At 39.7% G+C, this 60999-nt stretch overlaps 3 protein-coding genes across 3 annotated transcripts; 2 read left to right on the forward strand and 1 right to left on the reverse strand.

The window, feature by feature from the left end:
* Positions 1-7195: 7195 nt before the first annotated feature.
* Positions 7196-30484, forward strand: trpc4a (transient receptor potential cation channel, subfamily C, member 4a). The gene is made up of 15 exons (XM_029448304.1): positions 7196-7754; positions 11619-11848; positions 13180-13398; positions 18007-18147; positions 18698-18874; positions 19301-19501; positions 25088-25433; positions 26030-26169; positions 26269-26469; positions 26582-26703; positions 26908-27103; positions 27209-27403; positions 27650-27691; positions 28144-28233; positions 28856-30484. The coding sequence occupies exons 2-15, from the start codon at positions 11690-11692 to the stop codon at positions 29459-29461; spliced, it is 2835 nt and encodes a 944-aa protein (XP_029304164.1). The 5' UTR covers positions 7196-7754; positions 11619-11689; the 3' UTR covers positions 29462-30484.
* A 3705-nt stretch (positions 30485-34189) lies between these two features.
* On the forward strand, positions 34190-45953 carry LOC115018770 (periostin-like). The gene is made up of 17 exons (XM_029447978.1): positions 34190-34425; positions 35080-35178; positions 39449-39513; positions 39633-39790; positions 39892-40056; positions 40149-40295; positions 40501-40642; positions 41869-42081; positions 42192-42326; positions 42512-42660; positions 43097-43233; positions 43799-43929; positions 44122-44252; positions 45381-45483; positions 45580-45647; positions 45757-45802; positions 45892-45953. The coding sequence occupies exons 1-17, from the start codon at positions 34307-34309 to the stop codon at positions 45951-45953; spliced, it is 2070 nt and encodes a 689-aa protein (XP_029303838.1). The 5' UTR covers positions 34190-34306.
* A 242-nt stretch (positions 45954-46195) lies between these two features.
* LOC115018774 (UDP-glucuronosyltransferase 1-2-like) lies at positions 46196-48780 on the reverse strand. Its single transcript, XM_029447981.1, has 3 exons — positions 48487-48780; positions 47685-48377; positions 46196-46228 (listed from the first exon to the last, which is right to left on the reverse strand). The coding sequence occupies exons 1-3, from the start codon at positions 48778-48780 to the stop codon at positions 46196-46198; spliced, it is 1020 nt and encodes a 339-aa protein (XP_029303841.1).
* Positions 48781-60999: the final 12219 nt, after the last annotated feature.

Genomic DNA, 60999 nt, shown 5'->3' on the forward strand with positions numbered 1-60999 from the left:
GCTTGATTTAAGTGTGTTTTAATGCTGCAACAGATACTGGTTTACTATACATGTTGCTTCATTAACCACCCCTCAGAGATTTCTTTGTGGTACATTGTTTAGTGGCTCCTCTGTGGTTGTCCTTGTGTGGGCAGTACATGATAGACCACCTACTAGAAATTGAAGACAGAAAGAAGGAGGAAGGACGCTCAGTGAATTAGGTCTAATGGTGGTTTGATACCGGCAATGGCTAATGTGTGTGTCAGTAGCCATGTGTCTATTCAAAGTATCATTGGGCAAGACCCTGAATGGACAGTTCACTTAGTTTAAATGAGTATTGATCAGACTAAAGAAAAACGATTCTAGTTAAAACTTAGGCAGGAAATTACTCTTAAGTTTGTAAAAACTCAACAGGCAAAACCGCAGGATTGTCTCAATATTCAGAACAAAAAATAACAAATAAATTGCTAATACTGCTTTTTGTAATTAATTTCTTTCTCACATTTATTATAACATCATCGTTTAGTTACAGGTCTGAGCTTGATAAAATAGTAAACAGATAAACATTACTGTAAATAAATTATTAATACAATAAAAAAAAAAAATACAATAAAAAAAAATACAATTTAAAATGAAATTTTAATAATTGGGGATTCAAAAAAAAAAGAGAAGAGGGATTGTAATGATGCCTTTAGAGTGGGGGTCTTCAACGTTTTTCAAGCCAAGGACCCCCAGTTAGGTCTGGGTGAGGTACGTGCGCAGGGGGCGGGGGGTCTTTTAGTTCTCCTTTCCTCCACTCTGTCTCTGACTGTAGGTGTATGTCGCCACCCTCTACAAACAATTTTGCGACCCCCCCCCTGCAGTACCTCCGCGGACCCCCTGTTGAAGATCTATGCTTTAGAGTTCTAAACACACACATTAATGGTAGAAAGATACATTGTGTGTACATGTACACACTGTTTGTAATGCACTGTAAAATGCAGATCATTCATAAAGTGAATTGGAGAAGGGTTTCTGGAGCTTTCCAGTCCAGTTTGACTTCCTCTTTGAAATAAGTCACTTAGATCATTGGGTGATTTATCAGTGGTTCCCGTTCATTTATGAAGCTGCTCTCATTTCCTTTTATTTTGGCACTGATTCTTTTCATGGGAGGTGATCTGAATATTTGTTATACCTTTGCATTACCGGTGGTTTTTTTTCTTGGATCCAATTAAGTTAATACTGCTTTTAATTTGATTGCAAACTAGTGTGCAGCAACGTTATCGTGTTGTTACAGCTGTAATTTCACTATCAAAGCTTTGTCTAATAACTCTAAAAAAATCTGGAAAAGTGGAAAGTTTTACTGATGCTTATCGTGTATGATTAAATTGCCCAAGTGGTCACTCAAGCCTGCAAAGCTGAATCAGTTTTGATGCATGCATGCTGATGCTGCAGGGCTGATATGAAAGCAACCCACACACAAAAGCTCAGGCCATGAGCAGAGATTTGTGCCACCAGAGAAATACATTTGGTGACAATTCCTGTTTTTCAGAATTATCCAAACATTGGCATTGTCTGGAAGCTTTTCCAGCAGTGGATTGTGACAAAGAAATGCTGACAGTTTGCAAATAGAAACTAATTACTGTACATAACATTAACTCTGACACAGTTCTTGAAGTTGGAAGTAAATGTGGGAAAAAGTGTCATGAGGAATACTATTGACTTGCGGCATCAATTTTGACCATTTCAGAAATGTGTCACTCATAAGTCAGTAAATTGCTGGAATAACTCTTCTTCTTCATTTGTTTATTGTCAGAAGCTATGATCAGTAATCAGTGACGTGTTGGATACTGAACTAAAGAATACGAAGTGACAATCTTGAATTATCAACTCAGTCCATCATTTAGACAGACTCAGAGAAAGTGATGGCGTCAGCTGTTTTACAACCAGTTTTCTAAGTGTAGTGTTATGATAATTCACTGCAGCACATTGTAGTTTGGATCTCTGTTTGCAGTACAAGTCCTCTAAATGACAAAATACATCATTTCTCTACAAGCTCCGACCTCCTCCTTACGCAAACTTAGTTGCTCTGTAATAAAGTCACCTGACTTCCTCATGATTACTATGGCAATAGAGCAATGGCAACTAGAGAGCTTTGTCACTTGGAAGGTAAATGTGTGTCATTTTGGGGCACTCAAAAATACTGATGCTGTCTTTTTTCTTGGGAGGAAATTGTGAGATTTATAACTATTGCCGCTTTCTCGCGAACCGCTTATCCAAACAACTTCATGCTCAACACTGCACCTCCTCGGGTCCTCAGCAATACACCCACAAAGTGTGTAGGCAATCGGATGAACGGCTGTCGGAAACATCGAAGGGCAGACAGACAGACAGACAGACAGACAGACAGACAGACAGACAGACAGACAGAGACTCCTTACACTGTAGTTAGACTAGCACAAATGTGAATGCAGGACTTTTACTGTGTAGTATTAATAGTTTTACTATTAATAGTTAATAGTTGAAGTTTTGAATTCTTCTTCTCCACTGTGACACCTATCATATTTGATTTAAAAGTCTGTCTTGTCTTGGCGTCACTCTGTTGAAGATGTTATGTATAAGAGGGTTAGGGTTAGGGTTAGGGTTAAGCTGCTCTTTTATTTTTCACTATCCCAAAGTTATTTTACTGTCAACTGGGAAAGGCTGGAAAACAGATTACTGTTAACTGACTAATGTTAAAATGCAGCCCCTTTTATTTTGAAAAGTAGCTTAAAAAGCAGACAGTAGACAATCAATTTTAGAGTGCTACTCTGCTCCGTCAAAGGTGCAGCTGAGGGTCAGAGATAAAGGAGAAAGTGGGAATATGTTTTGTTGTTTTGAAAACTATGGAGATTTGAAGTGCAACCACTTTCATTTGAATCCTGATGATAAAAACAAGGTTATTGCAAAACCAAAAGAGCAGCCAAGTGAGATGAAGAGACAATCTTTCATTTCCTTTAAAGGATTCAGACATAAAACATTTATTGGAATGGGCGACATTAGTCTTAATGACCCTAGTCTTTCATAGTTTAATCACCCAAATAAAACTCTCAAGTGGTGGTCTTTAAAAACGATTGTTTAAAAGAATATATCAGAAGGAAATACATACAGTGCTCTGGAAATAGTGAAAACAGTTTGTGCCTCCATACATATAAGAGGGAAAAATGTAGCGTTGTATGGTTACGTAAGCCAAAGATAACTGATGTGTCCTTGACGTATCTCTGCATTGGAGTCAAAGCTGCTCTTTCATAAGGGTCAGCGTTGGTGGACAGTAGCCCAGAGCTTCAGGACATACTTACAGAGGAAATGTGTGCGCTCTGCTCAAATGTGTTTATTCTCTCTGGGGTCTGGAGAGTGATAGCCGAGCAGAGTGAGCCATTTTTGCTGCTGCGACCTGCGGTTTCTTATGAAGAGCTGTTTACTCATCCTTGGCATCTCTCACATAGGTATTGGCTTTCCTGGGAAAATTTAAAGTGTATCAGCAATTAACAGGAAATAGCTTTCAAAAGTTACTGGAATTTATATTCACTGTACTGTATTTATGTTAAGGATAAATGGCCATTACTCACAGGATATGTAACTGGAGGTTTAACAAAGGTGTGTTTTCACAAAAACCTTAGTTTTATCCCATTAATTTAACCTAATTTTAACACAACAAATGCAGATTAACCTCTAGCTGAACTTAACCTCCCAAAAATGTACCCACAAATCCTCAAAGTATTAATGGGATTTTGCTGTTAAATCTTTAGTATCGTAATTGTGGCAATATTAAATTATTTGACAGCTGAAATAGTAAAATCATTCATTTTGGTAAAGCGAGCAAACTTTAGACTAAATGCCAACATTGTTTTAATACAACTGTGTTCCCAAAAGACTTTGTTCATATACAACTAATTTGTACTGCTAGATATTGTACATTTTGCTCTGGAGATTCAAGGAATTTATCATAATTTGCATTGAATTGCCACCTGTGCTCTTATGTCAAAGCCATGGGCTTTATAAGCTCAATCATCCATCGTGACTTCCTCCCTGAAACTTCTGTGCAATATAAGGTTGTCACATTTACTGGATTAGAATATAACAATCCAAGCAGAAATTACATTTCGTACAAAAGATATTTGGCGAAGCATATTAGTTTTATATAAAAGGGAATTTTAGGCCAACACAAAAAAATGAAAAGTTGTTTCTTTTGTTACTCCTGTCTTTTACAAAAGGGAAGTGAAACTCAGTGCAGTTATCCGGCAATGACAGGGTGGCTTTACAATATGAAGAAAAATAAAAGTAAATAATTGGCCTTTACTGTGCATTGCTGAATAAATGTGCTTCCTCTTTTTCTAAATGTTCACTTTCTGTATCAAATATGAGCCGGGGGAGTCAGGGTGGCAGCCTCAGCATCAGTGCATCTCCAGGGAGGATACAGACAGGTCAATTTTAATTACCCAGTAGCTTCTCAGAGAGCATGAGAGTAATGGGGATTTAAACACCTCAGATGGCCATGCTTACCTCAGGGAACCCCGAGAGCCACAGACACTAAATATAGCAAGACTCCCACAGATGCACCCAGCACAAGAAAAGAGGGATTATGGAAAACCTGTGATTTATATAATCATGTTGACAGGGGCACTGCCTTTTCAAAAACTGACTATAAACACGGAGAGGTGTAACTTCTTGAAAAGGGGGACTGATTATTCTCAGAAGCGTAGGACAGGATGAGGATGGCACTGCGTTTCTATGGAGATAAAAGAGGAACTTTGGGTTAGAGCACAAGTTTAGATTTCAGGGAACACACACACACACACACACACACACACACACACACACACACACACACACACACACACCTGTAATGGAGAGCAGCCCAACTCTTTGTTACGCTTTCCACAACTGTGTGAGAGAGTGTGAGGCAGAGATGGCAACAAGAAAAAGGGGGAAGAGAGGATGAGTACAGAGAGGAGGCTGCAAAGGGAGATCATTGCCAGCTGGATGTTCATATTGGAGTGGTACAGACGGAGAGAGTGCCTGTGTGCTTTGTAGCTGCAGAGACAGCCTGCTGCACATTCTCTTGAGTCTCTTCTTACCTTGATAAGAGCACCATCTGGTAAGACTAATGCAACTCTTAACTACAAGCCAGTTGTTCATAAATGGGCATCTTTTCAAGGACTGAAGCAACTAACCCAAAAGCTCCAAATGTGCTGCAGCAGCTGAACAGTTTGTAAAACCAAGTCTTGTCAACAAGCACCGCAATAATTCTGTGTTTATACCCACCCTGCAATGTGCTGTAACGAGTGAAACAACACTGCATTCATGATCAGGAGCATTCACCATCATGCAGCAACTGTTAAGTAAAAACCGAAAAGCCCCTTGTGTCTAAATCCTCCTGCTGCAGAATTCACACTGTGCTTACCCTCGATGCAAAATGTTATCAACCAGTGCAGGAACGCTACCGTTATGATAACAAAGGGTCTATGCTGGCAGGAGCCAGCTTTTTTTTTTTATTGAATAAATCTTTGTATTAGACGGAAGTGGAATCTACTGTTTCCCTCTCCACATCGCATCAGATGTTGTTTAAATGTCAGCTCCGACCAATCTCCTTTTATGGGAGAAGAATTAGCTTCAGGACTGTTTTTAGAATCAAAAATAGTTTCAGATTGTTGTCCCGTCAGGCACACAGACTCTGTTCTGCAGAGTAAAGGAGAATAATTAAATGTGCTCCACATACTTCTGAATCTACCTAAGCTTTTGTTTGAAAACTTGCGTGTAAGCACCGGCAGAGAAAAGAAGAAGCAGAGAGTTATTGATATAGTAGCTTACCTTATTGACTATTGATTACCATGTGTATGGTTCACTGCTACAGAATGGTTAGAGGCATCACTAATATGTCACATTTATTTAAATCTGATTACATTTCCTACCTACCTGTGAGTATGTGTGTTCCTCAATCAGTTTGATTGAACTAATGTAGTTATTGTCCCTCAAAGGGAAGTGTTATATAATGATATGTGGTGAACCAGATACAAAAAGATAGGGGCGACAAAGAGAGTCTCCATGTGAGTTTCATGGAAACCTCTAATCCCCCCGGGAACAGCCATTTATTATGGCTCTAATGAGTGCATCCAAGAAATGAAGCCTCAAATTACTTTTAATTAGAAAATGTCTCAAGAGGCAGCAACAAGAGCAACGACTGAAGGAGATCTTTCTTTTGTTTTCTGCAATGGCTAAATTGGTATGTGTGCAGCACACGTCACACATAGGCATTACTTACTGTACATAAGATACCAACACAGAACAGGGATGGTAAGTACAAACCCACAAGTCCATATCATGTCCATTCCATTCAAACAAATGTCCCAGTACCAGAAGCAAGCACTGAGTAGTCAAAGTCCTCTTTGTCCACGGTGACATTTCACCAAGTCCTGCCAACACAAAGTCAAACACAAATATACACACAGACAGACACACACAGGGAATTATTCTGGCCTGGCGACTCTATAAACATGTCAGAGGATATTCAACAACATTACACACTATTAGGAAGAATTTGTAACATCAACAAACCTATAAGTCAGAGAGAGAGAGAGAGACTCATAACACAGAGGACTTGAATTGAGCCTGCAGCTGAGAATTTAACCTGTTGTTTCAGGTTGTAAAACTTGGTGGTAATATTCAAATAATAGGCATTAAAAGTCTTATATATCCTACAGTATATTGGGCTTTATAGCTTGTGGCTTATGTTGTTCTTTTTCACTGGATGACCATAACACAAAAGTAAAACTTTATGCTTTCACATAGTTAAATGTAGAATTGTGTATTAGTATCTGTTTCAAACGTATTTAATTCAAATGTACCAAGATAGAGGATACTTTTTTAGTCAGTTCACTGGTTTCTAATGCAAATCGAGAAGTCGTTTATGATGCTCTTAAAATAATCCGCACTATAACTGATTTATTGCGTCTTATCTTGGATGACCTTCCTGAGACAAGAAAAGCTAAATGGGAAACAGGAACTGTGTTGATGTGTTAAGTGTGATTTTCATTTGTTTGAAGGAGAGGCTGGATGTCTGGCTGAGTTGCTTGTTTAGATGTTTTTCACGCTCTTGCAGTGTTCAATGCGTTTCCAAGTGCGCACGACCAGTCTGCAGCAGCGCTCCGCAGACCGCTTGCCAGGCATCTGGCTGCTCTGCGTTTATTCCTGGAGGCGCTGCTTTTCGCTCAATCTCCCCCCAACAGGTGGATAAATCGGGGGGGGGGAAAGAACATCGGAGAAAATACACCCTGGGGAAAACTGGACGTGTTTCTGAAGCAGGTGTAATCGACCGAGGAAACTTCGTTGTCGCTTTTTTTTCGTTTCCAGGATTTCTTGCGCGGCGGACAGCTGAATGCAGTGTGCGCCAGTCTGCGTCCCCCCCCCCCCCCGTAAATAAGACCGAATGGAAGTCGTGATGAAAACTGACCGAATCTGGATGTACAGTGGAGATACTGTCTAGTCTCCAAAAATAATAGGGAAGAATGCAGACTACACTAAAAAACAAGATTAAGACGGACTGGCATCACTTGGCACCAACACATTAGCAGGTCTTCATGCAGATCCATACTGCAGTTTTCACATTTGGCGGAAGCTAAATTCAAGAAGTTGAGGCGAAGGATTTTTTAAAAAGCTTTAAGCATCTGTAGTATTAGTCCTTATGTGGTCTCGGGGTATTTTCCAAAGGAAGAACATTGATCTCCATGAGCGAAGTTCCTATGCCCAACATTCCAAAGGTTAGTTATTTGCTACTTGATCATTTACATGTTTTGGCTATAAAAAGCTTTTTCACGCTAGACGGGAGTAGACTGTAAAGATTAAAGATGTAACTGGTGCATTTAGGGTCCCTCAGCTTGTAACTGACGAAGGACCCCCGTAGATACAAATAACTCTCCTATTTGCAAAACCATTTTTATTTTTCATCCATGCAATTCCCTGGAACCTTTCTCTCACACAAACACAGAAATAAAAATGTCAAAATCTCACCCGTGAGTGTGCGCAGGCACCATTCATTACAAATGGCACACACAGTCTGCCAATTTACAATACACAGACCTGTTGTTGTTAATTATTGAATGCTGACACTTTTATGGGTGTGTTGCTGTCATTATAAACACAGGACAGACGTCTGTAAATGGGCTTCATGGTCTGCAAGATAACTTTCAGAATAAAAGACATTTTGCTAAACATATTCACGGTCTGCCACCACACTTGAGTGGTGCTGCACTTATTGTGTAAAATACAGCTGCTGTATGTTGTGGCCATTTCTGTCCCAATTTCATAATCAACAATCACACCAGTGTGTTTTATTTTATGTGGGAAAAGCCAAATTACCGTGACAAAACAGAATTATAAGCACAAAGTAGAGCAGCACATATACCTGACTAATACCTTATGTAATGTCAGACATCTGTCAAACAAGCACTGAAACATACTTATTTTTAAACCTTTATGTCCCTCAGTGAAACAGTGATTCCCAAAATTACAAACTATAGTAGAATAGACTGTTGAGGCCATAACTAAACAAATAAATAGTTGAAAATAGTGGGCTCAACTCGTGTATTGGCTGCATTTCTTATTTTAGTAGACTAAGTCTTCCTAAATGTAGTGCATGCATGTTCTCTGCATGTATGATTTTTACTTTACCCTCTAAAACAGGGGTGTCAAACATGCGGCCCGGGCGCCAAAACCGGCCCGCCAGAGGGTCCGATCCGGCCCGCGGGATGACTTTGCAAAGTGTAAACATTAGTTGTTTTGATCATAAAGTAAAATACTGTTCCAGATACCTGTGACAAAATGTTTTGTGCCTTTGTAAATACACTGTGATCTGTACGTTGTAATGCACATGTGTAAATGATAAAATAATACTATTGTTGAAATTGCACCTTTTTTTCTTGAGAAATGTCAGGTTGTTCATAATGTTTTGTAAAAAAAGTTGTTGTTATTTACAGGTTAGTATGCTGTGATTTTACTGGAGATCACATTGTGCTGTATGCGGCCCCTGGACTAAAATGAGTTTGACACCCCTACTCTAAAAAATTATTCGGGGCTGCTGACTGCAGGCTCCCCGTCTTGCCAGTGCAAAGGGAAATTGTTCCACAAAGGCCCATATCAATATCAAACGAATGCCTAGGATCTTAAATGAGGTGTGAAAACCTGCTAGCAAAAGCGCTCTCCAGTAGGAAAAGGTTCTCAGTGGAGGAAATCATTTGATAATGACGATTTTTAAGGTTATTTTCCTTCATTAAGGGACATTAGAGGACACATTTCTACAGCATTAAAGTGACACCTTGAGTGTAAGAGGAGATGACAGGGGACATAATGAGGAACACATTTTTGCTCAGGATGACTGGCCGACAGTGAATTGCATGTTCCTTCTTCGGTTTCCACCACTTTGATGTTATTAACTTGCCTTTCAGCCATCGTAAAGTCCTACCCCTGCAGCACATCAGGCTGTGGGGACATTAGGGTTGCTAGTTCAAAACCTTATTACTTGACTCCTGAAATTACTGCTCACACTTTGACATTTTGGGCATTTTTGTCTTTCTTGCTCAGAGTTAGTTGAGAAGATTGAGTGATACCTCTCATGTCTTTATAGATATCTCCAAAGGTAACACAATCCACATACTGTACCAGCACCTAGAAAGCTCATTAATTGACACATTTCTTTTTGTTTAATGCGTACAGATAACAAGTTGTAAAAACAACACATTGAGGTTTTACAGGGGGTTATGCACTTAACTATTTCTTGGCAGGGAGTAACTTCCTGAGCTCTTGTCATCACTCGGAGGTTTCCAGGAAACTGTTGAACTGTTCCTTTAAATGCGTTATTTAAGAATACAGATATTTGGGCACAACACACATGTACACATATTTATAAAATACATACATTTTTGGTAAATGAATTGGGCTACTGTGAGTCTCTTACTTGTTATTTATTGAACAGAGACACACAGAGCAGTAATCAGTAATGTCCTGAGCCAGTGAAGAGAGAGGTGGCATAATGCACTAACTACTTGAACTCCTTTCTTTTTTATATTGAGTAATGTGTAAGCCCTCCCACTTTATCTTGTTAAGTGTTTTTATTCTTGCGTTTTATCCTCCACCCTCTCCATCTCCTGCACCCTCTGCTTTCTTGTCCTCTCACGTCCCCTGTGGTTTTAAATCCTCTAAAGAGCATTGTTTTCATTTTTTGTGCTTCTGTTCAGGGGTTATGTACTGATACTGGTTTTAAAATGAGGTCATTATAATGTTTGAATAGTCTGAGGAGATGCAGGTACAAACTACGGATAACCTCATTTTTAGGATTAACTCTTTTTAAGTTAAATGACTAACGCTACCTGCCAGTATTTATGTAATTGTAAACACTATTTCCTCATCTTCATGTTCAGTATTTTGTTATGACAGTGTATTTGTAGATCTCTGTGTCACTGTGAAGACTTGTTTTTGTGAAGCTGCGCAGGACAGAAAGCGTCATTTAGCTGTCACCAGGCAACCAGCTGATGTCTATCAATTAGCGAGCATCACTAATGACATTAACTGAAGCCATTAGTACCTCAAAAATTAAATGTCTTATCCTCCATTTCAGCTGCAACACTTCCATCCTGATGATCATGATATTTATCGGACAGGACAACAGAGTACAAAATGAGTGACGTAAATGCTGTGTCAATTACTTGTTGACAATTTGGGAGTTATCTGCAACAATCCTACATTTTAGTAGACCTATATTTATTTTATAAAGTTTGAAAATGTGTTTAATGCTCCAGTGTCACTCCAGGCATTCTTTGAAACTATAACAGTAGTTGATGCTTTGATAGGTAGATTGTGTTATAAATGGCCAGGTATAACCTGCTTTATAGGCTGTGACACACCAAACAGACGTTAAAGAACAAGTGGCAACGGAGCCGACTGTTGCGTCACGTTGACTGCGTATAGGCAAAATAGTAGCATTTGAACCCACTGCAAAGACTACAGCCAACAGAAACTAGTACTTATGACCTGCGCCTGCGTGAGAGGAAGTAGCTCTCCATACCGGCTGGCGGCGGTAGTCTGTATTCGTCAAAAAAACAACAAAAAAAAACCGGATGACCTATGACTGTGAATATACAAGTCGTTGTTAAGATGCACACATTTGCCGATCATTTTCACACCACTCTTGCTCACTACTTAGCTTCATTCCAGGTGGCCGTGTCATTGTGAAGATATCCGTGTATATGAATGATCAGATGAAATGAAGAGGAAAAATAAAAAGAGCTTTGGTGTGTGACCTCTTGGCTTTTGTAGTTTTTGTTTGTTTTCCTCACTTCCGTTTCTCTGCTCGTGCACTGATTCGCTGAAACCGAGCAGCCAATCAGAGTGACTGTCCGAAGGGCCGAAAAGTGCTGAAAACAAAGACTGATAGAAACTCACGACAGCCAGACATTGACCAACGGCCGATATCGGCTTGGCGTGTCTCAGCCTTATCACCATCCGTCTGTATAATCCTCTCACCTCTGCTCCCGTCTCCTCTTCCTCTCCTCATCTTTTCTTTCTTGTGAAAGTCAATGCCGACAACAAGTGTCTTCTTCCTATAACACTTTTGTTCCTGTCCCCTCTAGTGTGAACTCCCCCAGCTTGGCACCAGCTGTAGCAGTGTTTGCCGAGTGCTGGTAAACTGAAGCTCAGGGAGATGTCACAGCTGTACTACCGGCGGACTGACAGCTCCTCGTACCGGGACCGCATCCCGCTGAGAATTGTGCGGGCCGAGTCGGAGCTGTCGCCTTTGGAGAAAGCCTACCTCGGAGCTGTAGAGAAGGGGGACTACGCTAGTGTCAAACAGGCTCTGGAGGTGTGTGTGTGTGTGTGTGTGTGTGTGTTGTGTGTGTGTGTGTGTGCATGTATACTTGCATGGAAGAATGTATAATTTGATTAGTACATGGATGAATGAATACAGCTACTAAAACCTGTAAATGATGGATGGCTGAATAGGTGGAAATTAAAGCCTTACTCTAATTAGATCAATTTAGAAGAGATTAGAAGATTTATGGGTAACATTTGGATCATGATTATCCTCTACTCACATCCAATAACACTTGACAGTTGTCAGACCTTTAGTAGACAGAAAATATTGCTAGAGACCAGCTGTGCAGTAGTCCCACTGTACCTGCGGTGCCCAAATGATGCAAGAAAACAACAAAAACAAGCAGAGGGTAAATGGTAAATGGACTGCTTTTTATATAGCGCTTTTCCAATCTGTGCGATCACTCAAAGCTCTTTACAACACATGTCAGCATTCACCCATTCACACACATTCATACAGAGTCAGAGGCTACCATACAAGGTGCACATCAGCTCGTCAGTAGTGATAACCATTTACACACACACTCGCACACCGTTGGCCATGCCATCGGGAGCAATTGTCACATAGCAATGCAGTTAACAACAGATTGCAGTAAAGCAAGAACAAACTGTTGAGAAAAGCTACTCAGTTATTTCCTAAAAAGCAAAACTCAAACTAAAAGCCCCATTATTGTTGTCAAATCTCAACAGAATACTTTAGGCTGCAACTCATGCCAGGTATTACAGTCAAAACTGCTTTTTAAAAGAGTAATCCTCGATCATCATTGCTCTCCTATAACATTGCTGGACTCACAATAGGCAGTACAAAAAAAAAATCAATGCAGCAGAATCAGATACATTGTTTCTTTTTGTGCCACACATTGTTCTCCCTTGTCAAAACCTGGTGCCTATGTTACCCACAATGCAACTTGACCACCAACAGTTCAATCAGCTATTCAGGTGTGTTGTGCTAGTAGCGGCTAACATAGCCTTGAGTTGTTAGCCTCAAGCAGAGATGAACAGCGGGCTACAGAGGTCTGGTAAACTCACTTCTTTCTAACTCAACACGTCCACATTTATTTCATTTTTAGAAATTCGACCAGTTTAAGCCCCAAACAACATGACTTGAGGAAACGTATCAGATTTCACGCAGCTCTCTCAGAGGAAAATTCTGTAGACTTTGAGTTGCTCTGTCAGATCTGAAAGGTGTTTACATTTCCGTTCAAAAATCTATTTGTATTCCATGTCCATGATTATTTTCCCTTCTAATCAATGATTGATTTAACCAAGTCCCAGAATAGGTATTGAAACAAAGCCTGCCTTTCAATCACATCATTCCAGGAGGCAGAAATCTACTTTAAGATCAACATCAACTGCATCGACCCTCTCGGCCGAACGGCTCTGCTGATTGCCATTGAGAACGAGAACCTGGAAATCATTGAACTCTTGCTGAGCTTCAACGTCTACGTTGGCGATGCCCTGCTGCACGCAATCCGCAAGGAAGTGGTGGGAGCTGTGGAGCTGCTGCTAAATCACAAAAAGCCTAGTGGTGGCATGCAGGTAAGGTGGGGACGAAGGGGGATGGAAGGAGTTTAAATTAAGAGTGCATTATGTGACAGACAGTGAGCTGCTGACAAGGCAGAGGGACACTGGGAGAGAAACTAGGATTGTTGAAGGCATTTCTTTTTTTCTCCCAGTTGTTTCTGCAATCAAATCGTGTTTTGATACTTTCAGCATCAAATCTTTTAGCTGATTAAATACACAGTTTGATCCTATTTCTGTGTGAAGGGATCTGTGCCAGGTGTGTGTGTTAAATGTATAATAAGAATATGATATTGGACAAATGCACTAATGCACAACTCACAACACAACTTTATGAACAATCATTTATATAACTAAAATAATTACAAAAACTCTCAAGCGACACTGTTTCAAACCCTAGAAGACTGATCAATGAGGTCAAAGTGCACAGTGGTCCATCCAATAATGGAATAACCATAAATGTAATAACTGCCAATAAAATAATATTTTTTCAGTTTATAATGTAATCAAAGTCGATAAAGATTTCATATCATGCAAAAGTATTGTTTTATAATTGTCTGTGATTATCTGAAATTTGATAATTAATAAAACAGAAAATAAGTATAATATTACATTATCGGGCCCAAATATTACCTTTTTTTATTATTATTTTTAACCCAATTTATAATGTAAAAAACAGTCAATAATTTAATAATTTATTGCAGGTGTTATTTATGCACAAATAATTATTACGTTAATGGTTAAAAAATGATATTACATTGTTGACTTCTAATATATACTGTCAAGAATAGCAAAAATATTATAGGTTTTTACATTAAAGGTAATTATTACATTACTAGCTGCGACAGCCCACTTGCAAAATCACAGGAGGAATTGCAGGTCTAACTTAATGATAGTGTGCAGTAAAATATTGGTACTCATAATGTAGGTTATAAGTGGCATGCAGTTGCCTGAAGCTTTTTATACCTTCTAAAATAATTGACCCATTTTTTTGGCAATAACAAAAGCTGACACTTCAAAAAGCTGTCTTCCCAAGACTTGTTCTGTTTTCTGGAAAAGGAACAGTTATTTTTAATAAGTAGAAAACTAAGAGAAAATATGATGTATGTGTTATCCAAAGTTACAGTATATCACTTGTTTTTTTTATCTTGTAAGGATTCAGATTAGCTCGAGAACGCTGCTGCTCAACCCATTCTTCTAATCTTTGAGAAGTGTCTGTTTATAGCTTTAAATGCTGTAATCAAAAACAAAGACTAATTAATTTCAGATTGCGGCCCCTCTGCACTGATTGCTCTCCACTCAATGAATGTTTTTCTTTTTTTTCTTTTAGACTTCTTCCTGCCACACATGTACTGTACACAACAGAACACACACATACATGCTTCACATGCTCTCTTCCTCTCCTCTCAGCAGTAATGCGCCATAAACCACAAAGGAACAGATGTTTTTGGCTTCATTGATCAACTGAAGCACGTAGGGGGGGTTCTTGTGTCCTGTTAGAAGCTGTGCATTTGTCTTTGATAGAGTAAAGTGAAATAGGGGAAAAAGGGACAAATTAAAGGAAAATAACCAATAAAAACGAGAACAAAGGAGAGCTCAAACACATGAGATAGCTCAGGCTTGTTTGTTAAATGGATGTGGGGGGGGGGGGGATGAGTTAAAGAGGTCAAAAATATCCGGTCCGAACCCCTCAGCTGTGACATCTATAAGCTGCTACATTTCCCATTTTTCCTGAATGTCTTCGTATGATTGTACTTCTTCCTATCACATGAGTAGGTTGTAAAAATAGATCACTCTAGCGCTACTAAATATCTCCAAGAGAAGCTTATTGATTATATTAAAAGGCTGACGGGGAAAGGTGCATCTTCTCTGAGACTTATTAATAAGAAGATTCATTTTATGCTCTACTGGAATTGTGTGTATTTGTTTTGTATTTTGCTGGCTGTCTGAATGATGTGTTTGTAATAATCTCACAAGTGTTGTGGCGTATTTGTTGCTTTGGATATCAGCTTTTTAAACAGCATCATGTATTATCCTCTGAGTACAGACATGCATCTGCCAGAGGCACAAACACTGCAGCTGACAGTGTCTCAATTATAATGGCCTTTGGGTGCTTCTGTGTTTCGTTGTTTTTTCTTCTTTTCATAGTCCACATGCACATGTTTTTTTGGGTTACTGGGAAACCTACATGTGCACATAAAGATAGTTATGTAAGGAAATAATTCTTCTTCCTACATGTAACACATTAAGCATAATCATGCCTGTTCGAGTCGACAAACACTTGAGCCTATTTTCCGCAGAGTCATTAAAAAACAGAACTGCTCAGTCTCCTATTTTATACCAACTTTCTCGAAACAACATTTGTGATGTTGTAGGATGACAGGTGGAAATCAGTGGGGACGCTCGAAATGGAACACAGTAAAAAACAAAAGACACACTGCTTTTGCAGATGTTAATTTTAATCAATGTGTTGACGGTGGATGCCTCATTCTAATATGAGTAACACATATGAATTACAGGAACAAGTGGGCTTTAATGTTGTTTCTTTTCTCCACTATTATCATAACTTCACATCTAGCAGCCTACACTCCTCCTGCTCCGTGCTTGGGTACAGTCCAAGGCCGTTTGATGTAGATTATTTGATGTCCGTCCTCCTCCCACGTGGAGAACAAAGTATATAGTTTATTAGATCACTCCTCTGCGAAGTATGACGACTCTCAGTCAGACATGGCTCTGTGCCACTGTTTGGAGTTTCTGCAACCCCGTGAGAGAGTTTCCACATGATCAAAATGTTTTACTTTTGGGTGCAATATGGATGAAGAAACATTTTTCAGAAAGGTAACCAATCCCCTGGATCACAATTCTTCATATTTAGTCCATTTTTTGGAATCAAAATAAATCTATACAGTATATTTAGCTTTGTAAGATATAGACATTGCCAAATCATATCAGCCATTAAGAAAAGTATTCAGTGTCTCTACGTATGGATGTCAGTCCGTCAGTGTTCAGTCAGTCCACCACTTTGGTTAAAACTGAATAATGTCAACAACTATAAAATAGTCAAGACATCCATGTGTGTGTGGAGGACGAATATTAATGACTTTGGTGATCCTCTGACTTTCCCTCCAGCACCACCTTGAGGTCGACATTTGTAAAGCTTAATTACGTGTCTCAATCACTGTCGATAGATAGATTTTCCAATACATTTGATACAACTCATGTCATCCACACGACGAATAGTAATAACTTTGATGATCCCTTAAGTGTTTATTTAGCACCATCATCGGGTCCAAATTTGAATTGAGTCCGTTTATGAAATATTTGAAGAGCTAATGACATTTCCATCTGCTTCAGCTGTACTGTAGCTGTGTTTAGTGGCAATTAGCAAATGTTAGCATGCCAAGAAACTAAACAAAGATAGTGACCATGACAAATGAGAAAATTGTACCCGCTAATCACATTAGTTAAAATGTTCACATTTTCATTGCGAGCATGTTAGCATGCTGACGTTAACGTTAGCTCATTAATGCTTAAGTACAGCCTCACAGAGACGCAAGCACGGCTGTACACTCTTAGTCTTGTTATTTTATGTATTACAGCACCCTGATAAGATGAGTAAATAACTACATAATACGTTTATATCACTATCATATCAATTAATTGTGATTATACATTTTTGGGTGGAATATTTTCCTATAAATACACTAAAAAGGAAAAAGGAAAGTTGAGGTGGAAACTGTGCTGTAAATCCCCTTATAGTGGGCCTCACATAAAAGCACTCCCAAGCTGTGTTCCCCATGTGTTCTTTCACACCTCATTTGTCGGCCTGTCACTCATTTTTACTGTCACATGTGTCTTCTCATGCTGCTGCACCCTTATGTCTTTAACAATGGTCCTACTAAAGCTCTCTCACTAGAACTAGAGCCCCTTATTCCCATCTGTCCTCTGCCTAAAGGTCCTAAAGGCATGGTTATCGTCCAACAATTATGTGAATATCCTCTGTCTCCCCTTCATTTCTCCCTCGCCACAGAATCAGATAATAGGCCTTCAATTAAAAGAAATGAAAACAGCCAGCTTATTCCTCTGCAGCCTGCAGCTGGGTTTTCCCACTGAATGACAAGGGAATAGCAAAAGGGCTTAGCTGGAGTGGGTGATAAGAGGGATAGGCAACAATTAGTTTCTGTCTGACCACAATGATTTCCTGTGAAATGTGTGAAATGTGTGAAATGCTGTGGCCTATACCCTTTACAGCGGTCATGATATAGATGACATTTTTTCTGCGACTTTGGATGACGGCCATTTTTTCTTGCTGGTATTTGAACAGTTTTTTCTCCAGCTGCCCACAGCTCCAATGGCTGTTCTTTTGGCACTGCTTTATCCATTTAACTTCAATGTAAAAACCTTTGAACTGTACTCTGAGGGGAACAGAAGATCACTCGGGCTCTGTTCAACCAAATCAATAACTTCCACTGTGCGCTCAGCATGTCAGTTAAACCTGACAGAAGGAAAAGAGACTGCTATACATTGCCAATAGATAACAAAAGGCCAAGGTCAATTGTGTAACTTGTGGAGTTTCATTCCATGTATGTGTGATTGAAGCATTTATTCTCTCCTCTCCCCTGAAAGGTTCCTCCTATCTTATTGGACAAGCAGTTCTCTGACTTCACCCCTGACATCACTCCCATCATCCTCGCTGCACACACCAACAACTATGAAATTATTAAACTTCTGGTGCAGAAAGGCGTGTCTATGCCGCAGCCACATGAGGTGGGTAAACCATTTGTTATTATCAGCGTGAAACCCAATACCTCCAAAATGTCAACAACTGTTCAGGGAGAAAACCCAAGTGCAGTTTTGACACTATATGGAGTTATAGTGTTATGAAAGTGTTTTATGGGTCCATCAATATGATACAGAAGATGAACAGCAACAATTCATATTTTGAATAAGGTAATTACTCAGTATACAGTGCTGTAGACGTACCACACAGTATTTGACTTTGGATCTATCTAGCATGTGTGTTTTAAAGATTATGATCTGTTGAGAAAAAAACTAAACAAAATTATTCTTTTAACTGTAAGTAAACGTTTTGTTATATAATATGTAAATATATATAATAATATTTATAAGGTCAAAATCTCACTGATTGGAGCCTTTTACGTCAATCTAACATACCCAGGCATGACAGTACTTAATACTTACATAATAGATACACTGCCTGCATTGCAGGACCGAAATGAGCACAAAAACAGCACATCTATTACTAAACACCGGGAAGCCTCATTAAAATGTGTGTATGCTCTGTTTGATGTTGCAGGTGCGCTGTAACTGTGTGGAGTGTGTGTCTAGTTCAGACGTGGACAGCCTGCGGCACTCGCGCTCCCGCCTCAACATCTACAAAGCGTTGTCGAGTCCCTCGCTAATTGCGCTCTCCAGCGAGGACCCCTTCCTCACTGCGTTCAGGCTCAGCTGGGAGCTGCAGGAGCTCAGCAAGGTGAGGAACGTCTTATGGTAGGATTAGATTAGCTGTATGTCGCATTCATTAAACTCTCTGTGCCCTTTCATGATACCTTTATGGGACATTCAATGAGCTGTTGATTTAGTAGCCCACCATTCACATAAATTGCACTTGGTAAATGTAATTTAATAAAACATTAATCAAAATGATCAGCTATGAAAATTCACATAAATAATAACAAAACTGGGTCCTTGACTGTTATAGTTCATGATATTTTCAGATTTAATATTAGAAAACCCAAAGTTTATTATAACATTTTTAGTAAAGCTAAATATAAACTAAAAATGTCAGATGCTTTCATGACATATTATAGCCAGAGACAGTTTAATTTGCTAGACCTATACTCTGAGATTACTCTTGGTGTTGAGCCGTATCTGTTTTCGATACACACTCTTTCTAAAGGTGGAGAACGAGTTCAAATCAGAGTATGAAGAGCTGTCTCAGCAGTGTAAACAGTTTGCCAAGGATCTCCTGGACCAGACCAGAAGCTCCAGAGAGCTGGAGATGATCCTCAACTACACCGATGACATCAACTTATTGGAGCAGGATAACAACAACGACCTGGCAAGACTCAAACTAGCTATCAAGTACCACCAAAAAGAGGTAAGCATGATACATAATATTAGTGCGTACAGTACAAGGTATTCAGTTTATGATTAAAGACTCATTCGTAGCTTTCTGACTTGGCCATAGTTTGACATATGTAGTTAATTGCACCCTGCCATTATATCTATGTATTTGTGGTAAGTAAGTTATGGCTGTAATCACTTTATAATTATTTACATTTACAGCGTATGTCGTAAAATCTTACTGCTGTGTGTGAAAAGGGTTCCCAAAAAAAAAAAATCATATAACTGATGCATGAGCATGAGTTTTTCTGGGTTTGATGGAGAATGCTAGAAGCCCAGTTATGGGATGGCTGATGGCTGCCTCAGGCAAAAAGAAAGGGGTTTAGATAGCTATTATGCCACAGAACTGTTTTGCTGAATATAAAGGTGACGCAAAATGATGAGGAAGCAGACGCATTACTCCCAGGAGCAACTTATAATTCATTCAACCGTTTATTGCTGGGAGTTCTGCCTGGCTGTCAGAGAAGATACACTTTTGGAGGCGTCTCCATTTATGACGCTGTTGTTTCCTCCTTCATCCATCCAGTTGTTGCGCATCAGACACGGTTTGACAGATGAGCATGTTGAGTCACGAAAGGACGATTGCGAGTGGTGCACAGGTGGACTTGATGATGGACAGTCTCCTGTAATCTAACCTTTCATAACTCTTTCTTTTGTTGCCAGTAAATCTCTCATTGCACACACTGTAAACAATCATTCCACCACACATCTCCTCTCGTTGTTTTAATTATTCAGGTGCTGTCCCAATATGCCCTTTTCCCCCATCCTATCATTAACACCTTTTGATTGTACCAGGACATTGATAGAGGACACTGTCTCGTGATGTGGGTAGCACTCCACTCAGCTGCCCTTTCTAAATAATAAATGTCCCAGTGAAAATCAACCAATGCAGCAAAAGCTTTTTAATCTACCTCGACCGGCTTACAATTTTGTTTTAGGCATTTCCAAAAATCCAATGATTTTATTCTGTCTTGTTTCAAAAAAGAAAAAAAAAAGGGGAGGGAGAGAGAGAGAGAGAGAGAGAGAGAGAGAGAGAGAGAGAGAGAGAGAGAGAGAGAGCACGAGGAAGCACGAGGAAGCACGAGGAAGCACGAGGAGACATCTGCAACGGTGACACTTAGATGACGATCTGACAACACTGGGAAAGACAGGGATATATACACACAGACACTAAACGAGGGGAACGAGACACAGCTGGGGAGAGAAGCTAAAATACAAGGGCAAGGTGAACGGACACAGGAGGAACAAATCAACAATCACAGAGGGAAAACTCACAGACAGGAAGTACAACTAGACATGACATAAGGGGGAGTGAACACTTCAAAATAAAACATGATATACAAAAATCAAGACTGTGACAATATGTCTGTCAACATAACAAGGCTTTCTGTTGCAGTCTCCTGAGAAGGTAAAATGGCATGTGCACAGAGTAAATGTATGTACACACACAGACACATGCATATACAGTGATTGCTTTGTACCTGTGATGGATGATCTTTAAGCCAGATAGGGTTTTGCTCCCTGCGAGGCATCGGGGGTGAAGTGGACGCTTGGTTGGACTGGAAAGGCCTGAAAGAACGTTTTTGCAGAGAGTAGTTATTATTTTCAAGGCATTTTGTCTGTGTGTGTCATCACCACTCATCTCTTTCAGCAATTTTGCAGACAAACACTCCAGCTCTTATAATTGGCATGACACTCGGCCTGAATTGGTGATTTTATTTTATAGTAGTGGCTGTCGATGAATGTTGCAGTGGGTCACAAGGAGCATGCGTGTGTTTATTTTGACCTTCAACTGATGAAACTGAAGGGCATCTCTTAACCCTCGTATGCGTGTCGTGTGCATACACTCTCGCTTACTGCCGTATCTGTGTGTTTTTCAGCTTTGCTGCTGCTGATGTTCCCAGGGTTTAGAAACGCAATTCATAATGGTCTGAAGAGAAATCTCCACAGGCCTCTGGTCTAAAGAGCTGAGCTAACAGAGCAGTCGGCGCTTTAATGCAGCGGGACGCCAAATCACATAAATATGATCAGTAACACATACACAATAAAGTGCAGATAATCCCCTCTACCTCCCAGAGGGTTTCAACAGAGGATTACTCTCATTTGTACTGATACACTTACACAAATGTATGTGAGTACATTGAAGTTCACAGTGTGAGCAGAAACACCACTGCGTTTTTAATGTTTGAAATTCTCAGAGACGCAAAGTTAAAACTGTCAATTTGACATGCCGTAGTTCAACGTTGCCACCTTGTGATATCTCATAAAAACTGCAATTTGGCATTTCAAGATGTTTTTAATGACTCCATTAAATTGAGATGAGATCGCACAGGAATAAGTGTTGTGTTGTGAAGGATCATTAACACTCAGTTGTTTCAGCAATTCGTCTCCAGTGTTGAGCAATGTGCAGCTCTCAAATTATAGTTTTCTTAATACAAAATAAATATATAACTCTATACTACTTGAACTTCCCAATACAAAAATACTGTGAAATGATCTCATACCATAAAGAAAGATTTTGCACTTGTGAACTAAATGACCAGTTAGATCTATTGCAGTGTTGTCAGGAGGATATTGTGCTTTATGTAATCCGATTGTTACTGCAAGTTTATATGACACACGTGAACATATTCAGGGACACATTTTGTAGGTGTACATTTTCAGCACCAGCTTTTGCGGTGTCATGTAAAATCTATCAACACCCTGTTGTTATAGCAGTTCAGCTGCATTAAAGGCGGCAGACAGTGTGACCATCAGTGTGTGGGATAATTCAGAAACTCTGTCTGTCATCTGGGAAGTTCACGTATGTCATGGAAAGGTAACTTGTAACATACGATGAGCGGATGGATGACGACTATACTGTACAGGAAAACTTAAAATCTTACATGCATGAAAAAAATAGAAATCATGAATTGTCAATGCAAGCAAAGTTCATCAGATTGCGTCGATGATCTTGACATATTTGACAAAGAAAACCATAAACGTGTTTAAATTAATGGATTTTCAAGAATGCAAAAAGTGTCAGATTTTATATAATCCGACAACAGCTGAAACATACACAGCTGTAAGTTATTGTGTTCTTGTCAGTGTGAAAGCGGAGTAGAAGCGTTTCAGCAGACCTTTGATGTTGGTAAAGCTGCAGGGGAACCTGTCTTCATAGAGCAAGAAAGCACCCTCATGTGTCTACTCACACACTGACACTGTCAGCACTGTCCTGGCACTGTTGGACAGTTGACAGTGTACCGAGGCAGGAAACGTTGTAGAGAGAAACTTTTCCAACTGGATTTAAGACCAGTAGGGAATTTATTTGAGTTGCGTGAACAAGCCACCTGAGGCAAATATGACACTTTGCTACTGCTGAGTTTTGGAGGTGATTGTAACGGACGAAGGGCGGGTGGCATGTTTGGACAAGGGAAGAGGAAGAGAGGTTAAGGGGATTTCGGGTGGGAATTCAAAATACTACAGCCGCATAATTAAATTAAATGAAAGAAGCAAATTATCCAAATTATCTCATATTGCCATTGAGGCAAATGTATTATAATGTATGAGAAGGTACTATAATCGCGTTTTTTTTAATCTCATTTCAACCTACTGTATTTATAAGATGACACTTCACTTTATCTTTCTGTAAAATAAAATGCTGTGAACAATATAACCATAATACTAATCTCATAAGGCTTTTGAGATTAAGTTAGTAGTACAGCTCACATGCTAAAACAAATACATATCAGCATGGGTACATATCCTAATTATAATGCTAATTAGCTTAATTTCTGACCTCATTAGCATCACTGTCTGTGTTTAATATATCATGCTGATTAAGCCAAGACATCAGGCAGCTCAAGTACCTCTTGTTTACGTTATTAATTAGGAATAATGTTCTGACAAGCAGTGAAAGATGAAAGCTAAAAAGGACCCCAAAAGTCCAAATACCTGTGACAAAACAGATGTGATAAAATGATCAAAGCTATGTTTGAATCTATAGCTGCTGCAAAATGTAAAATAAAAAAAGAGCTCCTTTCGTTTTGTTTTATTATATATGTATATAAAGTACTTCATCATAGGACTTAGCGTGCACCCATGGGTCTGCTTCAGACTTTAGTTGCAACTTAATGAGGTTAGCCGTGTTGTCTATAATAAGGTTCATCCTCAAAAGAGGCATTTGAAAAGATAAAATCAGCAGGGTAGCTTTTTCCCTTTTTTTCTTTCCTCTTTATTCTTCCACCGTCCGAATATGTTGGTGACACAAAGAGTTGAAGCCGTATCATTGATCATCCCTATCATCTTCTTTTGTATTAAACTCTTTCACGGGTGTAATCAATCAGAAACACTTACTATAGAGCGTGTAGCACCTCTTAGTGTATAACAACAGGCAGCATATATTGCACCTTTGTATTGATTTTCAATAGTACTCCTCTTCTTCTCTACTCATCCATATAATTCCTCCCCTCCTTTATTCCCTCTCTGCATTTCTTCTCAAGTTATGTTGCAACGCTGTAGTTGAAGTATGGAAATATGAGCCACTCTACTCCATACCCCGACAAAGATAGGGATCTCTGGTTCCCATGGTAACAAGGCTGCAGAGTTGGTGAATTGGCACCCAACGGTGCCGGTCGACACTTTGACTCTGATGTATAGGTTCAACGTGACATCTCACAGCACTGTGTGTGCCTGCGTAAGTGTGTTTGCATGTGCCCATGCTGTTAGACTCATTTGTGCACTGCAGTATGATCTTGTATGTTTTTGTTTTTAACGGGAAATCTGATCTCGATGATCACCGAACACTGCCGATGCTTACTGAGGCAGTCCCACAGCACAGCTGCAGTTTTGATGCATCCATATTTTGGCCTCAATGATCCTGTCAAACCTGTAATCAGTTACCAAGAGGAGCATGGTAATAACATTTCTCCTTGTTATTCCTTTCATTTTTGCAGTCACATGCGGTATTGATCCATCACCATTACAAAATAGACATTATTAAACATTAAACATGCAAAACAACAGAAAAGAAGATCAAATATTTCCCACATGTTGATTCATGTTCCAAACATTTTCAATGGATCATGTCGTGGGTAAGAGACAAAAAATGCTGTCTGGTTTAGATGAATTTACAATCATATTCAGACATCTGTGGAAGGGTTAGGGCTATGTTGTTATCGCAAGAAAATCATTAAGAAATGCAATACAATCATCTAAAAACATGAGGCTCTAGATTCCACTTTACTGACTTCACAGCTTGCATAAGCTTCTCTTTTGCATTTTTCTGTGTCAAGATAGCCGATACCTGATTTACTTCTGAAATATATGTGTTGATGATAACTCTTCAATTTTGAACACCACCAACACTCCTACGTTTGAATGCTCTGAGCTGGAACTTGCTTTAGTTGCTAATTCTGGCATGTGTTCCCGAGGGCATTATGTTCTGTGTCAAAGCCTCAGGCTGAGGATACTGTCTCCCAGCAGGTTTAATGCTGGAATCATACCTTGGATTAGTGTATGTGGAGCTCTTTTTTTTTATCTAAGTAGATCAAACAGAAAACTCTTCCCTTATTTCTTTTAGTTTGTAGCTCAGCCAAACTGCCAGCAGCTTTTGGCATCCCGGTGGTACGATGAGTTCCCCGGCTGGAGGCGGCGCCAATGGGCAGGGAAGTTCATCACCTGTGTCTTCATCGGCCTCCTCTACCCCGTGTTTGCTCTGTGCTACCTAATCGCTCCTAAGAGTCGCCAAGGCCTCTTCATACGCAAGCCCTTCATCAAGTTCATCTGCCACACCGCGTCCTACCTGACCTTTCTATTCCTGCTGCTCCTCGCCTCCCAGCACATTGTCACGACCGAGCAGAACAGGCAGAACAGGCAGGGTCCCGCACCAACCACTGTGGAGTGGATGATCCTGCCCTGGGTGCTGGGTGAGTAAATGGGTGATGTCTGATGTAACATAATGACTTTGGTAATCTCCAGACTTTCCCTCTAGCGCCACAATAATATTGACATTTGTGGTTTTTACTGAATTGTCTCTAAAACTATTGATTGCTGGATTGCCATGAAGTTGCCTTGCAGAATAAATTGTTTTGTATAACTTTGGTAATCCCTAGTCTGTTCATCTAGCGCCATTAACGAGTCAAAATGTTAATTTGGTTTATGACAAATACTTTGGTTAATGAGCAAATAGCTGCAAAAATAAGGACATTCCCATCAGTTTCAGCTGTACTTTGCATTTAGTGCTAATCTAATGCAAAAAGGCTAAACTAAGATGACGATACCTGCTAAACATCAGCGTGTTAGCATTGTCATTGTGTCTCGCTAATAAAATTCAAATTAATTCCTAAAATTTAAATCCCGCTCACCTGAAGATCCTATGCAGGAAATAAACGTGACTTTTATTCGCACAACCCCAAAATTATTTTTAAAAATACCTGCCAAAAAATCAGAAATAATTATATTTCTTGTCCCTGGTTTGAGGATATATATTGAACAGATGATCAGATAATCTCTCTATTTCTAGGATTCATCTGGGCAGAGATCAAACAAATGTGGGATGGTGGTTTCCAAGACTACGTCCATGACTGGTGGAACCTGATGGACTTTGTCATGAACTCTTTATATCTGGCCACCATCTCCCTTAAGATTGTAGCTTACACTAAGGTAACCAATTATCAATGAATAGCAGAAAACAAAAGACAGGTGTAGTGTAACTTTCTTGTGTTCTCACTTTATATGTTTGCCATCCGTTGTCCTGTTCAGTACAGTGGTAGTAAACCCAGGAACCAGTGGGAGATGTGGCACCCAACACTAGTAGCTGAGGCTGTGTTTGCCATAGCGAACATTTTCAGTTCCCTGCGCCTCATCTCGCTGTTCACTGCCAACTCACATCTGGGGCCACTGCAGATCTCTCTGGGGAGAATGCTGCTGGACATCCTGAAGTTCCTCTTCATCTACTGTCTGGTAAAACAAATCTTTGCACACAGGCGGTAACATAGACACGCATACTGAAACACATGGATTGGCTTAAATAATTGCATCCACTTTGCACAAACTCTTCTCTCTTTTTCTCCAGGTCCTACTGGCCTTTGCTAACGGACTGAACCAGTTGTACTTTTACTATGAGACCAAGGCTTCAGATGAGAAGGGAAAATGCAAAGGCATCCGCTGTGTGGAGCAGAATAACGCTTTCTCCACGTGAGTTCACATGAATCTAAACTTGCCTGCATGTGTAGTATGAATGTGTGATCTTGGGAAATTGAGTGGCGAAGAAAAATTGTGTTTTGTGTATATATTGCTGTTACTGGTTGCGAAATGTGTGACAACGAAAAAAAAAAAAGGTTTTCATTGATGAGAAGAAGCTGATGTTTTAGCTGAGTAACACATATATTTCCCTCGCAGGTTATTTGAGACGCTGCAGTCTCTCTTCTGGTCAATCTTTGGTCTGATCAACCTTTATGTGACCAACGTGAATGCAGACCATCAGTTCACTGAGTTTGTCGGGGCCACCATGTTCGGCACCTACAACATCATCTCACTGGTGGTGCTCCTTAACATGCTCATAGCCATGATGAACAACTCCTACCAGCACATTGCTGTGAGCAGAGATCAAACATACTGCAAACATAGAGCTGCATGAGTGTGTGGAATAGATCAAGTTTGCGTTGGCGGTGCTTTTCATGTGCCATAATCTCGTTTTCAGGACCATGCAGACATCGAGTGGAAGTTTGCAAGGACAAAGCTGTGGATGAGTTACTTTGAAGAAGGGGCCACTCTGCCGGCCCCGTTCAACATCATCCCCAGCCCCAAATTATTCTTGTACCTCATATGCTGGATCAAGAGACAAGTGTGCAAGAGGTCAAGATCCAAGCGCCCGGGAACCTTTGGAACTCTCGGAGTAAGTCAAACATTTAAACACAGAGATAGAAACTAGAGTTTGTCTTGTTTGTTAATCAATACTAGTCAATAATTTAGCACAATACTTTATTGTTTTGTGTTTCAACACTCAGGGGCTATTTTTCAGTGAGACCCACAGACAGCCAAGTAATACAAATGTGTGATACAGTGAAGAAAGACTATGCCCTTTCTCTCATCTCACTCTGGTTTACTAACTCATCCTCTCTGACATCTGATGTCTGTGCAGAGGCGAGCAGCAGAGAACCTGAGGATCAATCATCAATATCAGGTAAATGAAGTCTCTTTCAGAGCAAGCTGTAAATGATTACTGCCATCGCGTAGTGTGTGTGTGTGTGTGTGTGTGTGTGTGTGTGTGTGTGTGTGTGTGTGTGTGTGTGTTTGTGTGATTCTGCTCTTTGAGTGCCTTTCTGCACTTTCAATTTCCATCCGTCAACAAAATGCGTTTGCGTTGTCACATACAATAGGCCTGACAATTTCACCCAGTGTGATGTTCACCACCATTCTCTGTAGAGGATTTGTTATTTGTTCTTATCTGCAGGTTAGGGTTATTGTAGCATTTTATATGAGATCCAGCTTGAAATATGTTTCCTTTTGTGCGTTTTATATTTGTCATCTTTTTACTGACTGATTGACGGTGAGTTTTGTCTGGAAGCGACTCTATTTTTATTCACTATTAGAGAATGTTATTGTGTTCAGAGGTCTTTTTTTTAACTGATGTAGGAGGTACTGAGGAACTTGGTGAAACGTTATGTGGCCGCCATGATCAGAGATGCCAAGACAGAGGAAGGCCTGACTGAAGAGAACTTCAAGGTAGGCACAGTTCCTATTCAATATTTCTATATCAACAATAGATCATGTGGCACAATGTATGTGACAGGGGTCGCTCATAGTGACGAACCCACAGAGAATCATCCTCCAACTCTGCAGTCGGAATGATCGGCCACAGCAAGCAGTTTTAAACACTCTAAGCTACATGCATAGTACCAAATGACAGACGGACAAAGTTAGCAACTAGCTGGTGAGCAAAGTGGAGCATTTAGCTGCTGAAGTACCAGCTATTTCCCTCAGGAGTTACCAAAAGGAGAGTTAATATTGGACATTCATCTTGTGGACACACTAATAATATACTTTATACTTTACTTTACTGTGAGTCAGTGTTTCGCTTATAGCTCCGCTACCCTCAAGTGGTCAAACAAATCAGTTCACTCAGAAAAAGAGGTAAATTGGCCGTCATATAATGAGTAGAGGTTTTTTTAATCATTATTTTATGAATTATACTTTCTCCTCAGTATTGACTGAGTTGAAATTGAATCGATCCTCTGCAGACAGCGCTGCAAGTAACTGCAGCAACTGCAGTAACTGGGGCTTATAGTTGAATGAAAAGCATTTCTTAATATACCTGGGTAGCTCACTCTTTGCTTTGCTCTCCTAGGAGTTGAAACAAGATATCTCCAGTTTTCGATATGAAGTGATGGGCATGATGAAGACAGGGAAGCCTGCTCTACAGGCCGGTGGCAGCTCAGTGGAGTCCACTCTTGTTTACCCCAACTCCTCGCTCCAGGTTTCTCCCTCCCTCCAGAGCAGCAAGGTGAAAAGCAAACTCAACCGATTCAAGATGATCGCATCCATCCTCAAGCAGGGCAGTTCTTTAGCTTCACCCAGGCCGCCTGAAGCCTTCAATGGGCTACCCAACGGACTTGTGGTCTCTGATGAGAGCTCCAGCAAAAAGTCAAGCCAGAAGAGAAATTCCCCCAAAGATATCATTGACTTTGGCTTGTTGAAGAAAAGCCAATGGGGTGGCAATGAAGCCACGTCAGGTGCAGGAGAGATTTCCAGAGAGATTTACTCTTTGTCAGAAGAAGCAGGGGAGTCCGGGGGCTCAGACGCAGAGCAGCAGGACATAGAGCACAAGGCAAGAGGTGAGGAAGGACTCCTGCAGACAGAAAGGGAGGAGGAAGCTGCAGTATATGGAGCCCAGAAGGATGACAGCGAGGTCTCGAACACCAACAACAGCTCAGATGAAGGTGGCAAAAAATAAAGCGATGAAGAGGGTTTAACCTGCAGTGACTCAGTAGCTAGCTGGATGTTTATCAGGGTCATCCAGAGAAGAAGCATAAGATGTGAAGATACATGAATATAACTCCAGGCCAAGTAATGTTGGACTGAATACAGAGAGACTGACAATCAATGTGAGCTTCAAATGACGAGGATGTTGTTTTGCAAAGAGTATAACTTTTCCAGTTATTACTAAACTACTGATCAGATTTGATCTTTGGAGACTCAGGGAGGCCTTTGGTTTAAGTGTTTTAAATGTCAATATAATAGCTATAGGAGATGCAGCAAAGGTAAACGGAGCTCTGTGTGAGCATCGCAAGGATTTAGATTTTAGGATAAAGTCATTTCATTTTATCTCATCCCTGATGATTGGAAAGTAATTATTTCCTGAAACTGATCATTTCCTCTTTTTTTTTAACCTCCGCTCCCTCCCCCTGCCCCTTACCTGACGTGTGCCCTTCTTTTCAAGTTATCAATCATACTCTCTCCTTCATCAATCTCTCTCTACCTCTTTTCCTGTCCCCGTTTATCTATACACAGCTTAACTCTATCCGTCTTTTTCTCACTAGAGCAATAGATGTGTTCCGTTTTAGACCCGACTCTCTGCCTTACTCTGTCTGTTTCTGCACTTTACACACTTTACACTGGCATACAGTATCTCAAAGATGTGTGAAGCTCTGGTCATGCAACAACAATTCTGTCAATGTTTTTCTATGCAAAAACCTGGGATTGTGATTCTCATCATTCTAAAGAGGACAGTGGTACGTTTACCGGTGACAGTTCACGACAAGTATTCCCGTCTGTAAAATAGAACATGGCCGATGAAGCATAATGGGAGATATACTGTACAATACGAACACAGCCTATCAACTATTTAAAGTAACAAGTTATTCATGTTTTCTCACTCCTACAGAAAATAAACTTTGCTGTTTTTAACTGGTACCTTTAGTTGTCATGTTAGTTTGAATGAATGATGTTATAGAGATTAAAACATAATTCAAATTAACAACTTATTTGTCTTTCTTCTTTTGTTCAATGCAGATATTGACATATACAGACATATACAGACATATACAGACTTTTAAGGACTTCATTTTTTACTGACAATAATGTATTTTAGATGAAATATTTAAGATATTTTAGCCGTAGAAGTAAGTGTTTACAGTTTGTTATTTCACAATAATGATGTTGTTTAAGTCCCTTGTAGGCACTCAGTCTTAACCTCTTGGCTTGTGAGGAATTCAAAAGAAAGACTTGGTTTGCTTAAATAGTTCACAGCCTTATTTGCTTTGTCTTCTTTTGTGGATATAATCTGATGTTGAAGACACGTGTATGTTCTTTAAAAAAGAGTTTCAAAGCCAGTAACCTAATAGTACAAGATAGCACCCTGACGTAATCATCAGGTCACGTTACTCCAGTAAGCTGCCATTAAAGATGATGCCTGCATACACGGACTGTAAATGGGTTAAAAGTTGACATGCATCTTCTACATTATATGTTGTTGGCCAGTTGACAATCCCTCAGTCATTAACATTGCTTATGCTCTCATTTAGAACAAAAAAATGACACTCCACAAGGTTTACTCTACTTCCAAGGCTCCAAATTAAAAACACATACATTCATAATGAAGGATGGGGCAGAGCTTCAAGATAAGTGTGGTTTTGGAGAAAAATAATGAGTTACAGGCCCAAGATAATCAGAACAGTTTTTTTTTAAGACTATAAATTCTTCATGGGCACAGCATCAGTTAGAAAAGCCGGAAATATTTATAAATTCATCAGTTGTTATTTCGGGAAACTGATCATTTCCTCTTTTATGGTCCTATGAGCAGCATTAATAAAATCTCATCATTAGATTATATTGCAGTGATTTGGGAGTCTTGCTCAAGGTCTACAGGAGCAGGGGATTGGACCAGCAACAATCTCTGGTGCGTGTGTTGCATTAATGGTTCAGGCCTCATTTTTTGTTACATTTCGTGCTAGCCGCTAATCAGCAGGTTCCAGACATTTGCAAAGAGTTTTATACCTCACAGTGAAAGTGACTTATTTGCTGTGGCTTTTGTTTCCTCTTTCAGAGATGAGTGTTGTGCGTGTGAATGTGCTGTTTAATCCAGGAAGCCAAACCATTCCTAGTGACTTTCTGTAAGTGGAAAAAGGGGTTGTGAAATACAAAGAAGTAATGTTCTCCTGTACAAAGAATAAGAAGTAAAGCCTGGCAGAAATATAATGTTCCAACAACTTTACAACATTGTTCCTACTGTTTACAACAGAACGCAGTCACACTGTTAAAAAACGTGTGCATAGAAGAAAAACTTTGCTGTGCTTTTCTTACTGGCCGGACATTTTAGTTTTGTCTGAACTGATCTTATGATTGAAGTTCAATCGGCAGACAAATGAAAAAGCGAGTGAAAAAGAGATTAAATATTCAACAGATGATGAAACTGTGCTCCATGTGTGATCAAAAGGCTGCGCTAAAATGCTCCTGGGTCTGTGATGGATCTGCCAGACACTCTGAACCAGCATGTCACAGATGCAGAAACACATCAATAGATAGGGCTCAAATTAGCCATGCTTGAATCTTATTCAGTAATATAAGCATTGTGTAATAGTATTAGTTAAATCTATTGATGTGTGACTTTCAATTATGACTAAACTCATTGGTTCTAAACCTAGATTTCCCTTTAACACGCACATATGAATGTGATTCCTCACAAATTCCCAAAGGAAAGAGAGAATCCACAAGACATCACACATTTTTTCTTTTGTCCCCAAAACATACAAAAGTATATAAATGCAGACGGGCTATACAAATGTTGACTAGTCCTTGTGAGACAAAATAGATCAATGCAAAATGTTGTTTTTCCTTTTGTTACATGTGTTAATCCCATTTTAAAAAACGTTGTGTTTGCACATGGCTGCACTGACAATTCCTTTCCACTAGGGGGAGATGTCATTATAGGATGGAGTTCCTGCTTCCTGCTTCCTCTCTGCCAATATCTCTCTGCAGGATCTCAGTTCCAAAACAACCACCTGCAACCTGGAGAGGAGTATAGTGCATCCTGTGGGCAACAATAGGGTGACATACGGGGCTCAACATGATTTAAATTCCTCTTAAAGCTTCGTCTTAGAGGATGGAAAGCTGACACAGCAGAGACTAGGGAAAATTAGGCATTCAATTTACTTTTAACTAGAATCTAATTGGTAATCCATCATTTAGTGTAGGTGTTTTGGTGTCTGTTTTTCAGTTTATGTGGGTTGGGGGACCTCAGAGGATACTCAAGCAGGAGAGGGAACAAGGTTTAAATTACTGTAAATTGCAGGCTAGGCTGAATATGTGTGTCCCCAGGCTGTAAAGTTTGTCTTGAATGCTAATATAGTATAGACAGGAAGTGGTCTCTGAAGGGAGGAGGCCTTGTTGGAGACGTCTCAGCCTCCACCATGCTGCCGTCCTCCCTGGGATAAGAGGGGTCATGCGAGTTCATAAAGAGTGAGCACATCTGTGATGTACTGTGGGTTAAAAAAAAAAAGTGATTTCAGTTAGAAGAAAATCTACTTTTGTCGTTCTGCCGATCACATAATATATGTTTATTATTTTTGATTAAAAACATCCCAGCTTTACTGCATCATATGCATTGATAGTGCCACACATGTACCTGGGTGCACTCTGTCTGTGTTCCCATTTGTGGAGTAAACCATAAAATGTAACTCTTCATTCAGTGAATCAACATCATCAAGAGAGTCCATAACTACATGTTTCCAGTTTAGAAGCATACCTGTTCGTGTTCACAAGTCAAGACTGTACATGATGACTTCCAGGGAACTTTTTGTTATGATGGATTTTCCGTTTGAAGCTGCATCAGATCTGGCTACAGCAGGACAAGGGGGAGACAGCTGCAGGGAAAAGTTGGGACCTGGGAAGAAGCTGATGAACGACGACTATGACAGCAGGGAGGATGAAGGGAAAAGAGAAGCAGCAGCGTAAAGGGGAGTACAGGGGAGGAAATGATGAATCTAAATTGTGAAAGTAATGAAGAGAAAAGTAATATCCCAGGGGATGGATGATAAAAAATATATAGTTAGGAGTCTGTCAAGCAAAGTGTAAACCTATCATTTATGTAGCTATCACCACAGGCATTTGAATTTGATTTATAGCTTTATTTGCTAGCCTATTAAAATAACTTAATTCAATTTAATTCACTTATTTAGTTGCCAAAAGTCCCACGGACATATTAAAGGTGTGCTTACTGCATACGTGTGTAAGTGTGAAATAGTGTTTTTAACCATCTTTTCCAAGTGTGTTCCCTGCTCAAAATTCTCTCTCAATCTTAAATGCATGGGCCAAAAACCTTCTCATTACAGAGTAATCCATTATACCTTTAAAGGACAAGCAAAAGTTGGCAGATAAAGCTGTCATTATAGAGTGTAGAGCGAGTTTCAGGGTGTCCTCGGTGCTCCAGGATGTGATGGTGGTAAAGAAATTCATGACAAATTCATGAGAAATTCATGTGCAACAGCGTGAGGGAGGGGGAGGCAATAAGCTTGAATCAGAGCAGAAGGGAGGATTTTGGCTAAAGAGAAGGGTGTGTGCGGGTGAGAGCAGGACGTAATGGTATGGAAAAGAAAGTGAGGGAGTAAAAAAAGAGAGTGGGTGGGTATGGGTGTGTGTTAGATAGTTAGTATAAAAGCACCCTCTCCCTCTCTCACCATATCTCCTGTGTATTTTTTGGGGGGTGCGGGTTTGTGTGTGCGTGTGTTTAAAAGACAAGAGGTGTGTGTGTGTGTGTGTGTGTTTGTGCCCTTGCAGTACAGAGGACTGATACCACCCCAGGATGCATCAGCTGCTAGTGGTGACCTCGGTGCTGGTGGCACTCTGCTCTCTAGGGAGTGTGGATTCTTCAGCTTATGACAAGATAGTCACTCACAGTCGCATACGGGCCAGGAAAGAAGGGTAAGTAGACGGGACGTGGGGGAGGGATGGAGGGAAGTTTAGAAAGACTGTGTGAGGGGAGACATGCCAAACTTAAAGAAATGTAGCAGCTTTTTTATTTTCTAATTTAGCAGATATTGAAAAACTTCTGTTATGTACACTCTGTATGTGCTATGTATGACAGATTGTATATCAGTGCTATGTTTTAAGGTGGTTTTATTAACAGAGAGCACTTGATCATGATTTGATAAGCAGGTCAGCCACATTGATGAAAATGCCATGGAAAAGTCAATATTCTCTCTCACATTCATTCACTCCTCTGCTGTAATTAATGTCCCCAATTTGCCCTTTGAGATTGATTGAGTGTAATTTGTTAATAATTGAAATGTATTGTTTTCTGAAAATAGGTTTTAGGAAGATCAAACAAAATTAGGGTTTCAAGTACAAGCTTCTAATTAGGAGGATCTTCAAATGCAGTGAGAGTGTTCATGGTTAAGAAGCACTTTAGTGTGTATAAATGACATTTTTCTCAATTGTTCTTCCTTTTTCACCTTACCTGTCTTTCTCCCCTCTTCCACCCCTCACCTTCCCCTTTCTACCTCTGCTTCTCACTTTCTTTGTAACTCCCTCACCCCCCCCCCCCCCCCCCCCCCCCACACCTTCCTTCTCTTACAGACCCCATGTGTGCGCTCTGCAGCAGGTCGAGGGGACTAAAAAGAAATACTTCAGCACATGTAGGAACTGGTACAAAGGCTCCATCTGTGGAAAGAAGGCGTGAGTCTGTACCATGAGATTGCATGGATGTAATTGCTACATGTTTTTATCTTTTTTTAATTGTAATTATTAATGCTACTTTCACTAAACCCAAAAGACCTTACCCAGGTTCTGCACATCTTGCACATAGACAGGAGTATTTCAGAATTTTCAGAAGTACCCTGTGAACGTTTCTGTACATGGGGATTGCACCCCTGCGCTGACCTCCTCACCTGTTACCTGGCCCCCTTTTTATTACCAGCTGAGGTCAGCTCTGTATGAACCCAGTTTTCTGGAACCACAAGCTCTTTCCGTTTCCTCAAGTCACCTAGCTGTCTCACTTTCTTCTCATAAAAAAAAGATACAGGTCACGCTGATGAATCAGAAATCCTTTATTAGTCCCACAACGGGGAGATTTACCTTGTTACATGATGATTAATAACTATTCAAATCAAATTCAGACATTTTTAAGGACATTATGGTTTTCTTATACAAATAGAGCAGACCAAAGCTGCAGCATATTTTGCATGCAAAATAGTTGAGTGCATGAATGGTTTTGGATATTTGAACTTCTGCAGGACATATAACATCAGAGGGCATGTTGGATTTAGGTCAGTGTAATGTTTGGGACTCGACGTGCTGAATGAGTAGATAATAGAGCAAAATATTTGAAATGTAGCCGCTGAAGTGTTGATGGAGTGTAAGGCTCGGCTGGAGCTGTACACACACATGCAAATACAGTACAAGAACATACGTGCACACACACACACACACACACACACACACACACACACACACACACACACACACACACACACACACACACACACACACACACACACACATTCTTTCAGTCATTCACTCTGTTACACCTGTGGCTGTGTTAGGATAAGCCTGAAAATAAGAAGAAGAAAGAGAGAATGTATTAAGTTCATAAGTGAGTAATTCTTTACGAACACGTACAGCGATAGATTCTACTGAGATAATATTAAATGGAACCATCTAGCAATAAATAAATAAAAAGACAAGATCATTTAACATCCCTCATGATACATTATCATGTCCTTTTTTGTATTATATAGCAGGAAGGTATCTTTGCAATGGTAAATGATACGCTTTGTCAAAAAAAATGTTTTAATCATGTTAAATGTAAAAATGTCTGCCTTCAGAGACAACCAACAACAATTACTTAAATTAATTGTAAATAATGTATCATCACTGTTTTGACTTTTAGCAAAGTGAGAGTGAAACAGAGAAACGTTTATTATGTATGGGACCGTATCAACCATCAATTACATATACATACTGCAGTATTCAAATGTTCCATCAGCAAGAAAATACCAATTAGTAAAATAGCAATATCAAAAAAATACAACAGAAATGGACAAAAAATGAAAAGCCAAGCCAGCAAAATCTTGCTTCTCTCTCTCCCTCTGTCTGTGGTCACAGTGAGGACATTGTTCGGCAGCAGTGGAGGAAATCCACCCAGCTGTGATTATGTCTGAGTTGGATTTGGTGTTGATGAGAGATTAGGAAAGGGTATTTGAGTCTACAGTATGGCTACTTGGTTGTTTCGGTGTACATTGCAGGTTGGTGTGCCAAACAGCTCGTGTTTAAACAAGTCTTAAGGGTGCAGCAGCTTAAGTACTACCTGGACTGAATCTCTTAGAAACCACTATAACAAATAACCAATTATGTTGGTGTGGATTCAACATGTGTTATTTTAAACTCTACTCAGGAGTTAAATAATCCCATGGGGATGTATTAATTCCGCCAAGAGCATTTAATTAAAGGGTGCTGCTGGAGGTTCAGGTGGAAGCGATTTTCTTCAAAGTGATGTACTGTAGGTTGCGACACAGCATGCAGGGAGCAGAGGACAAGTACTTAATGTGGTCCAGTCTTCTAATGTGAGTGAAGTGGTAAACTCCATTCCCCTGTATAAAAAAAGGAAAGCGTTTGCACAGTATTCAGGAACTGCAGAGAGAGAACAAAAAACGCTTGATGAGGACTCAAGAGACACTGTTGACTGTTAATTACATAAAAGTAAAAAAACTGTAGCGGTATCTGATGCCAGACAACCCCACCTAGTATGTCTGTGTCTGTGTGTGTGTGTGTGTGTGTGTGAGAGAGAGAGAGAGAGAGAGAGAGAGAGAGAGAGAGAGAGAGAGAGAGAGAGAGAGAGAGAGAGAGAGAGAGAGAGTGTGTGTGTGTTTGTGTGTGTGTGCACATCTGCTCATCTGGAAGCCTCATTGAGCTGGTTCATCTGGTGACACTGCCAGAGGCCTGGTTTGCATTGAGCTGGCTAGTTCTGTCTCTGGTCTATAATGCATCCATTATCCTGTCAGAGCTCAGCCTGGGAGCAATGACTTCATACCTTCCTGACAGCCAGCTGTGCATGGATATTTATGTATCTTACAGTATCACAATAAACGCCAACACATAGAATGATTGCAGTATATAGCTACATGGCTGTGTGCACAAAAGTAGCAAATTCGAATCGTTCAGTATCATGGCACACATTTCCATAAACACACAAATGCTGATGAAAGTGGATTAGAGAAGGTTAGCAAAAGCATATGAGTCATGTGAGGGAGTTGAACGGAGAAAGTGAGTGATGTTGCTTTGCTCTTGCATAATGCATCACTACTGTTAATTTCTGGAAGGAAAACAAACAGTTATTTGTTTAGAAAAAAGGCACAGAGTTCATATAGACGTATAGTGTTCCCATGGGAAAACAGGAAACCTTAAAACTCCCAACTCTTAGTAAACCTCTTTAGCAAACACACCCAAAGCTCCAACTGGAAGCCATGAAGTCATTGGGGGTTAAACCCCAATTAAACTTATTCCGGCATTTAAGAACTCCATTGCTGTTTCTCTGGTGGATCATTGTTGACTCACTGTTGGTTTTTTTGCATCTTGTGTTGGCTTGGGATACGTTCCAATGAAATGTCTGAATGTTTGATTACCATCTTTGGTTAATTTTCAGTAAAACTTAACATGTTTTGTTCCTCCATGAACCCTGCATTTTACAGAATACTTTTGTGTGGCTCACACTGTCGGTTTTGTGAAACCTCATTCTGTCATTCATAACATTGCAAAAAAGTGCAACTGGATTTACTGTAAACCTTATGACTGATTGAGGCTCATGGGTCGGCTGCACAGCTCCTTTGGTGTGCTTAGTGTTAGCAGATCCACTTAGCTTCCTGCCAGGATGTTACTACTTCTTTGAAATATGTTTTCACAAATTTTCATAAGCTATTTCTTCCGCCCTAAAATCTAAATCCATTGCATGCTCACAAGAAGTCGACTGTATATCAAGATTGTGTTTTTCTTGGAGGCTGCATTAGATTCATGGCCAAGATAAAGTGCAGGGGGGCAGCAGACACGTTAACATTCTTACAGTATCTAAGAATGTCAGTACTGAAAAGTTCAGATTTCCTTTGCAACGGGGTAGCTGCCCTTATCTTCCTGAGACTATGCCCGTTGAAGTGCTCCTTTTTTTCATATTCTATTTGATAATAATCTTGAAAATAGTTTGGAGCTGTTGAGCTAGAGGCGTGTTTACTAATCTCCTTTTGGGGATTTCTTTCTTTCTTATTTGCTGGTTTTATTGCTGTTGCATGATATAACCTATTGGAAATGATATTGGCTGGAAAGTGTCTCAAGCTTATTCTTTCTGGGTCCAGTCCAGCTGTTATGTGTGATTGGCCTGCTGGAAGTTGTGCTGCCAGTTTTCTTGTCGAAGTGTTTAATGAACCGCTTTCATGTTAATGGTGTTTTTCTTGTCTTTTTTTATTCTCCTTAACTTCCTGGCTTTTGTGGATGTTTTCTTGCACTGACACTTCTTCTGCTCTGACGTTTAAATGTGCTTTGCCCAATTATGGATTTTTTATTTGATGACTAAGATCCCCTCTTTGTGCAGCCGTGCTTTCCTTTCTCAAATGTCCTCACCATTCTCAATGCGAGCGCTCGTCATTCTCTCCCATTACAGCTCCAGACGCTGTTTTTCTTCCTCTGAATTCTGCTTTGTTGATCTGGCAAGCTTCTTCTGCTTTCTCAACTTGCAGTACATTCACATTGCATTCTTCATATATTTTCTTCTCTTTTTTTTTTTGCTTTTGCAAAAACAGTGAATCATTTAATCCACAGCTCTTTGACTGTATGTCTTCCAACACCATACAAATCATTATTTTTTATATTCTGTGCATAATTATTCTTAATTTATGTTTTTAAAGATCTGCTAATCTACTGTATTACAGGTCTAACATATCTGTGTGTTTTTTTGTTGTAGCATCGTCCTATATGAATGCTGTCCTGGGTACATTAAGCTGGAGGGCATGAAAGGATGCCCTGCAGGTAGGTGGCTCTCACCACAGCCCTTTTCTGCTCTTTTTTTCTGGTCAACTCAACATTTTAATTCACTTGCACTATAGTCTGTTTTTGAGAACAAACAATTCCTCTCCCTTCCCCCCTAGTGGCTCCCATTGACCATGTCTATGGTACGCTGGGGCTCGTAAAGGCTACGGCAACACAGCAATACTCTGACATTTCCAAGCTGAGAGAGGAAATTGAAGGCAAAGGCTCTTTCACCATGTTTGCACCAAGCAATGATGCCTGGGATCAGGTGGAATCTGTAAGTAGACTTGAGGATTCAAACTTTTCCATCAGAATACAAATACATGCAGTAATTACTCACACTTATTGCCCCTTTAACTATTGTTGTGATTTCCCCAGAGTGTACGGTCTGCACTGGTGAGCAACGTGAACATCGAGCTGTACAACGCTCTTCACTACCACATGGTGAACCGTCGTCTTTTGACCAAAGACTTGAAGAACGACATGACTGTCACTTCCATGTACAATAAACTGGGGCTCTACATCAACCACTACTCAAATGGGGTCAGTTTATGCACAGTGTTGTAATGCATGCATGAATAAAGGACTTACCCAATGATGGCCTTGGCCTAATATAACATTTCCTTTCTGTGAAGATTGTGACAGTGAACTGTGCCAGGATCATCCATGGTAATCAGGTGTCCACAAATGGTGTGGTGCACGTCCTTGATCGGGTCATCTCCAGTGTCAACAACAACATCAAGGAAGTCCTGGATGTCGACGATGAGCTCTCAAGCTTTAGAGTATGTAAAATAAACCGCACTCTAAGCTGAAAATGTCTTACAAAGCCAAAATTACATTTGACTAATGTGCTTGAAGTGGAATGTGTGTAAAAAAAACGGTATAAATTAGAAACTCTATGCTGCTGGCAAAATGTTTGAACCAATTTAGTATCGCTCAGTATGACAAACTGTTACATGTGGGATAAATTGTCTTCTTGTTACCCAGGATGCGGCAATAACTTCTGGTTTGATGGACAAGCTGGACCAGCCTGGCCACTTTACTCTGTTTGCTCCCACTAATGATGCCTTTGACAAATTGAAGCCAGGCTACCTGGAGCGTATCATGGGAGACAAGGCTGTTATTGCAGGTACATGTGATACACTAATGATGGCATAAACTACAAACATATCCATGCTTTGGTTGATTTTGGTGTGCAGAGATTTAGAGTGCTGTAGCCAATGTAGGCTTGTCAGACGGTCGGTTCACCGATTTGGTCCCGACTGAAGTACAACTGTTGGATGGATCGCCATGAAATATAGTGCAGACGTCCATGGTCAAGTTTTCACTCATCCAGGCAAATATCTTAACATCAACCGGTTAGATTGTCACAACATTTTGAACAGACATTTACGATTCCCAGATGATGAGTTTGGGGATCTCTTAGCACCAACAGAAGGTTAGTATTTTAGTGAAATAGTGAAAAGTATTGAATGGAGAGCTATAACATTTGGTGCAGACATGTATGTCACCTTCAGGATTAATTGTAATAACTTTTGAGATCCCCAGACAATTTTTAATTTGCACTAGCCTCATCTATATTTCATGTTTAGTGCTAAAGAGCCAATTATAGCATTTTAACGCTAAACTATGATGGCAGGGCATGTTCACAGCATCACAGAGCCGCTTGCATTGCTACAGACTTTAATTCTGGTTGATGTTATTGATCATTTAACATCTAGCATTCATTTGACCTGAAGTGAACTTCAATCAGGTTGTCAAAACTAAACTAGTGAAACCTTTTTCCAAACCCATTTGGCAAATTCCTCTCAAAAGCATGTCTAAACTTAGATACCCATCAAATTCTCAGGAGTAAAGGAGTAGACACACGCTCACACACAAAAGCATGTCCACAGACCACACAATGAAAGCAGGAAACTCATGTCTCCACAGTGGCAGCTTATCTGCTTATATGCTGAGTCACTGGCGTGGCAGGACTGTCTATTAGTATGAAGCCAGTTTGCGGTGTCCTCAGTGAGTGCTACCTCTGGGGACACAATATAACCTCAGATAAATTCTCAGACACTTGGAAAACAGGCTTTGCTGACCAACCATGGAAGAACAGCCTCCAAAGTAAAGATGATACAAGGAAAAATTTGTGCCGAAGAGTAATTTGGCCTGCAGTGCAACACCACTTGTGTTTGAATTTTCTGGGTTTGGCAGGGTTTTGAGTAATTACTGCAACTCTAAACCTTGGATCGGGTAACCAGGTTACAAATATAACTAGAAGCAACGCACAAAGTCTATAAAAGTGTGCAATCTTATCAGCGACTTTCTCACCCTCTATCTTTCTCACACTTTGACTCACCTACTCAGCTCTGGTGAATTACCACCTGTTGAACAGTGCCCAGTGTTCTGAAGCAATCATGGCAGGGTCTGTGTTTGAGACCGAAGAGGGCAGCACCATAGAAATCGGCTGTGATGGCGACAGTCTGACGGTCAATGGAATCAAGATGGTGCTGAAGAAGGACCTTGTCACCACCAATGGCGTCATTCACTTAATCGACCAGGTGCTCATCCCTGACTCAGGTAAAACACATCTGGAATTTTCTCCCTCAGCAAATACTTGTTGAAATCATTTGGCTAAATTGCTTTTTCTTTGACCACAAACATCTCATGTTTATGTGTTTCATAATCAGCCAAGGAAGGGATTGAGCTGATGGGAGACTCCCTGAGCACTTTCAACGAATTGGTATCCGAATTGGGTTTAGCCGCTGCCTTGGGCCCAAAGACAGAGTACACTCTCCTTGCTCCCGTCAACGCTGCCTTCACTCGTGAGTTGATCTCCAAACAAGTCTTATGGGAGCAAGGATGTAAAAGAAAGGTCAAAAATATGCAAAATAATGTTTATACTTTTCACAACTAAGGACTTTCTTTTAGGCACACACAGAAGGAAATGATTTATCAGGGCTGGCATCTAAATCCTTTTTAATCCCAAACTTTTCTCTGTGTTTGTCAGATGAGGTGATGTCAACGGACCAGAGCCTGCTGAGATTCATTTTGGAAAACCACATCTTGAGGCTGAAAGTTACACTGAGTGAGCTCTATAATGGACAGCTGCTCGAAACACTGGCTGGCAAACTGCTCAGAGTCTTCATTTACCGCACTGTGAGAACTATATGTGTGTGTTTGTGTGTGTGTATTGTTGCATTAAATAGTCAGGAAGGAACAGGAAAATAACATAAATAAGATGCTGGAGAGCGTCGGCTTCCATATTGGAAATCTGAAAGCCATTACGAGGCCCCTTACCAAGTGTTAACATGATTGTGCTGTCTTTCAACTGTGAGAAAATGCAATATAACATAATTCCTGAAGTGTAAATTAGTCCAACTCTTTTGTCATATGAAGTGTGTTTCTGGTGGTTCAAACAATATTAACAGCTGGGTTTTATTTCCTCACAGAAACCTTTGAATTCTTCTTTTTGATTGATTGCAATCAAACATGACAGTATAACAGTCCCCCTCCCCTAAGCTAAATAGTTACCAGATTTGGACAGGAACTTTTAGACATGTAACTCTGTCCTGCATTGTTCTTTCTTTGTTAGGCTGTGTGCATTGAAAACGCATGTATGGTGCGAGGCAGCAAAGAGGGAAGCAAAAGTGCCCTCCATGTTATAAGGTCCATCATCAAACCGGCCGAGAAAACCATCTATAAGCTCCTGATTGATAACGGACAGTTCAAGTAAGAACTACATCTTATTTGATGTATTTTTTTGCTGTACATGTTTTTACATTCATTATTAATCATTGTTTGTTTGGGGTTTTTAATAGATTTGTTTTCCTGACAGTAAAATTAGCAAATGTTAATAGCAATGCTTCATACACCTTTCACATGTTCTGGCTCTATGACAGATTTTTGCACCAGTAGAGGCTGATGATGATGAATCACTGAGGAAGCAGATGTGTGAATCAATGGGACCACACAACCCAAACTCCATAATATCATATTACTAAAACCATAATCCTCCTGTCTAAAATGAGCAAAACCCTCCCGGTTTTTGGCACCAAACATGACAAATAATCTGATCACAGCACAAGACTCAGTGTGCCATTACAGCCAGAGCTGTTCTTTTCCTGGTGGAGAAAGTTGAAATCCTGACTGGCTTTAGTATGTGCATACTGAAACACTGTAGTTCACCATGACGAAAAACTGAAATTGACAAAAAGTGTAGGCTTCATTTAACTCCTACAATACTGTACTGTATGTTGATTAAGTGCATTTCCTTTTAAAAAACAAACAAATGTAGGATTTTCCTGGCGCTGATGGAGACAGCAGGTTTGACTGATCTGCTGAAGCAGGAAGGCTCGTACACCATCTTTGCACCGACTGACGAGGCCTTTGATAGTCTCAGTAGAGAGGACTTTGCTCTGCTCAAAAGTGAGTACTCCACTGAAATTAACACACATCCAAATCCTTTCATGCATCTCCCTTTTGAAGATTGGGAATTGCTGTCAAGCTTTTTTCTGATTCAAAGTTATATAAGGCATTGATGAAGGGAACAAATATGAGGAATGCTAGTTCTACTTTCTGGTATGTAAATCATGTTTGCCTTTTTGCTGTAATTGACAGGTGATCTGAATGCTTTGAGGATGATTCTGTTGTACCACTTCAGCAATGGCATCTTCATCAATGGAGGATTAGAGGGAGGAGTTACGAATCTGCTCAAAACCCTCCAGGGCAGAAACCTGCAAGTTATGTCTGTATGTACAATCAGCTATCATTTGAGTGTGTATTTGTGTCTTCAGAATGAAAAATACAATATTTTCCTGAATCTGTCATTGAACAATCACACAGGGGTAAACCCTTTGAAGGAAAAACGATTTCTGTCCAACAGATGCATCTGTTCACGAAAGACAACGCATCAAGAAAAAACTTTTGCTTGGAAAAAAAAGGCACTCTGGGAAATGTAGGACATTGAATATTTAATTTCCCCTCTGGGGATCAATAAAACCTTATCTGATCTTAATTTAAAATTAAGCAAAGTAGAATGTATCCACGTGTTGATTTATTTAAGAGCATATTTGTATTCTATAATCAAGTTTAAAATTACCACACATTTCTTTCTTCCTTTTCTCAAAGCCTCCGTTGTGAGTCTTAAACCCAATCTTTCCCCACATTCTCATTTAAACAATAACATCAAAGAGCCAGTGCTAATCTATTACTTCAAAGCTGGGTATCACTGGAGAAAGGCCAGAAGTTTTAAAACCTGGCTCATTTCCATCAACACCCACTGTCGTTATTCACCCACCACTCCCCACCTCCCTCGCATGCCCTCCACCTGCCATTGTTCTCTGTCTGCTCTTGCTCAGCAGCCTTCATGTCGGCTTTATATTATCATTTCATCTATGAACTGAAATTACCCTTCCCTCTCTCTCCTGTCATGCTGATCAGGTTATCAGTCACCTCCTTAGTGGACACAGGAAAGATTGTTTGAGATACTTCACCAAAAAGAGGGGACATTGATTCATGAAACATGTGGTTAGGTTTTTAAAAACTGTCGTGATGTGCCTCATTTCGGGGGTTGAGAAGCGGAGAGGGCAGGCAGAGGAGAAGTGAAACCTATCCCTTACTGACTCAGCGTGGCCACCTCCAGTCACCTCCACCGTAAATTGCAAGAAATTAATCATGAATGGAATTCCCAGATCTCACTTCCAATAACGGAGCACACTGCCTGGGATTCCAATTAAATCTGACCTCAAAACCTCTTATGTGAAACCCTTTTTAAATAAAAGTGTCTCAGCACAGTCATTTTGTTTCGGGGGAGGTTGAATGAACTAGTTTATTGATACCCTTGAAAAATACGTTGTTTTTTCTTCATGATTTTCCAGGTAAACAATTCTATTCACGTGAACTCTGTGAATGTGCCAGACAGCGATCTGATGGCGACAAATGGTGTGATCCATGTGGTGAAGAATGTTCTCTATCCTGCGGGTGAGAACAGCAGACTTTATTATACAATCATGCAAAGTGCTCTCTGTGCTGGGATGCATTAAGTTATGTTCTTTTGATGATGTATATTACTTACAGACCTTCCTGTGGGCCGCCAGGACCTCCTGGTCATCCTGAAGAAGCTTATTAGGTACATCCAGATAAAGGTAGATAAAGAGAAAACACACATTGTCTGAATGTGCATAGATCAAAAAGAATGTTATATTATTTTGTGTCTTATATATCTAATTTTGTTATGCTTTTTTTTTTCTTTAGTATATTTCTGGGTATTCTTATGAGGAGATCCCACTCACCTTCATCAGTAAGTTTATTTATCATCCACTGTCACTGCATGATGTGTGAATATTATTGCATCTGCCACAACTTAAAACTTCTTATGTGACTTTACAGAGAGGATCATCACAACTACACACTATCATGAAACGGGTAAGACTACTATCACTAACCAATGACTAAAAGCCAAGTTTTGAATCTGTCATGATCATACAATACATGTATCATTAGTGGGGATTATAAACGACATGACTGCCTTTGTTCCATAGCATTTGTTCCAAAAGAGAAGTCCAACCTGCTGCCGCATGCTTATTACATGCATGTCATTTCTCCATACAGGTGTCTTCCACAGTTCTCTTCTTTGTTCCTCTGATTATCCACTCTCACTGTTGCTTAAGTCCACTTGGACCTCTTGGCATATTTAATCAGCTCCTTTGGGGATGAGGTAATCAGGCTGTCAAAGCATAACATGGTCAGAGACCATAGAGGACTCTTGGATGTTGTTCATTCAGCTGGCCTGAGTCCAGAGCACTTTCACACAGATTGGATGCATTGATGTATTGGGTAACATAGGAGAGATGAAGTCGTATTCTTAGGCACAAGACATGGAAGAAAGAGCTCAAGGTCTGGACCTCGAGGAGGGGGGAGGGGCGGGGTGGGGATACAAATGTTGTACTTGTGTACGATTTCTTGGTAAAGCAAACAAACTATTCCTCATATTGATATGCAGTTTTTATTAACATGTTTAAATTATAATGGCACTGATTTAAATTCCAAGAAGTTGTAGTTTTAATCGACAGGACCATTTTATGACTGCACAAGTGGTCATAAAACCATGGAGAATACACAACCACTATATACGCACACACACACACACACAATTATAAATTGCATCATTATATTATTTTTAGTTTAGATAATAGGTGTAATCATCTATTATCCGCAACATATATATTTTTGTAGTAGTATATACTTACAAGGCAAAGCAGCCACAGTTTTAAGCATAAATCTCTTAAAGACTTTGTTTGAAAGACAGACAGAGTCTGGCTCTGATTACCGGACAAGGCCACGTTTCATGGGACCTCAGTCCAAAGATTTGAAAACCTCTGACACAACCACACATCTGTCAGCTATCATCTCTTTACAACTCATATAAATACTGTCCCATTAAAAAGTCATCACTCAGAAGCAGAAATTATAAAATAAGTGAAAGACTAAGAAAATGTTTCTGTTGAAGCTGATTCAAAAGCTGATACATCCTCAACTTAATGCAGACCTCATTTCAGCAGATATTTTCAGCCAGAAAGAAGAAGGAGAAATCTTTAGGGTCTTTTGAGACTTCATATCCTAACTTTTCTGATTGAGGATGATTTTTGTGCTTTCTGAAACCTAGCTGGACGGAATATTAAAAAACCCCTTTCCAATAGGTTACCTGCATCAGGGCAGATTTTAGTACAATTTGTGTAAGAACAATAACCTAATGCCCGCAGGCTATTTAGTTTATTTTTATCTTCATACACATTTTGCTGTTATCGACGAGGAGTTTGTTTATTATCAAAGGGGAGTTTATTTATTATTGAAGAGGAATCGGTTTATTTTTAAAGATTTGTATTATTGTTTTATTATATATATATATATATATATATATATTATATATATATATATATATATATATATATATATTATATATATATATGTTTATATATATATATATATATGTATATATATTATATATATATATATATATATATATATGTATATGTATATTATATATACAGTATATATATATATATATATTTGAAAAATTACATTAAAGACAGGTTTATATCATTATTTATATATCTTTCCTTTCCTTTTCACTCCTTTACCCCTCTCATTTTTTCCCCTTCTTCTCCTCTTTTCCAACTTACCTCTCTCTCTTTTTCCCTCTGCACCTCTTTGGGCAAAGCATTCACCAAAGTTCCCAGAGTCATAATTATGAATCCGTGCTCCCCAGCACTCTGAACAAACTCCTCCAGGTCTGCTGGCAGTGGTTGGGCTGGTTTGCACTGAAACCCTCCTATGTAGATGACATTTGGCATTGTGGGCCGAGGGAATTCAAAGACAAAATCTGACCTGAACAGCCAAATGTCTGCTTCCTGAAGAAGCGAGATGATGTCACATCCACCCTCGATGTATTTCTCACACATGGCATCATAGTATGGCCCCACCATGAATTTCTGCTGGAACACTATAATGCCGTAGAAAAGCATGTTCTTGACCCTCTGGATGAAATTCATTTTGTTCGTTAAACCTGATCCTGGCACTGGGATATAAGACGTTGGTGAGGGGGCTATAGCAAAGTGGCCTTCTCCGCTGGTGATCCAGCGAACATTGAGCACCAAGGGCAGTTTGAGATACTTGGCTAGTATGACCCCTGCTGCTATAGCTGGGTCAGTGAGAACAAGATCAAATTTGGCATCCATTAAGCTTTTGACCATATTTTCATCATCAAAGATTTGAGGGAGGGTATCAACCCAGATTAAATGAGCTTTAGCAATCATAGAAAGGAAATCCTTGGTGAGTTTAAAGAAAGTAAGTGCTGAAGCCCCCTCTCTCTGCGCCTGAAGAATTGTGAAAACAAAAAACAAAAGTGGTGAGATAGTGATCATATTAATACTGGAATGACTAAATGACCACATGGGTCTTAATACATAATCCATAATGACGTACCCGCATATTCTCCTTTAGGTACACATCAAAGAAGTTCTCAATACCTTCATTGACTTCAATGGTAATGGATGTGTAGAGAGGAGACTTTTCTGGGATGTACCAGCTGGTGGAGGCCCTCATCACACTGATGCTGTGTCCCCTGGCATGAAGTTCTTCCAGCAGGATCTTCATATTGATCCAGTGGCTGCCGTCCACAGGGAACACCAGAATGTTTCCTCCATCACAAGGTGGTGTGAAGGAAATCAGACATACACTGATAAATACAAATATTCCACACACATGATGCAATGGCATGGTTCCTGGAATGTAAGAGAGAGATTTAGTAAGATGAGAGACTTCTTCAGTTTCATATTATCTAGGAGAAATGTGATTAACAAATGTATGGATTTTGTGTCAGGTAAAAACAGTACAAAGATACAGTTTCTGCTGTTAAAACATATGTGAATGTACAAATGATTTTATCTTTAGAAAATATTGTTTGATTCTATCCACAACTTGATAATATTCCTGAAATTCACTTACCCATGCTAAAGAGTGGCAACAGTAATGCTTGTTCCCTGCAGACTGACAGTATATCTAAACGATTCCTTATATATTTGAGTTCAAACTCCAGTCTCAAAGATAATCGGTCCTCATAAGTAAATGAGTTACGTAATGTAACACGTGTCACATGAAGCTAGCACTGAATGTTCTGCAGCTTTGTCATGTCATCATAGTTTCAATACTTCTTTTAGTAATCTAATTGCTGGTAGTGTCCTGTACAGTGTCATTTTGTGAATGTGTTTCTCACATAACAGAAGAACATGTGACCTCTTTCATAAGAGTATTAGAGTGTGTTGTGTAATACTAACCCACATTCCTCTTGGGACATTTTTGGGAAATGTTTATGTGTATCTCTTTATAGGGATTTGGGGTAAATGCAATCAAGCTAACAAACTTTGTCTCATTGGGGAACAAATCAGCTGCTTGCCTTAAGTAGCGGAACACTACTTATTTCTCAAACGAGGAAACACTTTTATACCGCATTTTCATAATTAGTAGCACAATTCATGCTTCTGTTCTGGTGTTTCTACACTGTGCTGATATATTTTAATGATAAACTGTCGAGCTTGTGAGTCAGTTTTCACAATACCGTTTCTTTCTCTTCTTGAGTCCCCTCTGGCTTCTTTGGTTTCAGTGGTTTCCTCAAACACACTTTCCTTCCTAGAAAAAAAAACAATGTACCCATTGTGCAGTCTCTGCTTGATCCTATTGCCTCCCCTTTTCTACTGTCTCTCAAAGCAGGCTCACAGTGACCTCCACCACTAAGCTCTGATAGTCTACGATATCTAGAAGTGTCACAACCAATTTAAAGATCCATCACTCTCTACATGTAACAACTGGAGCAGTGGGGTGACTGTTTAGTCTATGGCAGTTTTTTGTGTGGAAACTAAATTTTAACAATACATCTCCACATAACGTGTAGTCGGTGTCCATATGGAAGTCTGATGCTTCACCAACAAACATTCCCTTCCATGTTGATGGTACCTAATGATGATTTATCGCATTGCCTACGCGGCAAAGAGGGCTTTTCTAGACATCATCAACCTAAACATCCACACTTTCGTGGTGGAAGTGCAGGTCAAAGTGTTAGGATGGGAATAGTGTGATAAGGCTATATCATAAACAAGCAACATGGAACATATGAAATTACTCATATCCTTCCCTCGATCCCACATGCAATTGCTTCATTCCATTTAGTCCCTATAGAAAATTGATTTCAACATACAGCTTACTTAAAAGCTTCCCCCATGTATGATTTAAAGAAGTGCTTGCAAGTCAGTTGGAGGAGGATGAAACCCATGACAATTTCTGCAATGTCAAATGCAATCATCTATAACCTGATGAGTTAAAGAACATTAGGCTAAATATTAGTTGTGTCTTTTGAAGGCTCTGAGAATGGACAAACGTCTTTGGATTGACACCCAAGTTATTAATTATCTGTTGGAAAGATCAAAGACCAAAGCAAAAATATTGAACTAAATTAAACCTTAATAACCCCCAATACCTTTTGGGGGAACTCCATTGGAAAAATCACATGGTGGCCCTTTAAATGGGCCCAGATGGATAAGTCAATTTAGTCAGATAAGTGAAACCTCGGTCAATGTCACCTCTGTTGAACAGATGCGCATTCCTTTGTTAGCTGTTTTCCATTTTGAGTTAAGAGCAGGTATACACTTGCCAAATGACACTCCCATTATCGTGACATATCCTGTGTGTGTGTGTGTGTGTGTGTGTGTGTGTGTGTGTGTGTGTGTGTGTGTGTGTGTGTGTGTGTGTGTGTGTGTGTGTGTGTGTGGGTTGCTAGGAGTGAAGATGATGATCTCAGTGCGTTATAGCGGGATTCCGCAGCTGACAGATGAAAACCTTTAAAAACAAACAAAACTGCAAGATACACCCTGATGATGTATCTCTCCTGTGCCAACCTGCTTGGTGGAGAAACGTACCGTGCATGCAATCTCAGTGTTTCAGTGATGGATAGTTTCTTAGCAAAAAATTTGAAAATCTTTGTCCTTTGCGAACAAAAGCTTTCCGGGAGTAGAGAATAACCTTTGTTTGGTTACTCATACAGGAGGATTTAGTTTGTTTGTCATATGTGCCTATTCAAATACGCACAAGCAAACTGACCTTTCATTTTTCTTGCTTCCTAACACAGCATGAATTAAAGGACAGGTAAGTCCTCAGGGACAACATCTAAAGCTGATTACAGGCTCCATCTTAGCCAACTGCCTTTGATTTGTCCTGTTTGTTTTGGGCGCTTATGTCAATTACACCTTGCAGGCTAACTTCATAGATATAACTTCAGAGCCTGTTTTAGTATGTATTCACATGGGATCATCCGAGCTCACCACATGGATTTAATGACACATGTCACTGTATACCTTAACAGACCGTTAAATGTCATGAATCTGTTGCACAGCAGAAACTGAATGTTTGCTTCTCAATATTCAATACTTTTTTGCTATTTCAAGTCAAATAGCATTCACAAATGTAATCTAGAAGTTTGTGATGTGCAATATATTCAACATGAATAGGCTACCACCAATTACATGTTTTGATAGATCCTTTATTTTATTTTATGCCTAAAAAATATATTTTTAAATATTAAGTGAGTTTCTTTCCTGCAAGCACTTGCTCACCTAGCCAACACAAGTTTTTAAAACAGTTCTTGGGATCTCTTTGCCTCTTTAATCTGATTTCATCACCTAATCACCTTACCTTCTTATATTTAGCATGTCTTGGCAACCTTCTCATGATGCTTCAATTTGTGTTAATTATTTATATAATATATAATATACTATTCAAAACAGAATAATGTGATTACAAAATATGGATCCATTAAGAAATTGGAAAGGAAATTGTATGAGGTAGCATAACATCTTTACCTTCACCACTAATGTAGACAGATAACTTCCCAAAGTCCATCTTTTTATCTTTACAACTGCAAACTGTTATCAGTATCTCAGCTTTCCTCTCCTACAGCTTCACTACATATGGTGCAAGTCACCATAAAGTCTGTAAGCAGTGAGACCTTTTGGAATGTTTATATAAAGACCCCGCACAGTAGTGGAGCCTGTTGAGTCATTTACAATCTACAATGTGTGGACGTTACTGATAAAAAGCAATATCTGTGTTGCTTTTGGCTCACTGACTGACTCTGGCTCTCAGACATATAGTATATTTGACTGATATGTCAAAAATATATTTCAGTTTTCAGATATTCACAGAAAAGAATAAAAACACCTCAATGTTCAAACAGTATTAGCATTAACTAAAAACACATAGCATCCACTCCATTCTCAACAAGGTCTAAAGTTTAGCAGCTTTTTACAATGCTTATCTCTGCTTTACTTTCTGCTTTACTTTCTGCAACGTGGAGTCAGGTCAATCATCTGGGATAGATTGAAAACTCCTTAAGGTTTATGATTTTATTCGATTTTGCCATCGTCATGAGTTGATTCACCTCAAGCCTCTCACCGGCCTCTGCACGTGTGCAGACAAATGCAAAGTTGCACGCACGTGTGAACATGGTGATTATTTCTCCATCCATAGCGCTCAGGCTGTCTTCCATTCTGGACATGGAGAACATCACAGCAGCACTGACAGCTCTCTGGAGGGGGCACTCGAATGCACACTTGCATGTGAGTGACACACATACGCACACGCACACGCACACACACACACACGCACACATTAATTTGCACATAAAAACACATAGTTATGATGATTGGGATGATAGATTAGCTATATCCAATACATTCCTATCTTTGATATCTGATTATCCAACAGGTTCTTCATTTTTCGTAAGAAGCTTTTGGATAGTAGTTCTTCTAGCAGACTCGTTAGCTGTGGTGGTGGCATTAACATCTTTGTCAACCATTCTTATGCAAACAATGATGTCTCTGGGTGAGGACTTTTAGAAAACAACAAGCTTATTGTAGGGTAACAAAGGGTTTAAAGTTAAGTTCATTTAAAGAAAGCAATCCCTGCAGGTTGTTATTTCGTACGATGATCTTCACAGACAACATTGACCTCTGTGGCCAACACTTGCTGGCTAACAAAGAGCATACACAGGAAAAGGAAAAGGCAAGTCTGCTCTGCCGTCATTCCACATGGGAATAATCTTTTCTTTACTGGTAAAATTCCACTTTGTTGAAACACTTTAATCATTTAACTGTATCCTTTTAGAAAATACTGAAGGCAATTGTGAAACTCTGCAGCGCTCCAGCTGTCAGATCTGATCAAACCATAAACTTTGCATGATGCATTGCACACAACAGTAAGCTGTGTGGATTATTATACCTCTACTGATTGCTTTGCATCCAGCAATTTTTCCACTGTTTGACAATATGGATCCTTGTGAAGTTGTGCTCACATCTTTAATATGCCAATATTCTATTCATGGGATTTTGATGTGCTGCAAAAGCTCTCTGAGAGTGATGACATAACAGACGTTGGACAGCTCGGAGTTCAACCCAGAGTATGTGAGAGGGCATGCTGTCTTATCAAAGCGGGATACCTGATATCCATTTCCTGTACTTACAACCTGAAGAAAGACATATTGTATTTTGTTTACTGTATAAAATATACACAGTGAGTGAGATATATAGCTCCATAAACAACCATTCAGGACATAAATCAAACAATACTGGCACCCCATAAGACTTTGTGTCATGGGAATCTGTGCAGCCCTTTAACTGGCTTAAAATCATTTATGTTGTGTGTGAGAAAAAAGGCACCAGAGGGTCAGGTCCGTTTACAAGATCCAGTAAAAGTCAATGTTTTGCATGAAACAGGCCTGTGTTTAGGCATGAAGACCTCGTGCAGAACACAGTTCAGTCACACCTAGTTCAAAGATCTCCGTAGCTTCCTAAAGCTTAACGTTTACACTGGAGTCTTTTGTAAATATCCATAAACAGTGAAAAGGTTAAGGTCACAGCTTTATGTAAGCAGTGGAGAAATCGACTCATGAGACCACCATTCACACACACACACACACCTAAACCACACTTCATACACCACACTAAGCAGGAAAAGCATATCTTTAATTGTAGTGTTTTGGAAAGTATAAAAAACAAGTGCTTTCAAATATGTCAATGTATGTCAGTAATGACTAAGTGGCATTGATCAGTTGGAGAGGTAACATGACTAAAAATACATTTTGAGAAGCCACCATGAGGTTTTTTTGACCCCTGACTTTTCACGTAGCACCATCATCAGGACAAAATGACCAAATACCTGCAAAATAAAGGACATTCCCATCAACCTCAGCCTCTAATTAGCACATGTTATCATGCTAACATGATAAACTAAGATGGTGAACATGTATAACACTATACCTGCTGATAATAATACCAGCCTCTTAGCATTGTCATTGTTAGCATTTAGCTCAAAGCACAGCCTCACAGCGCTGCTTTACCCTGCCAGTACAAAGCCTGTGTAATGTCCGATTGAGCTCGCGTGTGAATAGAGCCCCTCGTTGTCCTGAGAATTCACTGCAAGCAAGAGGCCGTGATGATAATGTTTAGCCTATGTCGCGGCAAAACAAGCATCTGACTGAGGGTGTAGAAGAAGGGTCATTTTGACGACGATGGCAACAAAAATGTTGAGACGACGAGATTCAGAAACTTCTATTTGTAAGGGCGAATGCACGACACTTTATTACCTAATTACAAACCGGCTACACGACTGCGGTGTAATCTGCGTCATATCGTGCCCCCTGCACACTCTACTTGCCTAATCCAAACGGAGACTGCTCCAGTAAGTGACAATGCTTCTAACAGGGACAATCTCCTCTTGGGTGCTACATGTGTGAAAGGGAAACATTTGGAAATAGTGTCCAAAGTTCATATGAGCTAATGACTTTAGTCTTGTTTTAAGCAAATACTCTCTCTCTCTCTCTAAATACTTACAGATGAACTGTTGAGTAGTTTAACACAGAGCCAGAAACATACTACACTACCTATGCTCTGTATTCGCCCACCTTAAAATCCCACTCAGGATCACTTTACGCTGTAATTACATCCCCAGGGCCCAGACTCAGACCTGTCCCTCCCACCCTCAGTGTCATCCGTACAGTATCATAGCCTGGATACCAGTCCAACGCCTTTTATCTTTCCAGCCCCGAGCTACAGCCAAATATCTGTCTCCCACTCAAAAAGGGGTCTCAACCCATTCCCCTGTAAACACGGCCCAATACGTCACAAACAGATATCAATGTACTCGTTCTCAAGTTATTTTCCAGACAACCTCCCACGCTACAGAAATGAAAGTCTACATTATTTCTAAATAAGTTAAAGCCATTATGTTATACTGGTCTTATGAGCACTGTTGTTGACTTTAAAAACAGCAAGACAAGTCACTGCAGTTTATCTTGATTGTATAAAATTGGACTGTTCTTCTCCATCTCATACTTCAAGTATGGCAAATTTGGAAACCAATTTGCTATATCAAGGTATCGATCGATGCGTGTCCGCTTCAAAACACAGCAAATGGATTCAGTCCTGTACTACAAAAGAGAGGGAAAAGCTCTGCCTCGTCCTCATCTTTGGTTCCACAGTGAGTTCCAGTTATGATAAGATTTTTCTTTTAATGGAAAACAGTTAGAAAAGCTTGTTAAAATATGATTACACACATGATTTACCTCAACCACTTATTTTTGTTTTAAGTCAGTAATGAAAAGCTAAAAAAGGCCAATTCCATTCACTCAAAGTCAATTACATTTAAAAGTTGCGTCTCGTACAGCGGGCTTTCATTTATTTTTTGTTTTATTTTTTGGAGAGTTGGACCAAAGCCCACCACACAGCTCAGGAAACAGAACACCCGTTCTCAATTCAAATATGAATTAATATATTCATGTACAAAGATAATGTTATTTATAACCACGTACAATAAATATGACACTCAAGCGTATACAGACTCATTCTTACAAACAAAGGAGGGAGCTCAATCCTTGTTTTTCAGAGGGGAAGTTCTGTTTTAGGTGCTGTGAATGACACATTGGACTATTTCCTTGACACAGACCAGACTGAGGAAGTGTCTCACCTTATCTTATCCACAACATTACTCACAAAGGAGCAGAGTAGTATCCTCACAGCACTGTTTAAAACAAATCACCAGTCTCTAAGTGGAAACGTTCATACACACACACACACACACACACACACACACACACACACACACACACACACACACACACACACACACACACACACACATACACACATACATACACACACAGCTATGGCAATATCTCACACACACAGTATCTCTGAGGCTGTGTTAACTTCAAGCTCTTTCTTTCACCAATTTATTGCTGTTTATAATTTGTCTTTAACGACACAAATATATTCTCTTCAGAATGAGAGCAAGCCAGAAAACAGACCCAGTGTTTTAATACACTGGCGTCCATTAGTGCCTAAATTCATTGAGGTTTCTAGTCATCTAGTAAATGACCAAGGCCGGTCAGTCAGTCTGGATTAGCAGCCAACAGGCTTAAAAAAAGCAAGAAATCCCCCTGATCTGCCGTTTCTGGAATGTTATTTTGTCTGCAGACAGAATAATATCGACACTCCATTCGAACAGGCATCTGTCATTGAACAGATTCACACACACAACAATGCCCAGCCCTCCCCTTGTTCTGTCTTTTGTGACTTGTCCTCTTTCTCAGTTATTCCAGCATCCCATCTACTTGACAGTTTTGTTGAGTGATTTGACGGTAAGGAATTCACAATTAATCCCCCCTCATCAGAGTTGGGGTTGCGATAAAAGCGACACATTGACAGCTCTTCAGGTGTCTCCAGAGGGCTGGTTTGAAACACCTGAACACGCAGAACATCCGAAACCTGACACTCCGCAAAATCTAGAGAGAAGCGTCAATTTACAACCACACCCAGACTTAGCACCATCCGCTGTGATAACACCAAAAACATTTTCCACCCTTATCTCATACTTAGCCCTGAGGATACAGTAGCATATTGTACATACTGGCCGGTGCTTTTCAACCCACCGCTGCTGTGATGACAGACACATTCGTATTTCCAGGACACCCCAGTGTTTATAGAAGCAGTGACAGAATATGCAGGCTTATTTTTCCTGTGGAGGGTCAATGGCTGTGACGCAGCATGAATCAAAACAGTTGATGTAAACTAGTGGGAGCACATAACAGACGACCACTGTGTTTTCATACTTTCCTTCTGTTTTTAACTGACCTGGAAGTGTGAATTTAACTGTTTCATTCCGTGCATCCAAGGATCATTACAGAACTCAACCCTGATGCAACCCACAAGCTCTGTCACTGACCTTACTCCTCTGATAATAATGTAACATGTGTGAGCCACACATTTGTTTTTCACGAGTCAAAGATGGTTGAAAGATCTCACGTGCAGCTTGTGTAATATGGTGCATGTGATCATCTTTTTTTGTTACCTTTATAATGCACAGATTTTGGCTCATAAATCGTAGACTGTTCTTGTTGATGTCAGAGATTTAGGTCAAAGCTGCCGATTCACAAAACAATTAAGTCAAAATCGAATTAGAGTAATTAACATCAACGCAAATATGTATGTTTGTTTCTGAAATAGTCAAATTAGTTTTTTTCAGGTATGTTTTTTCCCATATTTTTGTTACTGTCCAGTGAAGATCTACTTTCTCCAAATTTGGTGATTTTTAATTATATAAACTGAAGGATTACTTGTTCTTGTACAGGTTGAGAAAATGATCCTACTTCTTAAAATAATTAAACCATTTAAACATTCAATAATGTCATTCAGAGGTACCTGCTCCAAAGAAATAGGAGGCAGTATTTCACCTCTAAACTGGATCCGTACTATCTCTAATGTTAAATGTTGTATTTGTAGTAGTTTAACATGTTTATTCCATCCATCCATCCATCGTCTACCGCTTATCCGGGATCGGGTCGCGGGGGCAGCAGCTCCAGTAAGGAACCCCAATCTTCCCTTCTCCGGGCCACATCCTCCAGCTCCGACTGGGGGTTTATTGTATTCTAATTTATTCTTTATATTGTGTATTTCATGTACTCCTGTGTGATGCCAGTCAGTCAGTCAGTCGGCAAGAATACGCAAGATTCAACCAAACCAAGAAAACACAGCTGTTTTATAATCTTCACGTTCGGCTGATCCCTGTGTGTTCACTGGGGCACTAATGTTAAGCGGGGCTGTAGTCCGTGTAGCGTTACGCTTGTTTGTTTATTGGCCTAAATCCAAAGTGGCAGAAACTAGAAAACAAAACGCATATTCGTCTCATCTTCCCGGTGACACAAATAAATACACAAAATATATATATACATATTATCATATCAGTTACTCACAGTATACTTCATGATGATAATACCACATGAAGAAATGAAGGCATTAATCATCAAACATTTCAATCGTAAAATATAGTATACTTGCGTTGACTTAACACATGAGCAGTGTTGAGTATGTTTGTGAGTATGTAATAAGGAGTTGTAGAGTTTGTGTTGACAGACGGATTTAAAGACGATTGGAAACACGACATGAGATGTTTGATGTCATAGCTTCCATCTGACAGGCTACAAGCTTTTCTTTAGTCAGAGCTGGATGCTGTCTTGTTGCACTAGCACAAGTTCCCAGCATGACAATCTGTAAAAACCAGATATAAAGATAATGTGAATAACCTCTCAATTAGATCAACCTCCAAGCATCAGATCTGATTAACAGAAAGTCCCTGCTAAGACCCCAGAATACACTCTTTTGACCTCGATGGGTTTTTAATTCCTTTCTTTAAAATCATTTGGCCGATCGCTAACTGCCTTCATCATGCCTTCTCCTGTTTTCTATGGCAATTTATATGTAGTCTTTATTTTGAAGATTGACTCCCATTGGATACATTTGTGGAGGAGTATGTAAGGCAAGGGGGCCATAGCACTCAAGGCCAGACCAAACTGGCAGAGAGCAGACTTCAGCTGCTGGGACGGCTTAGCATCATTACTCATTCGTTATGAATAATGAAGCAGAAGGGGGAACCATAAGTCTTCATCTGGAGGATAACCAAAGCTTGTGGCCAGGTATAATGTTATATTCTCAGCTTTCACCTGCTGATGTAAGTATTCAGTTTAAAAGCACAGTTTTTCAAAGCGAATACAATTTACGGTGGTAAAAATATCCACAAAAACTTCTGAAGGGAAAGTGACAAACGACTTTTAAAGGACTCACATCTTGAGCTTTAGACAGTATGGGGCATTTAGTGAAAGATAATGGTACTTAGTGTAAACACTTAAATCTAGGTGAGGTATAATATGCAACAAAACACTGGTTCTGATTTAACTTCGTGCTGCCGACCCAGTAAAGCTAAGGTTAAAGGAATTTTGTTTTTGGCGCTCAGAGCATTAAAATATTTCTTGGTTAGGACAAAGGTCTGCATCTCACAGTAGACAGTTTTCATTGGAACTACTTTCGACCACTGTGGACACTGAGGTCTGGGGATTATACAAAATAACATTGTTTGTAGAAGAAACCGTTTCTGTTTAGTTGTTCCAACTGTAGGCATAGAAAAACACCATTAGAAGTAAATTGGGTGAACTGAGCCTTTTATATTTTGTCATCTATCCATGTTGAAACATTTTTAAATGACATATTGGGAAACCACAGGTCATTCAATACATTTATGCTCGTTAACATCTAATAACCTTCAAGCAGTACTATAAAAAGTTATATCATCCCTGTTTGAGCTCTGACATCATACTGGCTCGGACCAACCAAACATTGAAAATGACAACCGATTTATGAGCTTTACGAACAAATACGCATATGCCAGAAAAAGTCTCTCTGGGTTTTGTTGCAGGTAGTGTGGCTCTGGTTATGACATTTTTGGTCAATGAGGTTATGTGACAGCGGAGGTTAAGTGTACATGAGAGGTTCAAGGTTTATTTATTGTGCAAACAGAGCTTTCTCATTACTACAGCAGGTTTTCCCCGTTTGATGTAGTGAACTGCGCCACACACAAAGTAACCAGATGTGACACACACTCACACTCACATAACACAGCAACTCTTCTGTTTTTGCTTAATTGATCAGTTTACTACATCTATTGCTTTCCTGAATTGTGTTTGTTTTTTGTTTAGAACTGAACTTTTACTCTTCTCTTTAATCAAAAAGCCATCGCTGTTATGAAACTTGTAGTGAAATGAATGTGTAATAGTAAGCACCCTGTCCTAACACCATCTAAAGATGACTTTAAAACAGAGAGATAGGATCGCTGTCATAAAACTAGATACACGCACAGACGTCCGCAGGGATCCATTCATGTCTGAGCCAGCTCCTCAGACGGAAACCTGAGGAGATCTACGTTTGGCAACACTAAGTGAGAGCGAGGTGAAATGCTACTGAGTTTAAATGACAAATTGTATAATGTTAAAGACAGTGATATCATCTCTGAGACACTATATGTGTGTGTGTGTGTGTGTGTGTGTGTGTGTGTGTGTGTGTGTGTGTGTGTGTGTGTGTTTCTCAAATCAAAGCTGCGTCTGATTTATTGAATGGTAATTAAAGGCCCTGCAGAGTCATCATTACTCCATTACTATAATTTATTTTTACACCCCACAACAGCAACATAAAGTATCGCATGAGGTGTCTTACTGACTGCATTTTGCAAACTGTAAATAAACATAAACCAGATGAGAAACAATGAAGTGATTAATGGGGAAGAAGCAGGGTGAGGTGCTGAGTATAACAACCAGAAAAGCCCTGACTTCAGCTCATTGTTATTTTTGTGAAGTTGCGACACTAGAGCTCTGGAGAAATTTAAACCCTGTATTTCAGTTAATAATTATAATGACGTTGTTATGGTTCACATAATAATAATTCCCAGAAATCATCCATGTTGCTTAACTGTCCTTAAACAAGAAAAAGCTGCTCTTCCTAGCATTGCTCTGTATTTGACCCTGATCTCTATGGAGGGAAAACAACCGAAAAAGACAAATTTCTCCTTTGG

The sequence above is a fragment of the Cottoperca gobio genome, chromosome 14 (assembly GCF_900634415.1).
Source record: "Cottoperca gobio chromosome 14, fCotGob3.1, whole genome shotgun sequence".
NCBI classification, from domain to species: domain Eukaryota; kingdom Metazoa; phylum Chordata; class Actinopteri; order Perciformes; family Bovichtidae; genus Cottoperca; species Cottoperca gobio.

Coding starts and splice junctions, on each gene's coding strand:
- LOC115018770 (XM_029447978.1), top strand. CDS start 34,307: ATGCATCAGCTGCTAGTGGTGACCTCGGTGCTGGTGGCACTCTGCTCT. Junction 39,791..39,891: donor CCTGGGATCAGGTGGAATCT/GTAAGTAGACTT, acceptor TGATTTCCCCAG/AGTGTACGGTCTGCACTGGT. Junction 42,661..43,096: donor GAGTCTTCATTTACCGCACT/GTGAGAACTATA, acceptor TTTCTTTGTTAG/GCTGTGTGCATTGAAAACGC.
- LOC115018774 (XM_029447981.1), bottom strand. CDS start 48,780: ATGCCATTGCATCATGTGTGTGGAATATTTGTATTTATCAGTGTATGT. Junction 48,378..48,486: donor ACCTAAAGGAGAATATGCGG/GTACGTCATTAT, acceptor ACAATTCTTCAG/GCGCAGAGAGAGGGGGCTTC. Junction 46,229..47,684: donor AGAGGGAAAAAGAGAGAGAG/GTAAGTTGGAAA, acceptor ATGCTTTGACAG/CCTGATTACCTCATCCCCAA.
- trpc4a (XM_029448304.1), top strand. CDS start 11,690: ATGTCACAGCTGTACTACCGGCGGACTGACAGCTCCTCGTACCGGGAC. Junction 13,399..18,006: donor AGCCTAGTGGTGGCATGCAG/GTAAGGTGGGGA, acceptor CTCCCCTGAAAG/GTTCCTCCTATCTTATTGGA. Junction 28,234..28,855: donor TGACTGAAGAGAACTTCAAG/GTAGGCACAGTT, acceptor TTGCTCTCCTAG/GAGTTGAAACAAGATATCTC.